We start from the raw sequence: 60948 nt of genomic DNA, 5'->3' as shown, positions 1-60948 counted from the left end.
ATGACAGAGCCAGCCGTTGCCATGGAGCTCGGAGTTGCTATGAAGCCAGTATGTTCTGAGCAGTGGTATCGTCTGTGGGGGGAGACAGTGTGGTCTGTTTAAACTCCGGCCAGGACTCCTGCTAGGCTCAGATGACCTTTCATAGGAATAAAACATGATCTTCTCAGTTCTGTCGACTAAAACCAGGAATTTACCACAGGGAGATAAACACATTATTGCAATCACATTCAGCAAAATCACACAAATAAAATACAGCTTTACAAAAAAGCCATGTTATTGTTAGTTAAGAGAGGAGACCTTTCATGGCACTAAATTACAAGAGATCTTTTGAATACCCAGCGGAGACAAAAGATAATGAACTCCATACTTTCCTGTGGTAACTTGAACTGTCTGGCACCGATGAAATCTAATTTTAGAGCAAAATTATAAATAACACATGAGCAACATCTAATAATTCGTCAATTTGTTTTGTTTGCTAAGCTGCTGGCTGAATAGGTTAGTGTCCTCTCATCCTCTGCTCCCACTCAATGAGATAACAACTAGTACTGTATAAAAGCATGACAGTCCACATGGTGAAAGGATCACAATCTTATCAGCATTGCGTCTATTTGTGTACTTTCTCCTAACAAATGTGCACAACAGTGGGCAAACAACTGACACTGGCTTATCCAGCAATCTCTTTTGGTATGAAAGGAGTGTACTGTAAAAACAATTTCATTATCTATTATCTAATATCTGCCCTGACCAATGGTGTACTGTATCTGTATTTCCTCAGTTACAGATGCATTTTATACAGATCTTTGGATTCAAGATACAGGATGGAATTCCCATTATCACATCCCCTATTCTACTACATATGTTTTCTCTATATATCTGATATAGAGCAACTGGTCTGTTATTTGATACATCTCCATACAATCTGTCTTTGTGTAAAAATTGTGTTTCATGACTTCTCTGACTTTCTTGGCTTTTCATCCTCCTTGTTTTGGTTGTTAAATCACTAAAATGTTCATTGGGGGGTGGGTTCATTGGTTGAGCATCTGTATGCATGTGTGCAGCATGGACATATGTGTGCATATGCGTGTATGTTCACAAGTGCGGGGGCTGTCTGTCAGCATAAACATATGCATTTCTTTGACTGTTTGGTGTGTGTGTGTGTGTGTGTGTGTGTGTGTGTGTGTGTGTGTGTGTGTGGCAGGAAGGAAATGCAGCAGGGGTTTGGGACCCACACAAGGTCTCGTTGCTCTTCAAGTCTCCAGTTCGTGCAAAGTGTAGGAATGTATAGCCTGAGGTGGAAGGCGTGGCTTCTGAACACTCTCCCACTGTCCTGTGGCACCTGTTTTTCAGCTTAGCTTTCAGGCAGACAGATAGAGCGATGGGAGACATACTCTCTGTATTGTGGAAACAAAACAGCTGTTACACAAACTCATGTTTTAAATACAACATGCAGGCATAACAATAAGCCCTCCACCATTTCCCTGTCTCTCTATTTAGAAGTTCCAAACCAATCAGTGATGTACAACAACTCACAGTATCAGAACATTTAAAAAAACGTTGAACCTGAAATGCATTTTCTTAATGGACTTATAACTCGCTAAAAATGCACTTAAAGCAGAGTAGTTCATTTGACCTGTATTCTCTTGTCGGTTTTACAGCACTTTAAAGCAATGAGACAAACCATTGGCAGCAAAAAAATGTACAAACAATAAACATAAATTCCCTTTCCCAAACCTTTCCTTCACTTTCTGGAAATGTTGCATTAACAGTGTTAGGAATGTGTGAAGAATGGAAGGGGATGGCATTAAAACACTTGATGTACAATAGCACTCTCTCACTAGTGTTTAATCATTAAAAAGGGAGTCACTCTGTGCAGCATTCCTTTCTCTGCCCCGTTGAGACACTTTTGTTCGAAAAGAACTACTGTAGATTGTGTGCGGAGGATTCACAGGTAGAGGAAGAAATGTTTGAGGGGAGGCTGGGTGTTATTTGGCTCTACGCCCAGAGGCCTGATAACCTTGGGCATGAGCTCTTACACTGAAAGGTAGAAAAAGCAATAACCACCACAAAAATACTTAATACTCTATATTTATAATTCATCTAGTGTGGCTTAGCTGTATGTCAGCAAGAGAGAGAGAGGGAGAGAGAGTGGGTGGGTGAAGGGGCTATCTTTCTAAGGAGAGGCACCAGCTTAACCTTTACCCAGAGCTCAATCATAACAGGACTCTCACTGTGTTCATTTTCTTCAATACCATGCAAGGACTGGCTGTTGCACAGACTCAAAGGTCAGGAGAGCATGTCACCTTGGGCCAGATTTTCCCCTCCTCCTATGGGAAGCATTAACTCAGAACTTGATACTTAACAACCCTGTGAAGACCAAACCATCACTTGTCTGCAATGTTTACCAAAGGAGCCGCTATCTGTCTCTGGGACCTAAACAATCCCTACTTTCAGCAAGTGCTTCATTGCCTTTATGGGTACACAGCAGCAACACACACACACACACACACACACACACACACACACACGCACGCACGCACATATGCACTCACACACACACACACATACACACACCCTTGTGGCTAACACAAGTCTCTTATCTTTGTAGATGATATATCATGAACTGACAGGAAAGATTGGCTTACAATTGTGTCTGAAAGTCACATTGACAAACTGGACAATTATATTCCTATCTACATTCACTTAATCCAATTTTTAACAGCCCCTCTATTCTTCACCCTGCATAATAGGTGAATATATAGGGCAGTAAATCTGATGCATGGTGCTGTGACCGAGCCTAATGTAATCTGGTGGACAGGCCATTGAATAATGGCACAATCTGGACGGTAACTGCTGTGACTCTGACCAGCAAACACACCCCCCCCCCCCCCCCCCCCCACCTCCTGTGGTAAAATCAGTTGCTATGATTTACAATGCTCCTTACAAAGCCTCCGCCTTGTGTTAGCAGTATATAGGCTGTCTGGTTGCCCGACCCCTACAAGTTTCTTTGGTGATGACCAGAGACCTCTTATAAACACTAACAGGATTTTTCTTCCTTTCGTCTTTGGATCGGCTGTTTGGATTGGATCCCCTGTAACCGCATGGTGCCATTTTGTTTACGACTAGGCTAGTATGACCTGCAAATAAATGTTGGAACATGGGCTTCTATTGAACACATATGTTGGTTTTCAACAGCCAAGTCTGCAGTCTATGTTCTTTGTTTATTTTGAGTGTGATGAGATTGACAGACGATCCAAATTTGATTGCTGGTGAAGCTGCTGTAATGTTAATAAATGTACGGGGATGTAAATACACAGTCTGTGTGTTCAGGTGATTTATGATGAAGGAGTGAGCCTTCATCCTTGTTAAAATACATTAGTTAGTGTAGCAGTGTGTGTCAACCCCACCTTTTCTCTTAGATTAGGATTTCTCACAGTTGTTTAGTAAAAGTTGTTCCTAGCAACTTTTTGAATAAGTCTTAAGAGGAAACTCTGGTTTCTATAGCAACAATAAAATGATAAGATACGATTCCTTGTTTACCTGTCAGTAAACACGGACGATTTCCCTCAAGCTAAGAAGAACCCTAAAAGTTCACGCTAATGAAGCAGTGTGTCTCTGAGTTGGTGGTCGTCTGTTCCTCACACCTCAGCGAATGCTAGTTCAATTCAGAGCGGCAGAGGTGCGTTACAAAATAAACCTATGGGTCAAATAGCACTGCTTTGATTCAGCTGGTATAGTCTTACATACATATCTTGACAAAAACAAGAAACACACAAAAATACACATCTTTAGATACGTCCTGTTTTCTTCTTTAGTGGTCTTGCGACATCAGTGGCAATCTTTAGAATAAGACAGTAATAAGAGTAATAATGAAAATAGATTTGAGAATACATTTCCTTAAAATAGCATCCTTTTGCAAGAAGTTGCATTGTTGGCGGACACGCTTCAGGAATATATAGTGTGCCAACATCAGGAAGAGGCATGGGGACAGCACAGTGTGTTGGGGTGTCCATTTAAAAAAATTTGCCTCTGTAAAAGAAAACTTTGTCGGCCATACATGCCGTGTGTGTGTGTGTGTGTGTGTGTGTGTGTGTGTGTGTGTGTGTGTGTGTGTGTGTGTGTGTGTGTGTGTGTTTGTGTGTGTGTGTGTGTGTGTGTGTGTGTGTGTGTGTGTGTGTGTGTGTGTGTGTGTGTGTGTGTGTTCAGCCTCCTCTTGAGCCAGTATGTGAATCCATTCCTCTGCTATCCACTATGTGCATGAATACAGAGCCGGACCCTTTGTTTCCCACGACAAGTGAAGCACAGAAAGAGAGGGAGAGTGAACAAGAGCGATGCTACAGACCTGCACATTTTCCACTCAATTGAATGGCCCTCTCAGATCATTAAATGTCCATTCATTAGCGAGGGACACTGGCAAGGACTCGACAGCATGGCAAACACAGAGAGGCCTGTCTAGTGGGGGCACTGTCTCTCGCATTGTGGCCTTCCACACTGTGGGTGGTACAGTAGTAGCCTTCAAGTAACACCTGAGATCACCATTGTCATGTAAAAAAAACATAAGTGCAAAGGAAGCTGTGATTTTCATGTAAGCATTCACAATCCAAGTTTTCAACTCAATAACAGTTTATATTCAATTAATACATTTGTTCTACCCCAAGCAACTACAGAGGTACCCCCTGTGGATTATTTCAAGGGGTTATTTCAGGTAATAATGCTAAGATATCATGTTCCTTAGCTCTCATGTTCATGCCTCCTCTGTCAAACAACTACAGAATACAACAGGAGTCGAGAATAAGCTTTTCTGGAACTTGATGTGGCATTGCATTTGCTAACAACACCACTTATTCTGACCAAAAACTCTTTTTAGTTTCCAAAATACGTCAAACAGTCTAATCCAATGTTACAGGCAACATGTCCTACATTATTTCATATTAACTGGCTTACGCAAGTACCCCTGGCAAGGAGTCACTGCTCAACGCAAAGCATATTCCTTGTTTCCTGGACAAGACTTTCATGCTGTCATCGCTTCCCAGAGGAGACCAGATTCAGTAGAAAAGCTTGCACATAAGACAAGGGAGTGGAGGTAGGAGGGAGCCTGAGGCCAAATATTTATTCAGCAACTTGCTCATGGTCAGATGCTTTAGAGTTAATGTAGGCTGGCACGCCCAACTTAATAAACTGATTGACTCACTTTGCCACATCTGATTTGAAGAGTATGACTGTGAGTTTATTAGATGGAGATGAGAAACCATGGTGGAGTTTGAGTAGGCAAAGGGGGCAGAACGGGAACTCCCAAGATCTGCCGTGCTCAGGCATGCCTAGAAAAATGACTACTCTCTGCGCTGTGTTAACAAGCCCACCAAATAACTAGGTGGATGTCTTACACAAGACTTTTCTGTGATTTTCCTCCCAACAAAAGATTTCCAGTGAAAAGCATTTGAGTTCATTTGTTCCAGGAGTTTGGCTTATGGCAAACACAGACAAAAAGGTGCTGGATATGAGGGCCTTTTATACACACATTACCTGTGTATGTTGTGGCAGTTATAAACATCTGAATGCACTATTTTATTATTAGTAGTTCATCAATTTCGAGAAGTTCACAAAATGGTTTGGGCATTTAAAGTTTAAGAAGCATAACTTTATGGAAATGTAGGCATATATGCATTAAGTTCAGACTGAACTTCTGGATCTGCAGAAGTGGCTTTTTTATATTGTATGTGTGTTTAACTTTTAAGTAAACACTTTTAAGTAAAACAACCCTTTACGCCTACTGTGACCATTCTGGAAAAAACTATAATGCGACTGAATTGCTTTTGCCTTTATGAAAAGGCAAAAGCAAGAGACAGTATTGCTTGAAATGTGATGCGGTGGTAAAAACTGGTGTCACCTCACTTCCAGATGTAGTAAAGATGATCAGCAGATAGAAGGAAGGAGTTTAATCTAGTCCTCTATGCGTTTCAGTCTGAGCCAAAATAAACATGCTTGGATCAGGGTGGAGCTTCCTGCTTGAATCCTGGGAGAGGGCATATCAACCCAGCAGACTCAAGAAGAGGGTAACTGTTACCAAGGCTACATATTCACTCTTCAGTGACAAACACCAAAAGAGCTTGCATCAAAGCTGTGAGGGGGTCAAGATGAACCTTGGGATAGTGGGGACTGTGCCATGGGAGACTTTAGACATCTGCAAATATTATATCTTAAATGAGTATCGGTGGGAAGTGATGTTTGGAATTTTTCTGCAGCAGATTGCTTTATAATGCAAATGGATATAAATATATTCTCATTACAATGAGGATACAATTGCCTTGTGCAATCTCTTGGCTTGTGGCCCACTCAGAAAGTGGCCTCGGTGAATGTGGATGTTTGAGTGGAGGGTGAACAAAGAGGTAGTAATCAAAGAAGTCTCTCTCTTTCTTTTGATCACTCCCTGAACAGCTGTTTCTACAGGCCGCTCTTACTCATCCACTCTTGGCAAAGTGGAGCTACAGAATAGACGCATTCTTGTCAGTGAGGCTGGGGTTGCCAGGACGGGGACACTTGTGTGGATGCCTCTGTGCAGTATCTGGAGTTTGTGCCAGCTAAGTGGAAAAGATGGAGAGGACTAGTAGGAGGTGACGGACAGAGCGTGGAGCATGGGGTGGCAGAGAAGAGAGAGACAAACAAACATGGTTGTGTTAAGTTACCATTGTCCTCTTCACTGGGATTGGTTCCGCTCACAGTCTAATTGGGCCGGACCTCTTAATTAGCACAGTGCACTGTTGCAAGCACTGATTGACATGGAATGCTGCCCGGGTCAGAGGCCTGTTGTCTCTATCCAGGACGCTGTTTGTTTACATCATCACTGCATTCAAACTTAGTACAGACTGAATAATTGTTCAAGCAAACATTCACATCAGGAGGCTGGATTACAATAACTTCATTTAGGATTGGGTGGTACGGCTGAAATGAATGCCATAAAATGAATAAGACAATTTTCCAAATGGAGGCAAAATCACATATGAAACAATGGAATTCATAAGAAGTGCAATGAAATGTGTTTCACTATCATGCATTACATCATAAAATGTGTAAAAACTGATTATATATTGTATTATTATACAATTAATATGAAATTATTACTAAATTCAGACTTCACAAAACTAATTTCTCTGTTCTTTTTTGAATAAAGGATTCAAGTGCAACGTGTTTAGCTATAGGGTCGACAATGGAAGCTAATGCTAAGATCTCGGAGAGACATAAAAGAAAGATCATATTCTTGAAAAAGCTGCACGTGTACACAAAAACAATCTCAAACATAAAGGTTGCCTATGAATGTAACAGTGTGCAAGGGAGGTCATTCATCTAGAACAACACAGTCAAAGACGTCAAAAGGAAATGTGTTAACTCCTGAGCATGACTACAGGTAGACGAGTGTCATTAGTGCTCTATTAAAGGCAGCAGATGGCCAATAGCAGCGGACATACTCTGTCTTTCAGCTCACAGGAGAGCCGGTGTGGGTGGAAGCAGCCCTGCAGGGGAGCATTTAGCTTTATATGTTGTTTTGGGTATGGTTATGTGCATGTGTGGGTGTGTGGGTGTATGTTTGGGGAAAAGGGCATGCCCTTTAACATCTGGACACATGTGACTTCCATTAGCTTTTTTACTCATTTGGCAGCTGTGGACCCCTGGGAACACATTACACAAGCCTTACCTGGGTAACACACACACACACACACACACACACACACACACACACACACACACACACACACACACACACACACACACACACACACACACACACACACACATACACACACACACACACACACACACACACATTCACCACCTCTGCAAGGAGTACTGTCCTGGAGTGAAGCAGTCTGAGAACAGTGTAGCTGAGCCAACTTACAACACTGCTGGGAGGCTGGAACTACTATTTGTTGCAGAAAAATCCCAGATCAAGCTGGGTATTTTTAGTGAAGAGGGATGTAAGTGCTGAATTGTTGGCCAGTTTCCGGGGAAGCCCATGGCAATTATTGTAGCCCATTTTTCTGATGGCCTTGAGTTTCAGGTTGTGCTATTATACATATTAAGTCAGCGTTAGGATAATGCATTTTGCAGCAGTACATGTACTTAATAGATATCTGGAAAAACTTGGAGAATAAAGCTGACAGTTCATAATTCCTTGCCAGCATCATCTCCTCGAGTTTAGTCACGAAAGAGCAGTAGAATGAAAAGCAGCAGGTGATTTTGACTGTCTGCACACATAAATCTACATTACACAGTTGGCTCAAAGTCCTTGACTCAATGCCGTTTTCTCTTTTGATCTCTAATCAGGACTAAAGAAGGAGGAGGGGAAGGGAGGCAGAAAGAGAGAGTTGGCAGTTAATAGACTTCCAGGTTTCCCACTCATGAGAGTGCCCTGACTCCCAGAGGGAGTCGACCATTCAGTCAGATCAGCACAAACTAGCCAGTGACGCTTTATTATCTCAAGGGGTTCCATGCTGCTGCCTTGAAGTTTTCAAGGGGTTGATGAAATTACGCTGAAGGTTGCGGGGGTGTATTAAACAATGAGTGGAGTTTGTTTTTGTGGTGTCACTGTCCCCTCATAATTACAACGTCTAAACATCCTCTGTAGTGTAGGTGTGTGTGTATGTGGGATTATGTGCACATTACTGCACTGATGGGGATCTGTTTGAGTTGCTTGTGTGTAGGGGGTTAAATATAGCACTCAGAGTTACTGTAGAAGTGTATGTGTGTGTGTGTGTGTGTGTGTGTGTGTGTGTGTGTGTGTGTGTGTGTGTGTGTGTGTGTGTGTGTGTGTGTGTGTGTGTGTGTGTGTGTTTGTTAGTCTTGCAGGCACAACACATTTCTGCATGTTTGTTAAAGTCTGGAACAATCAACTTTCTATCCCATAATCATTGTCTTTCTGATTCTCTCATGCTTTAAGAAAGTGTTCCCTAGAGCAGAAGAAAACAGCATGTACAATATTTGTCCTGTGGACAGTCTGAGGGAGACTCAATTCAAACTGGAATGTTGAAGCTGTTATTTCCAAATAATAAAAAACAAAAAACATGGAGAAGCTGAGATGAAAGATACTGAAAGAGGTACATTTTGTACTTGAAGCGAGACTTCTTTGATAACTAGTCTTTATCATTTTATCAAGGTCCTTGCTCCAAATTGCTGAACCATTTTGTTTCTGATTCTCCCACATATGTCATGTCTGAGAGTCATCGCCATTACTGTTGCTCTTTTTAGGCTCCCTTAATCACAATGATGACTCTCAGGAAGAAAGGAGAAGTTTTAAAAAGGAAGGAAATGATTTTCTCTGGGGGAAATGGCTTCATTTGTAATGTACAGTACAAAAGGTGCATCTTTTTTTCCCCTTGAAAGCAATCAGGCCAAACCCCAGTTAGTGTGTAATTGCCTGGTTTTTACTGTGCAAAGGTCGGATCTTTTGTCCTGTTGTTGGAACCAAGCCAGCTGTTCCACTTTTACACACTGCATTACAAAAGTACAAAACATGTCCCCAAAAGCTGTCTCATGTTACTGTGTTGTGAGGGTTTGATTGGTCGACTCGCCAAGAAGTGTAGACTGTATGCGGGATAGATTTTCAGCCAAAGATAAATTACATATTTTCTGACAGAAAAATTACTTGCGGCAAGGCCTTCAGACTGATATCCATGTAGAGAAGAGTCTGTACAGACATTCTCATCTTGCAGAGGAACAACTGCACAAAAAGTGCGGGAAAACAAAGAACATATATTCTTGATGGTGAATTGTGTTATTTTTCATACTCTTCCAATGAAGCAGCTGAAATTCATGTTCATTTATTCAACAGATATAGGAATACCTTCATCTTTTTGAATATATAGGTAGACTTTGAAATTTCCTAATAAAGACTACTAACATTAACAGTAAAACAGTAAAAAAAAAATTCCTCAAATTCAACAAAGTGTGGAAAGTAAATTACAATGGCAACGGCACACAGATCCTCTCATCTCAAACAGGCATTATTTGGATAAACTGATCACATGTTGGGAATCTAAATGGTTACTTTCACATCTGAGAAAATATTTAAACTTTATAAAGTGACATATTAACAGTCCCGCAGCAAAAATGTATCAGCCTAAAGGGATATTTTACATTTTTTAAAGTTGGGTATAGGGTAGTTATCCATAGTCAGTGTATTACCTGCAGTAATAATTTTGGGTCAGCACCTCCCCAGTTTGGAGAAACAGGCAGGAGTACTAGCATGGAAGCTAAACAATGTACAGCTGTGGATGGGGCCTGCAGAAACATGTATTTTTAGCCTAAAAAACAGCCCACCTACTTTGAATATTTCCACCGTTTGATTTTCCTGTCAGACCGCCCTTACCTTAGATTGTCTCACCTGCTGAACTTCCTTATTCCTGTTGTGTGCTGTATTATGCAGCAGCAGCACTTTCTGACCTACGCAGTTGATCTGGGGTGTAATACAGTGTGTTTCATGTGTAGGAATATGAAAGTTGTACAGTTCTGACTACCTCATACAACCCCACTTCAAAAAAATCCAAACTATCCCTTTAATCTCCACCATTGCATTGTATCATCTGTCAGTACATCCATGATTGCTGTTGGTTGGTGCGAAATGCATTTTGGGATACTTATTTTCAACTAGTTTTGGCTGTCTTCAGGTGGTGTACCTACATCACTCAGTCAGTTAGTAGAGAACAGTTGTGGTAACAGAGCTGGCATTTTACCATTGTTTTTGCTCTGTGTGAGTCTGTATGTTTAATTAGTTTTTTACCACATTGATTTTCAAGACACGAGCACCATCTACTGTATTGTTTGTGATACTGCAATACAAGTTCACAATAACAGCAACACGTTCTCTACCCATAGTCACAGGACTGAAGATATTTTGATAGATTGTTGCTTAGTGACCGATTAGAAAGTCACATGCAGAAAAGGGATTTGTATCTTTATTTTATAATGTGCCTCTATTACCTAATTTCTAGTATCATGCAGTCTGCATTAGTATTGCCTACATTGTAGTTTTGCTGCGGAGTAAAGTGTGAGACTTCAGGTTTAATAATGTTGATGTAAAAAGACACACTTTTAAAAACGTTTATAACTTTCATGGGTCACAATGATAAAAGTTTTATTTAATAATACTGTATAAATAGTATTCTTGCTACTGAATAAAAGACAAAATCATTTGATCATCTTTTTTTGGCTGACTGTTGAACTGGACATACAGTCACTTCAGGATGAGACAGACATAAAAAAAACACTGGAAGATATCTGTTTGTATTGCAACATAAAACCACTACTCTTTACTCTTTATAGTCTCATAAATTAATCTGCATTTGTCCAGTGTGGTTACTTCCATCCAAAAGACTGAAATGACACTTTTTTAGAGCAAGAAAAAAAACTATTCTTGCTGGTACTCACACTTCCATCTGTCAACAAATGGTTAAATGCTTCAAGCACACATTTCAAACACAGAACAATCTATTGACACATCTCATTCTCTGTATGTGTTAGGCTATAGTTCTGTCCCAGTGTGGCTCTTTGGCCCTCCATCAGTCCACCAGATACCCTCAGGCCTTTCTGCCTGTTAAAGACTGGACTGAGATGTGGACACATAAAGGAGGTTGCCGATTATATTTAAGAACCACTTGTTGGATCTTTTGCTCAGTGCGTTCAGTCTGCTCTGTTAGTTCTGCTCTGCGTTATTTATTTTTGCCCTGTTTAGTTAAGTTTAGCTCAGCCTGTGCTCGAGCCTAAAAAAAGATATTCTTCAGTTTTTGTGCCTGATGTCTCCTACACATGTGTCCACCTGCTTCACTCCACCTAACAATTTGTGTCTTTTGTGATGAAACTGCAGTCTGTAACTTTGCGGTTGGCGCCCTCAAATGGCAGGAGAGGAAAGAGATTGAATAACATACAACAGTCTAGCAAAACAGTCTATGGCAGCTTTATGACACTGGACACCAAAAATATAATGTAGGAACATGTCTGCTCTGAACTGACATTCTACTCACTTTTGTTCAGGATTTAGTTTGCATGTTGCTGTTAGGTGTTGATTTGTCAAATGCTGTTTGTGGAAGCAAGTTTAACAAACACTGGAGTATAATTTGGGGAAACAGAGTGAATCCATCTGACAGATATGTTTATCATTTATCAACTCTGGATTTGTTTCAACGTTTTCAATATGTGAGGTTATTTTTTATTTGTCCTCATTTGAAAACTTAAACAAATGTATAGCCTATTTATATATTGTTTTTCTTTTTACAAAATAGACGACACCGGATCTATCTAGATGCCTAATCATTGCTACTGGTGATTGTTTTTGTTAGTGTGTTTGTTTTTTGATGATTTGTGTGAATTGACCCTTTAAAGGGTAATGTCAGTGCTGCAGTAATACACCAAAAGAGGGCGTTAGTTCATCACTTATGAGGGCTACAGCGGAGACACGTGTATCAAGAAGTGTAATTCAAAAACTTGAGATAGTGTTTCGTGAAACATGTCAGTTTAATAATGTAAGATATCGGTTGTATTAAGTAGGACACAGTTTCAACAACTTCCTCTATCTTAAACTGCATTTTGTCAATTTGCCAGCCAGAAAACTAAAGATAAATGTATGATACATACAGCAGGGGGCGCTGCGCACCGCGATTTCAGCTCAACACAAACGAGATGCAGGAAAAAGAGGTAGAAACTATTATCTAACTTAAAAATGTGACAATATTTTGTTTCTTTATCTCCAGAAAACTCTTCCTGTCAATATGAAATTATCTACTGTCCACTGTTTTACCTCCAATATTGTCTCCTGTGAAACAGTGCGCTTCTCTATCGTCATTTTGTGTTGATCGAATTTGCATTTACACACACACACACACACACACACACACACACACACACACACACACACACACACACACACACACACACACACACACACACACACACACACACACACACACACAACACGGACACTGTAAAGGTATTTACCCCCAGGCTAAATCAGTTGAACGAGTCTTTTACCTATCTCTGCAATCTCTTTCACGTAAAGTTCACTGTCCGACAATACCTCTGAATGACAATAGCGGTCTGTGGGGGGCTGGCTGGCAGCCTTTCAATGGGCTGAATAAAGCGTGATCTCTAGGCACTGTTAAGAAAACATTGCATAAAAACATTAAGGAGACGGTCTGGCTGCAGGATTAAGCTTTAAGAAGAAAGGTTTTGGCCTACTGTTGTATTGTAACATCTTGGTGTTGGTGTGTGCAGCCTGCAGATGATGCAGGTTTTGGAAAAAAGGGCCCATGTGTGGTTGTCTTGTCAAATAGACCGTACCTAAAGGCCTGCAGAGCTGCATGTTCTACCAGTGAACAGGTAAATGCAAATCTGAAGGAGAAAAACAACTCCGGGCACTGAGGTATGCGTGCATAGGCGCTCTTGGCTGAAGGCTGGGTTTCACCACGACTTCGCCTGGAGCGCAAGAGGGGGGGACACAGTGGAGCCAATGAGAAGGCGGCATCCAGCCCAGCTCTCTATAACTCTGTGTCACAGGGGCTGAGCGATGCCACAACCAAGTTTCTGCAGCTGGGAGAATTTCAGTGGACTATAGAGCTCTCTCTGAAGACGTGCGTTCAAAGAGCGCACACGCATCAGTTCTCTGTATTGCGATTTTGCTTTGCGCAATCCACAGCATAAAGAATCCACCAGTGGACTTTTTTATACTCTGGAGGGCTGCTTTCATCATGAGCGCAGGGCAGACGTATGAGAAGAAAATTGCGAGTATTTTGACCGATCTTCCCGGATCTATGAGTTGCCACCCGAACTCCAAGGACTCTCCTACTCTCCCCGAGTCTTCCGTGACGGACATGGGCTACTACAGTGGACAGACGGCCCACGGCCATCACGAATATTATCAGGGTCAGGCGTACGGACAGCCCATGAACTCTTACCATCACCAGTTTAACCTGAACGGAATGGGAGCTGCCGGAGCTTACACCACCAAATCAGAATACCCCTATACAAATAGCTACAGACAGTACGGACATTACAACAGAGATCACCTCCAGGCCTCGCCTCCGAGCTCAGGTAAATGTTGAAATAATCACCGGTTATTTAAATTTGATTGTGTTTTCCCCTCTTTTTCGTGTTCAGGCCGGGATATTCTTGTAAAAGAGCCCTGACTGCACCAGGAATTAATGCTTTTTTCCTCCATTTGAACTTCCCAATGAGTTTTTGGACAATATTTGTATAAGAACTTGTCAGACAATAAATATGCAGTGACATGCAAAATGTCAAATCACATGCCCTCTTTACGCTTAATGTCCCCATAAATTTTACCTGGCACTGCCAGATAATATTCACATGCCAGTATATTTGATTTACTATGTATTTACAGTTAAAAACCAACATTTGCTCAGTGGTATCCTACCGGCTGGTGTTAATGTCATGTTTTAACAGGCTGTCTGGGAATGAGCCAGCCATTAACATCTGGCCATAAAACAATGATGGTTTGATTAAAGCTAATAATATTCACTCCATCAATTTTAACATGTAACCACCTGCTTGCCAAATTGGTAATTTGACAGAGTTTGTGTGATTTTTTTTAATGCTTTGCTTTGTTGTATTGGATGTTTGCAAGTTCAGGTTGCCTTATTTTAGTTTTTTACTTAGAAACAATGTTTTCATTTCAATGTAACAAAATATTCTTAAATATAAGATTTTCATGTGAGTGTTGTGCTGCCAAAATTCCCAGACAGATTCTGATGCATTCACTTTATTTTATATTTTACATTTTGTGGTTACTGAAAGTCTTACTGAAATGTCAATTTTACTCATTTATTTTGTTGATCTTTTTAGTGAAAGAGGAGCCAGAGCCCGAGGTCCGCATGGTGAATGGAAAACCGAAAAAGATCCGCAAGCCGAGGACGATCTATTCCAGCTACCAGCTCGCCGCTCTGCAGAGGCGCTTCCAGAAGGCACAATACCTCGCTCTGCCCGAGAGAGCTGAGCTTGCTGCTCAGCTCGGCCTGACTCAGACTCAGGTGAGCTGCCTGACCCGATGTGACACCTGCCATTTTAATAATTGATCAATATTTCGAGAGTCACGTGAATAATAACTTTCCCATATAGTCCACAAATGTCTCTGTGATTATCCTCTGATGCGTAATTACGCACAGCAATTTAAACACTCTTGCAATAAAATACTACAAGACATTTTTTTTTTAATTAATGTTACATACAAGGTAGTTTTTCTGAAAAAACGTTTACATTATATTGACATAATATTAGCGCTTTCTCTTTAAATGTATGTTACATTAACATGAATGTACACTCTTTATCTCTCAGGTCAAGATCTGGTTCCAGAACCGGAGGTCCAAGTTCAAGAAGCTGTACAAGAACGGCGAGGTTCCCTTGGACCACAGTCCTAACGCCAGCGACTCCATGGCCTGCAACTCTCCTCCCTCCCCAGCTGTGTGGGAGAACAGCACGCCTCAGAACACCCCGATCAGCAGACCTCAGGTCCCGCAGCCGACGCACAGCTCGTCACCGCCATACCTGGAGGATTATAACAACCACTGGTACCAGCAGGGATCACACCTACAGCACCCGGGCACCGTGCACCACCCAGTCCCGCAGCAAAGCGTGGGAGCTGTTTATTGACTCAAGAGTAAATTCATCTCTTAAGTTTCTTCAAACGAGGTCTCTCCACAATGACTCTGCAGAGCAAAGATGGACTGGACCGGGAGCAGGCCTGAAGGGAAACATTGTTTTTGGTTGTGGATGATCAACAATGTTTCAGACCTGGGTTTTCCATTCACAAAGCACATAAGGGATTTCTGATCACTTGTGACAGCGTATTTAAAGGACATCTGGAGTGGTTTTTTAAATTATTTATCTCTTCTGTTATATTTCTGTAACTTCTTTTTGTAAATGAATATGCAACGTTGTTTTTTTTAACAAGTAGCCCAACCACAACCCGAATATTTGACAAAACTGTGCAGTTGATCCATGCTACATCCAAATAATGCATGTGGGTTGAAAGCGCGTCAAAAAAGAAAAAAAAAACCTCAGGTCATATTTATATGGATTTGTACAAAAACGTCGAAGGCTGTAAATATGTGTTTATATGCAGAACCACTATGATCATATTTGTATGAACGGAACGACTGCACTGTGGTGCTTCCAAACCCCATTTTTATATTCATGTAATTAGTCCACTTGTTGCCTTCCTGTCAATTGAATAAAGGTGTTAATTGCATGTTGTGTGTCTAGCCCCTTTATAAACAGTCAGTCGCCTTTTTTAAGATTCAGGAAGGACCGAACATATAATTAAATCACACCGTCTGCAGACATTAACTGTGTGATCTACGAAGTTCCACTTAAACTTTATTTCTAAATAGTACAGAAAACGTTTCAGGAAACAAAGAGGATACTTTTTCTTGTGACGAATCAGTTTGACCCATTTCAAAACTTAAAAAAAAAAATAAAATATTTAGATCACTCATCTTGAATCATGGCAACTTTAAAAAAACATATTGCATTGGAATCAGGGTTATTTATAAGTCTATACAACATAGCCTTAAATTATTATACTACTTAGTAGTTAATTGTAATAGGCCTGCGTGCAAATTTAGGTCTTAATAATTTATTGCTCACCTGAAAAAAATAACGTATTGCCATATCACTGGGATTCATTAAAAATGCATTCATTTAAACATTTTCTCATTAGATGAGTGGTAGAGATCTAGCCAGAGTCTCACTGGACACTAAAATATCATATGATACAACCAGTTTAGTAATCTGTTGGGACTTTGTTAACCTCATTATCTAACGATCAAAACTGTTATCTATCTCATTGACTAAAGGACGGTTAATGCTCCACTTTGTTCTCAGAAGTATAGGCAATATTAGTCACAGCTTGGTGAATGCACTCCCTCTGTTTTGGTGCCGTGATCTGCGTGCAAAGCGCTGCAGCGAGAGGCGACAGACAAGCAGACATGTTGGAGTCTCTCGGTTTTATTACGACTCCGTTGCCAGCTGATAACAAGAGGGAATTCAGCATGTTGCAGAGAGAGGGGAGGGTGTGTGTGTGGGGGAGAGAGAGGGGGGAGGAGGGGTGGAATAGGTCTGTTGCCGTGGGGGATCTCACGCACACGCACATCATGATGGATAAAAGCGCTGCCAAGAATTGAAGGTATAAGAAAACACAACCCCTTTGTTTTTTTTGTTTTTTTTTACTGTTTCACTTTAGACACAGGGTTTAATTCCATTTTATTTAACAAATAGTTCTCGTGAGAAAAAAAAAACAAGACTCCAGATAAGAAGGTTTTTTTTAATTCATCACGCAATGCGCATTTTACCCAACATTTAAGCAAATGTGCCACTTTGTGATAAAAATACACCTTTTCTTTATTTTTGGCAGTTTTGATCAAGTAAGACCAAAGGTGATAAAGCCTCATGGGAGTTACTTTCGCACACACGCAACCAGGGTAGGCTAATGAAGTGAAATGAATTAACTGAGAGATGCTAAATAAACACGACAATTACCTCCTTAATGACTGTTATGACAGGGACAATGAGACCGTCACAGCAAAAAAACAAGCTTTCTGTGTCTTTATTACTATACTGGACAAGCCACTGGGTTTGGCCACACACTCAGACACAAACACATACACACACAACACACACACACACACACACACACACACACACACACACACACACACACACACACACACACACACACACACACACACACACACACACACACACACACATACTCACCACCCATTATTAAATATGCTGCATAAAAACGTGACATGATGGAGAAACTGCTAATGGCGACCATATCCACATGGACCACCAAGGCGCCATTACGCATTGAAAGAAAATGTACCCGCGGCCTTAGCGGTTTTATTACCTTTTCTACCGCTTTTTTGTAAGTGGAATGGTATGCGCGCGGGACTGGAGGTGTTACTGTATGAAACTTTATTGCAACATCGTGTCATTACGATAATGTAGCCTATAAGAGCCTTAAAACTTTAGAGGTATAGCGAACATTTTATACCTAACATTTTAAAATGTTCCTCTGAAGCCATTAAGATTTTTTTAAATAGTTTTTTTCATTACACTGGATATTGTCACTTGTGTCAATGTTGGATTTATTTGCATCAAGAGAAAAATATGTTACATTAAGACGCATTAGTGCATTATCATCATCGCTATTAATTATCTAATAATAATATCTGCATACAGACTCATTCACATTAGAATCAAATGTCATTTTCACATTTTATACTTTTATAGTTTTGGTAGATATACCTATTTGAAGAGGGTTTTTAAATCTATTTAATTATAAAAAATATATATTTATACAGTTAAAGAAATTCTCAGGACGAATATTTCACTTTGATTAATCTGAGTAGATATTTTATTGGCACAGATAACAAATGTTGACTAAGCCTATATACATTTTAGGGATTTTAAGGCATCTTATGGGAGCATTGGGCCTATATAATGTATAATGCCACATATTTTTGACTTATTACATTTATTTTAAGACAATTCCAACTGATTGTCAGAATTTGGTCTGTTATTAAAAGACTTTCATAACATTTCCACATAATTTCACTCATCTGATCACATGACAGTATTATTTATTTACTGATTTTAGTATTTAAATAATGAGACATTTACCATAAAAGCTTTTTGACCAAAATAAATATATTTCTCTGTCAGGTTTTGACACCCCTGACATTTCATTTATTCCTAAAAGTATTTCTACCAAACTTCAAAAACATTCTTTCATCATTTTGTCACAAAAATCTGTTACAAGCCCTAATCTTGTTTCCTTAATGTTTTCCCTTTTGTTTATATCCCTGAACTCAACACCAGTTGTCTACAGTATCAGTCATCATGCCACTGCACTGCACTTCAACTTGCTGATGTGACAAAAGCAGAATGATTACTATTGCCTTTTAATATCAATGAAATCTCATCAACAGTCCATGTGATCTCCCCTCTGTGGCTCCCTCAGCATGTGTGGCCCTCGGCTGCTGTTGTCAGGGGAAACATTTGTGCTGAAGACAAACGTGTGCTCGTTGCGGGCTGCACTTGTGTGTGGGGGGCTGTCAGATATGTCCATATATGTCATCTCTAAACATTAACAAGTGTAAGTAGCCACAGAGGTGAACTGTTGAACTTGAATGTGATCCTGCGTGGTACAACATCACATCATCCTAAATAGAGCCCCAGCCCCTATAAGCTCTTCTTCTCTCTCCCCCCCCCCCCATCCAACAGTCAGCAGCATGGTGTCAGCACTTGTCTCTGGGGGGTGCAGCGATATGGGTTGAGATGGAGGTCGGGGGCTCGTCAGCGAGGCAAAATGCACCCATGGAAAGACTTCCAGCAGCTGTCCAACACATAGCCCGGGCCTGGGCCGAGCCTCGGCTGCATTAGGATCACTCACTGTCTCCATTTTGCTGTAAACTCAGATGAAATGAAGAGAGAAAGGCATCCTTGACAGCTGTGGACTGGAGAACCCTGGCTGACCTCAGGCCTGGGCTGAGCTGTGTGCTGATGCTTCACAGCCAGTCAATCTCATCACATCCTGATAATATGGCGATGGTTGCTCCAGCATAAGCTCACCTTGACCTAAATACTGAAAATGTGGCCTCCAGACATGGGCTTGAGCAAAACAAAACATGCATTAAAATGTAACACAATAAGAGAAAACAAATGATAAAGAGTTATAGCCAGTGTGTGTCATCACATCCTGATAAAAATGATAATGGTTGCTCGGGCATAAGCTCACCTTGACCTAAAATCTGAAAAAGTGGCCTTTGGAAACGCGTTTCAGCCAAAAAACAGGCAATATAATGTAACAGGATGAGAGAAAACAAATGATGAAGAGATATATGGCAGTGTGTTATTCCTGCATTGTCATGTTTTTGTGTTTGTGGTGTGCCTGGCTTGCAAATATGGTGTTTTGAAACCAACCTCAGTGTGTGTGTGTGTGTGTGTGTGTGTGTGTGTGTGTGTGTGTGTGTGTGTGTGTGTGTGTGTGTGTGTGTGTGTGTGTGTGTGTGTGTGTGTGTGTGTGTGTGTGTGTGTGTGTGTGTGTGTGTGTGTGTGTGTGTTTGTGTCCTCCAACATGCCTTTCTGCCTGCCAAACTGTATTCCATTTTAATCCCTCCAGAAGTGTGCATTATGCCCAAAGCCAAGTCAAACCTTCCTTCAGATGATGAAACCAAATCATGCATCCTTTCTCTCTAACAGGGAAGCTGCTCACAATTACCCGAGATGTCAGATCACTCAAGTTAATAACAATAATCACCCCAGAGATCTGCGTTGCCATTCGCTCATTCAAAGCATTAAAGGTATTTAATAACAAGCTATTTCACCCTCTTGTTGCTATCCTGCAATTAAAACCAATCAGACACCTCGTATCTGATCACCCGGGCCATCCACAGCATTGATACAGTCAGACTTGTCTTTATCATTACCCTTCAACCCTTCGTCCCCTCCTCTCATCTTGTCTGTTATACAAGAGGAGCCTTTTCACTTTCTCTTCAATCTGCCTGCATGATAATTGGTCCCACCATTTGAAAGGTCCTACTCTGTCTGTCCAACTCCACAAGCCATTATTCTAATCTGGAGATGTGAGATTGCCTATAATTTTCCCTGATGCCCCGTCACTTGGTTCTTCTTACCCAGGCCCGCATATGTTTAACAAGGCACATAATGATCAGGAATGAGGCAAGGGCACTGAGGGTGTATATATAAAGAAGGAGATGTTAATGTAACACAATGTGCGTCGTTACAGTATGTGAGAAAATCAGCTTGGAGGAGTGAAAACACAGGGCTCTGATCTGTCTTTGTTCTTCAGAGCAACACCACTGTAGGGTCTCCACCTCCTGGACAAGACTGCAGATCTCTGACTGAGGTAAGAAAGGACTATAAGCTATGTACCCTGCATGACTGACTGAGAGCTCTGGTAGCATGGTGACGATGGCACCTTTAAGCATGTTATTTATCAGTGCAGTCAAGCAGCTAATATGCACGAGGCTGTGTAATTAAACAGAAAATGTGAGCTCGGAAAATTGTGCAATCAATGCCACATTGATCTCAAATATATTCATATTTATTTATGGTTAAAAGAAGCTTTATCCTTCATGTATTATGATTGCAAGGAAGATGTGTTAAAAACCCCTTAAAAAGTTATTGGATGTCATTACCTTTTAAAATGACATCATACATAAATAGCTACACCAGTGATAGAAATATGATGTACACTCTTAATAATTGTAAGTTGCTTAACTCAGTTAAGAAAAAGCGTTTCATGAAAACTGCATGCATGATTGGTTGGTTATTTGTCTAATCCCCGCGTGTGACATCAGACAAATTGTATCTAATGTCTACCAGACAGCCAAGACAGCAGAGTGGTGAATGAAAAGGATAAAAGAAGTCGTTGGATGTGTCTTTAAAGCGCTACACAGTTTCATTAATCAGAGCTCAACCCCTCTGTTAATCAAGAGCATCAGGCCACATTGCGGCGAACTGTTTGCGAGGATATAAATAACTAATTTTCTGTGTTTAAACAGTATAAGCGCCAGAATGTGCAAATCAGTGCAAACGACTATATATCAGCCGCAGTTTATTGGAGGAATAGCACGGACATTTATCATTTTATTATGACAACGGCGAGTCTGCAGTTTGAGCTCACTTGAGAAGAAAGTGGAGGAAAATATCGTTAAAATGCTGGCTTGCACGTGCACTCTTCTCTTCTCAGTGCACGTGCATCTCTGGTAAGAAAGGGGGGCTGGGGGGCATAGCAGGAAGAGGGATTCTGTTTCAAATGCCGTTTTAATTTTGGTGTAAAATATAAACCTTGTTTTAAAGAAAGCACGAAACACTGACTTTTGGGGGGTTTCTCGTTTTTAAAAAAAAGTCACAATGTATTCTTTTTGTAACACTGACTTCCCTAATTTAAAGACACAAGTTGAAAGGCATGTATCACCGTAGCTGATTTATCCAGTGCGTAAAAAATAAACACTCAACACAACCACTATGCGTAAAGGTGTCGCGCCGTATCCCTTTGGTCCACCTATACTGAGTATTATGTTTTCCTTTATGGAGAGGGTATTCTGTCAACTCTAACTTATCCCACAATTCTGAAACTAAAGCTAAAATTCGATTAAATAACAAGAAAATGATTTTTTTCTAATCAAGCATCAATCCACGGTGCTTTGGCACAACTTGATTGTCTCTTTGACAGCCAAAATTCAAACAGATGTGGAGGTTTTTCATTTATCGCAGCGCACTGAGTGCTGATGGGCAAAAGACAGTTGATATCCCAGCTATGAATTATCACACATGCTGAGCTGTAGTTAATAAACCTTTATATATTTTATCATAATATTTTCTCTGCAAATCGGGAACGCTTTTACCAGCTTTTGTTCATTAAACTATTATGTCTCACAGTTGCATCCGGCTGCCATTAATTTAGACTTCTGTAGGCAGACAGTGTTTCTTCCACACAAAAGAAAGAATCAGCACGCAAGCCCTATTATTTGTATTTTAACCGATGAAGCAGCTATCTAAACAGTTAAGTGAAACAAGAACATCATAATGACGTCAATCCAACAGCTATTTATTTGCATAAAGCTTATAGCACGTGTTGGACCATGCAACTGAAGTAAACCCATGCACACACACATTTTTTTTTTTTAAAGCCTTTATCCAGAGTGCCTTGTTAAACTGCACACACTTTAAGTCCACATTTCAATGAGTTGTGGCCGTGCAACAGAAGTTGCGGTGACATTATAACAAATCTAAAAAAACAGAACATATTTGATGCCTGGTTGAATTTTGCGGATAGTCAAGAGAAAAAATTAAAACACACACGAAATACAATGAATATGAACAAGTTCTATTAAACACACGTTTCATTGGTGTCGGACGTGACAGTGAGGAGGCCTACAGGGCGAGTTCAGTGTTGCCTGAGTGCGCTCAAAGGCCGTGCACCTGGCCTGCATGACACGAAAAACAATCCACTCACATCATCTGATGCCTGGGCATCGCGTCCTGATGAGGATGGTGGTTTGGATACCAGTGACCAAAACTGTTCATGTAATTGTTTGGGTGCATTGGTGCTCCTTTGTTCGCCATGGAGACCTCCCAAAGCTGAGGCAATCCGGGCGAGCAGGGAGAGATGGAGTTGGTGCTGTGGAGATGTTCCCCCTCTGATCCGCTGGAATGCTTCATGATCTTTTTATACTTGGACCGCTTATTTTGAAACCATATTTTCACCTAAAAAGAGAGAAATGAGCTTAATTGTCATTGTGGTTAACAATCAACGGTTATATAAAGAAAATAATACTGTGATTGGCTTTTTATTAGCACGTTTCCCCAAATTTAACTCAATGGACAATTCAGAATTGGCCTGAAGTGAATATTTTAAACAATAAAAAGGGGTCAACTCCTCATAACTCGCATATTTTCTGTGTTTTTTTGGGTAAATCCCTGGCCTGCTATTGGAGCATTGTCAGCCCATTCAGGCAGCTGGTTGAGTGGCACTTGTACTCCATTAAAGCTGAGCTCTCTTATTGTTCGCTGTTTTATGAGTCCAATGGTGCATGAGTGTGACAGCAACAAGCCGAGACTAAGAGTATTGTTGTGAAATGAAAACAGCCAAAAGAGGGCTTGGATAATAAGTCCGCGCTGTGGTGGGTCACTGACATTTCTGCTGATTCAAACGGTTATTTTGAAACGAGAACAATGGTGTGAAGATTCATAAAAAAATATATCATCAAAGAGCCCAACTGACTCAAGCTGTAAACATCCGAGCAACAGCAAGGCGGCATAAAATGGGAGGTAATTGCTGAGATAACTCTTGAGGGATTAAGAAAAATGTGCAGGAGGGAGCTCAGATGCCAGAGTGGATTCTTTTGTTTATCTCATATTTTGAAACTATAAACAAAACCCAGGCGATTTGATCGTTTTTCGTGTGGGGGAAGATAAAGAACAAGAATATAAAGAAGATAAAGAACGTAAAGCCTTTATTTTTGTCCCATTTGAGGATGACACAGCGACACTTTCACCTGTTTGGCCTCCGAGATATGTTTAAAATATTAGCAGTTCAGCCATATTTCAGCCGCATTTTCCACACATTTAATTCAGATAATGCATGAAATAAATAAACAAAACTGATTTAATTAAGATATCGTGAATAATATACACTCATGCCTGATTCAGCTGTGATTTCACAGCCCTGTAATGGCTTTCTTCTTCTTGTTGTTCTTTTTAACCTTTGATAAAAAAAAATTCTTTAGCTGTGGTCATGCTTCTTTCACAGAGAACACTTCATGCACCAGGGTTGACTAAAGAAACATATCCACGAAATTAAGTCGAGTAAATAAGGCATGCATTAAAGGATTAAGTTACAAATCACAACAATTTGGGGTTTTCATTTGATCTACAGAACTGCTGTGATCCTTAATAATAGAGCAAATAACAGATTACCTTTTCAACTGTGTTGGGCCATTAACCAACAACACCCTTTATCTCATAGAATGTATGTTTTCACTCAGCTTTAGGATAAATTAATTCAATACATTTGAAGATAAAATATAAGCTTATAGACAATTATTCTAATGAGCCACTAAATAATAAATGTTGCAGGCATTTAGGCTCAATGCAATACTGAGGCTAATTAGCCTAAATCATAATTAATAATATAGTGCATATGGACTCCACGCATTCCCTGTATTCACTCAGGTCAGCTGGGTGAGTTGAAGGCCCACCTGAGTCTGAGTGAGGCCCAGTTTTGCCGCCAGGTCGGCGCGCTCCGGTAAGGCCAAGTATTGGGTCTGCTGGAAGCGCTGGTGCAGAGCCTGCAGCTGCAGACTGGAGTAGATGGTCCGAGGTTTTCGGATTTTCTTCACCTTGCCGTTTAGACGAATGTCTCTGCTGTCAATGATCGTGGACTTGTCACGGTCTGTGAGGTGTAACAGAGAGCAAAATGAGTTAAGAGGAGTTTTGATTTATAACTTTTCATCTTCAGGCTGCACGTAAAAAAGTCACAAATGCCACGTTTGAAGATGTTTTCAACACTTAGTTATCCTGTTAATAACACCATATGTTGATAACTGTTGATAACACCATATGTCCTCTTAAACAACAGGAGAACCCTGACGAAAGACTCAATTTTTCAGATGCAATACAAACAGGAAATATGATACTTGGATATTGCAACTCACAGGCCTTACACTATACTGTAAACACAAAAGATCCTGAACACAAAAACTAACGTAACTCATCCGTATTTTACTTTTATATCACGAAATCGTCATGGTTATAATTGTTTGTTTTTTTAATGATGGACTTTAGTCTATCTTAAATTAGGCGTTAATTCACATGGCATTGACAACAAGTCAGTCCTGATTATGCTTTTACGCAGCAGCACTGAATGCAAGAAGAATCATTTTCAAACAGCAGACCCACCAAGGATTTTCTATTTTCTGGAATTGTTTTTTTAATGTGCACTAACAATGAGGGTAAAATTTGGTTGTTGAGGTAGGCCCATGTCTACACGGGCCATAATTGGACTTACCCACAGAAAATTATGGTCAATAAAATTAATGGCACCATCTGCCTTCATTATATAACACGAGTGATATACTAGTGGTAGAATACTGGGCCTTGTTTGGACATTATGAGAGTGTGTCTATAACGTTCATGCCTTATACGTTCAATATAACATTTTATGCATTTGTATTTTTTGTTAACTTTTTAGAACATGAAGGATTTTTCTCGTCATGAAAGTGCGTAATTGCGCGTGAGCATGATGTAGAATCTGGATTTTACAGCCACAACGATTTAGACCAGCTTGATTTGACTTTCTCACATACCTGTCTGCTCTAATCTGCTGTGGGTCAGACTGCTGCTGTTGCTGTGATTGCTGTGCTGGTAGGCCATGTAAGCAGACTGGGGATGAGTGTTCACCGCGCCGGGGTAGGCGTAGCCCAAAGAGCGGCCATAGGACGCGCTGGCAGGAAAAGGACTTTCGTGCTGGGAATGGCCAGCAGCATGCAAGCCATGGACGGGATAAATGTGAGAGAGTCCGGGGGAGTGCTGCTGGTGTGCCGGATGTCCGTGGCCAAACTCTAGAAATGCCGATTTGGAGGGATCTGAGGCATTCAGACTGTCAGGTATGAAACCCACAGACATCATTAGCTAATACGCGAGTCCATAAACCCGTCGCTCTGAAGAGGGTTTCATGAGTTCTGTCGGACAGCGAGAAAAAGCTGGAGCCAATCCACATTTATGTCCAATGCATTGCTCGTGACAAAAAGTATCCCGCGGTTATAAGTTACAGTGTGCATGTTCACAACCGTTTTCGAGGCAAAAATCGAATAAAAGCGAAAGCGATCCTTCTTTACATCACTGGAGGAGCTGACATGGTTCTTCAAACACCTCCTGCCTGCAGAGCCTCAAACATACTGCCTTCCATCTGCGAGCTCTCTGATTGGTCTTCAGCAGCCAGCTGTCACCGGAGCTCCACCATTAACTTCATTACCATTTGATACTGGATGCAGCTCTTCAGCCAGCAGGAACCTCCTTCTATAGATTATGAAATAATAATCATTTTCTTACAGTTTGAAATGTCGTTCTAGTGTATCTCACAATGAAATTCATTCATTAATACCATCAAATAACAATGCGTAAAGAGTAGAATTAATATTACTATATTTCCTTCAGAAGATTTAATAACGTGGAATATTTGGCCATTGATTACAGAGAAATAGCTTTCTTTCACAATACAATCTTATTTTGTACCTATTAAAATTTAGCGTTTTAAAAAGCAAAGCTTAATAATTACCCCAAAACCTATGAATAAAAACAAAACCAATAGTCAAAATAGGAGAATCAAGGAAAAGTTAGACTTGTTAGCCTCATCTGGTGCTGACGAGATAAATAAAATGCGAAATGTTTTCATATTTTGGGCATTTTTTATGCTAAAAAATACCGTGACTTTTTTCCTGTTAATTAATGAATAGTTTTAACAGTGAAATAATTCGTTAAATTTAGCCTATTGAAAACTTATTATCAGCAGAATCGAATGGAGAACAGAGAGATTAATATTTAATTAATAAACAATGCACGGTAACACAGGCTAATTAAGAAGTAGTTTCTGAGACTGCAGTTACTTTAATAACTTCGGGATAATGACCTGGAATTTTGCTCCTTTAATTCTACAGCAATTCAGGGTTAGGGTTAGTTAATACATGTTTAATACAAGTTACAAAATTTCCTGCGGGAAAATCAAAGACAAAAAAATGATTTTTTTTCTACTGGTACAAGACGTTTACTTCACACCTTCACAAAAGCTTCATTGTGGCTGTTAATGAGGGGCCAGGCTGACTCAGGCCTGTTTTTTGAAGGACAAACTGCACATTTTACTGCACATTTAATACTTCAATCTATTAATGACCCAAGCTTCCTTATTACACTTTCTGCAGTTTCCAAGAATGGTTTCGTTAGCTGGCGATTTTATATACATTTAATAATATACAGTAATTTAAATGATTGTACATCAAACACTTATTAAAGCAAACAAAAAAAACAAATGTAGTTTCAATGCAAAGCTATTGTAGTTATTAATGTAATCTGTATGACTGCTCTAAAATATGAATGAGTTCATCATTAACTTGTCACTAGATGACAAAATTTGGCTCCAAAAGTATGTTTGATTGCATTTTTTATATTAAATAAACATACTCAGCTTAGATGTCACTCATAGTATTTCTAACTAAACGTCAGGTTCCAAGAAGTAAAGAAGAGAAATGAGAGGAAAACACAAACCTGCCAAAAGAGGGCGGGATCGTAGTGCAGACTGCAGAGTCAGCAAAACTCACAAGGTGCATGTGGATACAGTGTGGGGAGTGGGGAGAGAAAATGGTGACCACAGGCTCAAAGAGCAACCCTGTGTATTGACTCGCTCTCCACAGGTGGAGGCAAACATACTTGGTTGGGGGGGTTGGGCGAGGAAAGTGTGAACATCCTGCTTCTGAGTCTATATTTTAAAAATTTGGAAAGTGTGTATTTTTCCATCCGATCTGATGGAGTCGCCATGTGCAGCATCAGCTAAATCACATGTAAGCTACAGTCAAATTATAAACAGTGTGTTTGGTGGGTTGAGCGTGGTGCTGAGCTGCTGTCCAACCCCGTCATTTTGGTCATGTCCTACCCTGCCTGCAACTACTGGGAATCCGGCAGCACTAGAAGGCCTGCTGGAGGCTGGACCGCTTCCCGATCCCCACAGGCCTCAGCCAAGCAGCCAGCCAGAACAAAGCCACAAATTATTATCATAGTAAAATTTCAGTCACAATAAAACAAAAGAGCTGCTGAGAGGCCAGTTTCATATTGTTAGGACAAGTTTCTGACTTCACACATGAGGCCTTGCAGCTGTAAATCCTCTCTTGGAAACTATATCACTAGAGAATGCAATACTGTGGCTATATCTGCTATAGGAATTTATTGGTGTTGGATTCTGGTGGCAATTATGTATTTGCAGGGACTGTGAGAGATTGCTTTTGCTGCAGTAAGAGCAGGTGTTGTATTTTTAGAGCTCGGCCTTTTTGAGTGGAAAAACAACCTTTGTGGCACATTTTTTGACACATGAATGGGATCAAGGAGGCCAAAAGAAGAAAAAACTAAACAAAACCCAAGGCTTTGCAGACACGCACTACACACTCTCTTGTGAGGCACTTCACAAGCTGAATGCAGAGGATTTGAGCCTTTGGATGTGAATATCTGTCAAAACCGTGCAGAGCCAAGGTGTGGGCATGTATAAGGTGTATGACACAGAGAGAAAGCAAGGGGAGGAGGCTCTTTCAGGCTTGTAATTATGTCTGTATTACGGGTGCAGAACAAAGGCAAGCCCTGCAGTCATATAGGGCAGGGATGGATCCTCGCCGTGACTCTTTTAATACACGCAAAGGGATGATGTTTAAAACAGTCACACTCCTGAATGAAGCCCAGACTCACTGGCGTCTAACTCTGCTGCAACAGTGCACATGGGCAAATGTCTGCAGAGGTGTGTTTGACATAGATGTGTATGTTCTCGCACACACACATGCACATGCACACACACGCATACCAGTTGAGTTTGTCCATCACGCAGCTCTGATGCAGAGTGACAGCATTCTTTGTGTACAAACCAAGAGCGCATTCTCAGGCAACTGCTGCAGCTGTGATCTTCCCTACTGGCACGTCATGTTTTACAAGTAACCTTCTGTTGCTGGAGCTGAGCTGAGCTGAGGCCTACTCGGGCTGACAGTCTATGACCTCGACAGAATGCCAGAAATTATTATCACAGGCTCGACTCACCCCATAATAGACACGAATAAAGGCCCCCACGTCCCACATCAGCAGCACACTCTGATAGGCTTGAAGCTGAGGTATGGTTTGGACACATTTATCCCACCAGAAGGGCATCACTCAAACCAAAGTGTAGACAAGATGTGAGAAACATGAAAATATCTTCTTTAAAAAAAACAACAAACCCAAAACCAAATATATGTATCATGCTTATTTGCTTTTTCTGTATGATTTTACTCTATTATTATTGTGTCCACATCAGCTCACCTGCACCCAGTGCCTCCCTACTTTTCTTCTTATGAAAATCTATCATCCTGTTTCACAAGCCTTTCTTTGCACTTCCCTCACTTTAAGCAGGTGTCTGTGATTGGCTCACACTATCCTGAAACACCTACCACTGTACATGGCGCCTGTTTTTCTCAATCCTTTTTAGACCAACAAAAGCCAATGCAAACAACAAGGATCCATGTTTTTCTCTGACTATTTTCTGCCTCAGGAAAAGAGAAGGGGAGGCAGAGGAGGAGGAGGCGGAGCACTACAGAGAGGATGAAGGGCCTAATCTTTCCTCCAGGCGCCATCATGCAGGAGCACTAATATCTGCACGGCCCTGCGTCTCATTCCTCAAGTGCAGCCACGTTTACTGTTGATGTGTGTGTGTGTGTGTGTGTGTGTGTGTGTGTGTGTGTGTGTGTGTGTGTGTGTGTGTGTGTGCGTGTGTGCACGTGTGCGTGTTGTGCCTCTAAGGGTCCGGAGAGTTCACTGGTGTTACATGATCAGCACCACTCTTGTGTGAACTTTCTTGGCACCTAAAGATCAAATGTTTTACACACAGCTGATTCAAAAAAAAAGAACACGCCTGTTTATTGGATCATTTCTTATCTTGTCATTTTCTTATAGTAATTTATGTAACGTAATTTATTTCTCCTACATCGACGCTGTCTCTGAAATATCATGGACTGACTGATTTATTACTTACTCTGTTCATTTGTGTTTAAAATGTTGCCATTACAATAAAAATGTTTAATTACATGTCAGTGAATATAATTGCTATTTATTTGTGCGGACAGCTACAATTTGTTTTTGCTTTTTTCTATTTTTAATTGACTAAATTAGGATTCAATCTAATTAAGATTTATCAATTCGTCACTATTTATCCTAAAATAGAGGTATGGATTTTACACAATTGTGCCTGTAAATAATAGTATTTTAAAATATTCATGCCCAACTGCTGTTTGCTTGTGAAAATATGCCCCAGTTTTTGTTCAGTTGGTGTTGACAAATAATTAATAATTGTGATTGGCAGCTCTAATGTTTTATTTTCTATTTAACTTCATTGGCAATATATGCTATAAACAAGAATATGCACGGTTCATTTTATATAATTAAACTACTTACATTTGTCTCAACTATATCTCCAATAAAATGAAAATGTATAGCATAAAACAATTCTACACTGTAGGCCTACTTTAGCAGAATTTTGCTTATTATATTTGACAGCTGGAAAAACTCAAGGTATTGTTGTTTTGGGGTTTTTTGGGTAATTCTTCCTTGTTTTAGCTCGAGTTGAAATATTCAATTCGACGGTATAAAATCAGCTTCCCATGCATGGCCGTGAACGCAGCAAGTGTTCGACGTTTACCTGAATTTCTTTGGACTTATCTTCAAAGCGCGCTAATTATCGGCCAATTACAAATGAAAGAAAAATGATAGATTTAAAAACAAAATTAAATTGAGCTCATTATTAGGTGGGTTATTTGTCACCACTTTGGCACAATTAAAAAGAAAATCAGATGGAGCGCCTGTAGGCTACCCATGAACAAAGGGAAAACACATAAATAACACAATTAATCAGTAAGGAGAAGGGGAAAAAAGCAACACATTTACATTTACCTCCTAAAACTAAAGTGACTTAAAGTGAATACCGTTGCGTGGGAAATGCCGGAGTGTGTCTGGTCTTTTGGCTCAAGCTTCGAATTCATCACTGGCATAATTGTTGCCAGACAGCGGATGACAGCAACATCGCCCACTGCCGCTGACTGTTGGACTTAAACTTTTAATTGATTGGTTGAATATAAAGGCCTTGGCAAGTCGGGAAGGGAAAAAACGTCTGGAATCCGTTAACCGTAATACGCATGTAAGCCATTCTTGCAGCAAGGTGTCACACGGGGCATCTGCTTTAAATGGCTTCATTTGATGACGGTGGTCATATGTCTGAATTATACATTGTTGATTTTTTCCCCCTCTAACCTTCCACAGTCGTCGTGGTCGTGGCTCAAATGCGCATTTGGTACCAATTCTGACTGTGGGCGCTGGCACACAGAGACAAATTTTACCCTCATTCAAAATATTGCAAAATCATGCAGTAACCTGTCTATATAAATCCAGTGAGAGCCCAGCTGATGGACAGGCAGTGGGACAGTAGTGGCAGTGTATTGGGTTACAGTGCTTGGCTGTAGCTGCTCTAATAGTCTGTGCCTGCTCCACATCTGGAACAAAGAAGCCAGTCTGGGTCTACCCTTGGTGTTTACAGCTCTGTTGTTTTTTCACACTCCTCGCAAAATCTTGCCCAAACACACATTCCAGACTCACCAGCTCAACATGGGGGGAAAATATATACTATATTTTTCCACTGTAAATCTTGCCCCCAGTACCAGGGGAGGCGGGTAAAAAAACAAAACAAAAGCTTGGAAGCTGGCATGGATCAGTGAGGAGACAGAGAGAGTGGCAGCAGATCCGGGAGTTACTGAGAGAGACAGACAGTTGTCTCTGTGTGCATATCCTGCCTGGCCTGGTGGCTGAGATGGCATATGAGTTCAGTTGAGGTCAAAACAGCTGGGAGGAGTGGCATCAGGAGCTGCCAGGGCTGCTGGGTTTGTTAACTGTCTGTTTACAAGCATCTGAAGAGACATCTAATGTTACATTCCATGTAGCAGTATTTCAAAGAACATCTATTGAGGCCTTTTTTTGTGAAGAAAATGAAGCATGAAGAGTGCAGAGAGAATATGTTCAGGCCACATCTCCTCTAGTAACATGAAAAGGATCAACAATGCCCATAAAGACAGTAAAAAAAAGGCCTATAGGTTTAACAAGCTGCAGATGTTAAGACAAGAAAATAAAGAAGTGCAGCTTTTATAATTTCTTTCTCTTGTTTTGCAGGGAGAGCAGATGAGCTGACAGACGGAGGTGGAAATACTGAACATACCGGACAATGATTTTGCCCAGGGGAGTCACACATGCACACCCAATCAACACACAAAGACACACGGCTTGTGGTTGCCAGGCTTAGACAGTAGGTCCTGTTGAAGACCGGTTTACCAGGTCCAAGGATTATCCATCTGATGTTACCTGCCCCCTCTGGGTAACGTGAACCCCCTTTTGTGGTCTGCAGGGCAACAGTGTGCGAGACGAGCGTCAGTTTGAAATGCCAGAGGTGACGAGGATGACAAGCCTTAGAGGATGGGACATCTGTCTGGGCAGCAGGACAGAGGTTGCCAGGTTAAGTGACAGCTCTGAGGAACAGCAGGCACACAATCATCCACCATTAAATCCTCTTATCTGACATCAAAAATGGACATTGTGAGAAGTCTAGAAAAGCAACAAGTGACCTAACAAGCACAGAGATCTACAGCAGTTCTCCCGAATGTCCTCTGAATAGAGAATTCAAATGTGTCCTGATAGAGAGCCCCCACAGCCCGTGAGGTCAAAGCCCTTTCTTTATAGCTCTTCAATGGGAACAACTTGACGGGATCAAGTTCATCTCCTGACAACAAGCCCCAGCTCTGTCAAGTGTTAAGTTCCATTGTGACCTACAATGGGACACAATGGCCCCACAGCACCCAGCCTGCACCACGCTGCCTATCAAATGACAGCGTCTCTTAGAGAAAAAGCTGGCAAACTGATATTAAGATATGTGTCTGTTGTATGTGTCATTTGTTTTCTTTTGCATTATGCAGCATGTGACTTTTTTTTTAGTTTAAAAATAAAATGTGTGAATGATTGAAGATAAAGCAACAACAACATTATGTTCTTTTTTAAACAAATTATTGGAGATTAAAAGAAACGTATTAAGCTTTATATTTACTTTTACATCATTTGAATTATTTAGTAATAATTCTTAGATGTGTTGATGTATATTTTTTAACTCATTTGATTTTTTACTAATTTATGTCACATTCAGGCACCCATACTTCTCAAATTAAGATTTGACACAGCACATTTGATTAGCTTGTAAAATATGATGCATTGTTACAGTTTAAATCACTGAACAGTACATGAAGCAATTAAATGTAACTCGGCTGTGAACAGATATAACATGAAAGTACCTCTAAAATGTTGATGCATCAATAATGATCAAATATTATAATAATATAATGCTGACAGAAGCCACTCTACTTAATGATTAGTTTTACTTTTGATACTCCACTTTAGTACATTTTTGACATTTTTTGAATTTCATTGAGGAAGCTTGTATTTTGCTGCTGACACTTCTGTACTTTTAGTGTGTTTCTTTTCTACAGTTGATTTAGTCTTATTTTTGTATGCAGACATCCACCAAATAAATACAATGGCAAAATAGGCTTGACAATATTTGAACTATTTAATTTTAACAGGTAAACATTTAATAGAAATTGATGGGTCAAGTAATTAATATTTGGTTATTTTAATGTTGAGAGAGTATTTAACCCCTTTTTTTCTCTTTTTGCAAATTTAATTTACATACATTTTTAAAAAGCAGAATAAAGTGTCAGGTAAGAAAATATTGAACTACTGTTTTAATGAGCACTACATTAAAAAAAGGGAAAAAATGTCTTTAGACACAAATGAACAATAAAGAGAAGACCTGTTGTGTTAAGCAACCATGAATAAGTGAGCAGTCACAGTAAACTAATAAACCAACCAGCGTTTAAAGTTTGCTCCCCTGACCCCGGCTTCGTTGTGACCATTTTGCTGCAGTGCTTCAGGTGTTTAACCTTGTCATATTAAAGCGTTTGTCACTGCAGGGCTAGACGACTGGGGCCAGGATGGGCCGGGGATTTTAAAAAGGCCTGCACTCCCAGATCATCAGATTGTCAGAGGTTGTCTGAAGTCTGCCAAGAAACATCAAAGCTACAGACGCGCTCATATCATCTTTGAACCTCACCATAACATGCCCTCTGCTCGTGCACCCTGCCTGCATTCTTGCCCTATATAATCTATTGATTATTTAAAAAGATGCCTAAATAGAACTGATTGACAGGAGAATAAAAGCGGACCAAATATAAATTAAACAAGGAACACCTTTGTGAATTTGTTGCAGCTTTGTGTGGATGTCTGACATGTCATGCCAGCCTTCTGTCAAGGCAAGGAGACAGTCTCAGTCTGAGCAAGCCCGCTCACAGAGGGAGCAGCCTCCCATCAGCTCCTGGCCAAGATTGATGGCTATGAAAGAGCTACCTGAGGCAAAGATCAAAGTCATACATATGCCTCAGCGTTTAACTCTTTCATCTCTTGCCCTTTCCTACGTGAGTCATGACCCTTCACCTGTCTATCTGTTTGACCTCTAGCTGATGAATGGTATTGGCACTGAAAGGCGGCCATTTTTAGTTTATTGGGGGTGGACAATACAGGCAAAATAAAATAAAAAAACTGAAATGAATTTTTAGAACTGATGTGAATATTGTTGACAAAAATGACAGGATGGAAAGCGGTGAGGTGATTCTAAATGCTTTGATACATTTTTTTTTACTCTTCATGACAATAAACAAGAGCTTTTAGGTTTCTCAACGTGGGGCTCTCCTTGCTGTGTAGACCAGTGGTGGAGGGCTATTTGCATTCCAGCAGCGAGAGTGAGGACAATTAAGCCATTTCCCCTCCAATCTATCTCCCTCCAGCCAGCCATCTAGGCAGCCCGGTAGATCAATGGGAAGTGCAGCTGCACGGTCCATGTGTGCCAGGCTGTGAGACAGAGGAGAAGATTGGGGTTAAACCCCTCCTGGCCCTCAGATTGGCTCCATACCTGAGTCAAAGCACAGGCGAACCAGCAGCTGTTGCCAGGCAGAGCAGGGAAACAGAGGTTCTCACCCCATCTGTAAAAGCATTACATGGTTTCTGGCTTTGGCTCACTGTTTATTTTCCTAACGATTTGAGCTAAGGTGTCTGTATTTTGTATTCAGCCCAATTTTGTGCCTGAAAGGCTTTTGTAGCAGCAGGTTCATTTCACCACCTGTATCGTTTTATTCATAAAGAAAACCAAAAGAAGCTTCCATCACAGTGCATGCCTGTGCTTTACCTTAGGCACTTTAAACTGGCCACTCCAAAATCAATTAGCCAAATCACATTTCACAAAAGTAGCTCAGTTCTGCATTCAGTGTCCAGGCCCCTCAGGTGTCAGGGAGTCAGCTTAAAGGTGCAGGCAATGAGCTTTGGTTTAAGTTGTGTGGGATTAGACCAAACAAAGAGCCATAGATATCTAGCCTCACCTGTGCAACTTGCTCCTCAAGGACCGCTAATAGGGACAGTCTTTGGTCCAAATGGCGGGCGCTCAGAACTTAATCTCCCAGCTCTCGGGCCACAGCAGGTATCTGTTTCCACTGTTCCCAGCAGCACAAACTGTCCTGAACTTGGACATAATCGCAGAGCCATCATGTAACAGGGACTTCCATCCTGTGCTCCAGCTGCCAAGTCCAGGTGATCAATCATTTACATGTGTAATTAGGAACGGGTGTCAAAACAGAAACTGTACACTCGCTCAGGGACCCTGCATGCACTGGGCTGACATCAGACTTGGCAAGTAGTGGGTAAACAGGGTGAAAGAAACAGAAAGGGAGAGAGAACGAAAAATGCGATGCTGAGATGTGCAGGTTTTTACCACCCAAGGGGCCAACTACTCCTCAGCATTTCAAGTTATGTAAGAGCTGTTTACAAGCGGACTTAAATGATGGTGCCCAGTACTTTAATAATCCCTAGTATTACTGCGTATTGAGTAAAATAATGGAAATGAAAGCATGTTAAGTGAGTCATTTGTGAAGGTCTTAACGGGCTGCATAATAACACCCACATTGTAAATCTCTAGCACAATACGGAAGCAAAAATCATTTTACAGATCAGCAACAAACACATAGACTTTATAACTTTATCCCCTCTCCTTAACTTTGTTCTCCTCAAGTGGCTCGATGGTCTCTTGAGTGCCCAACCAGCCATTAAGTCCATTTGTGGTCATAACAAGGGATTACACAACAACAACAAACACATCACTGTGTAAAGTGATATTTTGAACACAAATGACAAAAGGGAAAAGGATGCTATGAATTTACTTTGATTTTTTTTTTCATGTGCAAGTTCTCTCATATCAGTTTTCAACATTTTGTAAGCAACAAACCAGTGTGGATTTGCGCTATCAAATATCAACACCTGACAGAAACGCAATAATCACCTCAGTCTAACAACCTGATAGAAATTTTATAGATGCGGATCCTAAGTGATGTTTTCCCACGGTCAATGGGCGTGCTCAAAAATGGGCAGGAGAATGCATAAATACCAGTGCCCAATAATCCACCTGTCACCCGAGGGGGATAGGTGTGGTGCTGCAGGGTTGAGGAGGAGATATGTGCAGGCTACCGTGACTTATGTGGACTCATCCAGCCGCCACCTCAGTGCCCAGGGGGGTGAGTGGGTGTTTAAAAGAGTCTGTTTGGGGCCTAAGTTTAGAGTTTCCCGGTGCAGAGTGGATGAGCTTTGAAGAGGCAGAGTCCAGTAATGAATTAGAGTATTGTCTGCTTGGAGGGAGAAGCCTCTGGGTGGGACATCAGATCAAAGGAGGTCCTACTTTATTACTTACAGCGTCAGTTCAGGTATGCAACTGGACAGAGCAGAGGGCAGAAACACTGACCCTGAAAAAAAGACTTGCAGGGACTGTCCTGAGTTATTTGTTATTGCAATCCAAGAGTCTGCACAGGACTAAGAGCTTTTGTCAACAAATTATTTGTGATAAACTTTATAGTAGAGGTAAATGTTTTATAATATTCCTGCATCCAAAGCCTGAACCTAGTAAATTAAAGCTTGTTGCTGTTGAGGCAGGTGGGTCCATCTATGTAATGATAAAACCCATAGGGAGTGAAGTTGTCATGTGATGTTCCTGGATGCAATAACAGAGGATTATACATCAGTTTGAATAGACAAATGAAATAACAGGTAGCTGATATGAGCAATGATCACTACTATAGCTGACTCAATTCAGATTCAATAAACAGAAACACCATAGAACTGAAGGTGATGGGATAAGATTGTCTTTATTATCTGTCTATCTGATATGGCATTTTACTCTCCTGTGACACACCCAGCCACGGTCTACAGCTCAGATGTGACCCTGAAAGGAGTTCTCTCTCAGACATGTGATGGCTTTTTGTCCAAGCACCAGGCCACTCAGCCTTTACAGTGCAAAGGCACAGAGGAATGCACTGACCGCTCCTCTCAGGTGGCTCCACACCGTCCTGGGGCTGCAGCGGCCTCTCGCAGGGTCATTCTCCCATGACATGCTCCTCAGCGTGGAGAGGGAACAACACACCTCTGCTTTGATGTCAAAGTGGTCAGGTTTAGAGGATGAGGCAATGACACGAGAGACACAAACACCTGGATGGAGTGGAACTAAACAGGAATGCAGCTTAGATGGGAGAGGAGCATATCTGCAATTGGAGTATACTGTATAAGGTGTATAAATCAAGAGAGTGTAAATCAACAGAACTGTAAAGTACCCAGGAACCATGCTGAGTCTGTTCATCTATGTTGGGGTTAGGGTTAGGGTTAGGGTTCCTTTAAAGTTAGATGCATCAATCATAAAAGTTAGGATTGCTTAAAACAGAATTCAAAGTCAAAGTTTGGTGTTTATTTCAAGCACTATACAGATTTGGCGCAGGTTGATAAATCTGAACCTAAACATTTATTTTGATTTGTCATGTAGCTCACTTGTCTATTCCAGCTGGCACAAGTCAAACCTATGAGTTTAATTTGCTGTTTTCCAAGCACTGGCTCACAGGTCAGGAGAATCAACATGTCTATAATGTGACTACTTGCTTGTCAGGAAGTAAAAGTCAAGTTAAGTTAGAAAGTAAATGCCCTTAAAAATGTATGTTACCAGGATACATACACCATTAGAGTGGAATATGGCAATGGCTATGTAAAGTAGTGTGATGTATTGACAGTGTGCCAGATTATGACCTGGGTGTTTTGAGAAAGGGAAACAAACTGAATCAAAACATCAGCAGAATGTGAGATTTTATACCATACTGAATCTTTGCGGAGAGAACTGAAATCAAATCACTGTTGGATTAAATCGTTATTTCCCTGTACGCCCCGTGGAGCGGTCCAGCATCGCAGACACCCCCAATGAAGACTGAACATAGTCTCTCTATGTGGTGGATTGCTTTCCTGTGGGAATAGTTACTCTCTGGTTGGCCATTCCACCCTTCTGTTTCTCACCAGCTGGGGCTGCTGCTCAGCCACCCAGCCATAATGTCATAATTGTCCTGTTCCTCTGCTCCTCTTCAGCCATTGGGACACAATGGGTGGCAGCTTAGGTGGAGTGTGAATAGTGGCCCCGGCGAACTGGGTGGGTCTTAGATTATTCTCACACCTGCTGCTCTCACCTTGGTTTAAGGTGTTTTAGTTGGGAGTTTTTTCCTGAATCATGTATAAACTCAGTCACATAATGTGTTGCCTTAACATCTTAGATCTTATAGTCTTACAGCGATTGGTTTCTTGCACAATCACAGTCTCTTAGAAATAGCTACGTTATTTTCACTGATAAAACATTCAACAGGAACCATGCTGCACCACAGCACAGAGCCGCTTGAAAACCAACATTATCTTGTAGTGGAGCTCCCCAGGTCTCAATTAGCTCTGATGATTACTTACGTAGGGGGAGCTTGTGTTTAAATCAACCACAGCAATTATTGCTTGAGGGGGGCATAATAATTGATTCTGAGGCCCCAGAACCACAAAACAATTACTGATTACTTATTTCTGTTTGTCAGCTTTGACAACAGGGGCCTCAATAAACCAGCAGGAGGGGAAAACAAAACTGTTCACAGGGGACCAGACCTCACTCTACAAAACTGTAATTGTCAATCAGCTCGTCTACACACGACATAGAAGAAAAAGCAATGAAATTATTTTTTGCAGTTCATTTTATAATTGATCTTAAAATTTCCTGGAACGTAGAAATATGAACCATCATCACTGATCATCCCTTGTGAATAATGTACTGTCTTGTTTAAACATGAGCACACAAACAATACCTACGACGCAGGGGACCAGACAACAGGTGTGTTGGATAAACTGAATGATGATGTTGCTTCATCAGTTGAGATAAATGAAACCACACCATCTGTCATCATCCCATAACATGTATCGTCTCGTACAGCTGTAAGCACGCTGTGAGAAATAATACATCATACATTTATGCACACAAGCACAATAAAATATCTTTTTTGAATAAGCATTCAGACCCATATGGCTTGTCCTCTCCAAGATTTCCTTATAAGTCACTGAGGCTCATAACGCTTTGTGGCGGACGTGACCGGCGTCGGCAGTGATGTACTTCCTGTGGGTTTGTCCCCCAGTCTGGCCCACGGAGAGATCTCATGATAAAGGTTTCATTTCTTGCCAGCTGCCTCTTCTGGTCACGTTAACTTGGACCTCATTAGGCATAATCTGCTCCCCAGGGCCAGCCTTGAAAAACCTCTGCCTGGAAACTGCATAGAAATGCTCCAAGCTAAATGTTCCTCTTATGTGCCTGACCCAAAGACGAAAAAAACAGAAAAAAAAAAATCGCTTATCTGATGGCTGGAGCTTTGGCAGTTCTCCTGTTAGAGTGGGGCAGCAACGAAAGTCTCTTTCTCTCAGTTAGTGTGGAACGTCAGATAACAGAAATAGCTACTTCTTAAACTCTGCATGTGTTGACAAATATGCCTTGTGGTAGGCGGGCAAGCTGAGTAACTGCTCTGTTTCAAATTGCTGCGTGCGTCTGTTTTGGTTATGAGAGCTTACTTATTTCACAACCACAAAACCAGGCATAACCATGCGTCCAAAAACAACGTAAATCTACTGCTAGCATATTTATTTGTGGCCGCTTCGAGAGAAGATTTTCAAAGCGGCATACAGAGAAACTGAAGAGCAAGCAATGACATGAGGATAGCAATCTTGGGCTGAGGAATTTGGCCAAGCTTTAGCAGACATGACGAAAAAGTAGTGATAACGCCAGCAGAATGACTGATCCTGCTCATACCCAAACATGTAACCTCCTCGTAGGCTGTGTAGGGGCCAACACTTCAAACACATCCATATTTCAGTGACAGGAGGCTCCAGGGTAAAACAACCCATTTACCTGTAATCTGTCTTAAAAGCAGCCTAGGAGGAGTGAAGCAGGCCTGTAACGATGGGAGAAGATGTGCCTGTAGAGAGCTTGTCAAGAGTTGAAAAATAGAAAGACAAGGAGGTAGGTGATGCTCCAATTGACCAGAGCTTGACCCCATTAGCTTTGGCTAAATCGCTTCAGGCAAAAATAACAACATATTGTTTTGATACAAGAAAAATTGAAAGGAAGATTTTAAAGATTCATGGCAAACTAAGCCTTTACGATGAGAAGATAAACTGTTTGAATTATGGGAAGTGTTTATGTAAGATGAACAAAGAAGAGAAGTGTGAAGTGCAGAGCTTAAACTGTTTACAGCAATAAACTAGCCATAAAATCAGGCATTTACATGAACAATAAAATCTCCCATTTCGCTTAAAAAAACAACCTGTAGTTGGTTTCAGAGGTGAATTCTGTATTTAGTAAGTCTTTCTCAGGTGACTTTCCTCAGGTCGCTCATGTCTTCTCTGCTTGTTTTGTCATGCTGTTTTCTTCTCAGGCCCAATATGGCTCTAGGGTACACCTTCTATTGTTTCCCATACGATTTAAAAACCCATCTGTTTTGTTGTCCCCCCTTTACTGCTACTTTTCTCCAGTACGCACTCGCTGCAGAGCCAGGAAGAATGCTAAGTCTGGCCCAACAATGAATGACAACAAAAAACATCAACAAAAGCCGAAAGGCCAAACCCGACTTAGTTACCTCCCCTGGACATACAATGCCCCTGCTTACCTCAATGCTCGGCCTGCCCCTCCATTTCAACCCAACCCTCGCCCCCCTGCCAGGCCAGGAATGCTTGGGGACAGTGACCTTTTCACCTAAAAGTCCCACCTTGGTTTCTCAGGAAGATTAGGAGGTGGTAGAGGAACTGGGAGTGTCCGATGGAGCTAGCTGTCGATCCTTGTTGGGGAGTGTTCCTGTATACTGGGTTTGGAACATGCAGGTCTTGAATTTCATGCTGTATTGCAACAACCTTGTAGGATTTTTATGCTTTGCTGGTTTGGCTATTATTCAAAAATGTGAAACCAATTTAAACAGCAACACAGCAGTTTTCTATTACTGGGCCTTCCATTATGAATAACTGAATGCAGCCTCATTAAAGGGGCTTCTCCTCAGTGGCAGCAGACTGTTAGCAAACATAAAAGTGTGATTGGTGATTTTATGAGCTTTGCTTTCAAACTTGGTTTCCGTTGACTTCCATGTTGTTGTTGGAGCGTTGCCCAAAACCGACGTTCCTGCCGTCTGCAAGGCTCCCAAGAGAAACGAACCAGAGGGAGTGCCATCAGGTGCGCTCATCCTGCCGAGGTGCTCATCAGGTGGCCTGGCGCTCTACAACAGCTGTCTGGGTGGCAACTGTGATCCTCCGATTGCTGACATCACAGGCAATCAATCAATATTACTTCTTAATTTGAAAATGTTCTAGCAGAGATTGTTCTTTTATGTGTGTGACTATATATTACAAAAAGACTCTTTACTGTATGTCTATGTTCAAATACACCATCAACATATTGCTAAGATTAAAAAAATGTTTTGAGGAGTGGTGCATGGCAAAACAAAATGTCTCTAAGCAAAAAGAGAAAAAGGGCTGTAATGAAATCTACTGTACATCTGCACGGCACATTTAAGGATTACCTCAACCATATAAAATCACACCATGTTACACAGGAGTGAAAAGACAAACAACAGCAATAGTGGCAGGAAAAGCTCCTGACACACTCCAGAAAGTTAACATCTCTGCAACAGCTGGGTGTTACCTCAGTAGACCAAACCAAAGAGAAAAACCTCCAAGTTTTCCACAATTAAGGCTTTCACAAAGCAGAAAGTTTGAAATTCCAACGCTGAGATAAAAGAGCGCTCGGTCCTGATAACCAGGGTTAGCTGCCATTATTACAAAGTGTTACCAGATGCTGACACAACATAATCATCAGTCTCTAGGTTATCGCATCATTGCTCTTTAGTTTCTTTATATCACATTTTCCTCATGTCTTATTGTATACAATTGGTACCAGCTTTGTTTAAGAGTATAGGTAATATGACAACCAATTACAGATCCTTCATCTCTCAGATAATATTTACACAAACAATAACGAAAAAGAAAGAGAGACATTAATTTTAGTGAAGCGTAAAATCTTGATGCAGAACATATTTGATGAGAGCATATGTGAGTGACCAGTAGCAGTGAGTGAGAGGCTCCTGTTTCTGTTTGGTGGTGGAGGTGGGGTGGGGTTGAACTGAGGTGTAACAGCTCCAAATATTTAGCTTTATATTAAACCACTTTACACTGTCTTAAACTGTCAGGAACGAGGTAATCAAGGGCAATTGAACAAAGCCTGTAAACAAGATACTGGACAGTATGTATAACTGTGAATATTACCTGTCCACCAAATGTAGCTTTCACAAACACTGAACAATTGTTCCTTTCCCTGCATCTGTATATGCTAGGATTGTTAGGTTAGTTATTTAGGTCATTATTTAGGAAATCAATTTCTACATTTCTATTAACTTTAAAAAAATAAATTTAAAAAAAGCCTAGTGTTGTTGCTGTTATCAAATATCACTGTTAATCTAAGGATTCACATATTCACCTCTGTGCTACTACACCACAGCCAAGGATTCATGTTTCAGATCCAACAAAACAGATTCAATGTCAGGTTCAATAACATTTTCCCCATATTGCATAATTCATGTTTAATCAATAGAGACTTATATGATAAATACATGTCAAACAAATTATAACATCATAATCAATATTTCCTAAAAATGCCAGATCCAAACCATCCTCATGTTAAAGCATTTCTTTTGGATATTGACCATGAACGGGCTTGCCTTTGGGCTCGCTTTGACATTTGAGTCATTTGCTCAGGAAACATAACGTCACATCATAGCTAACTAACAAGTCTAAGTAGTATAATGCATTGCTCTCCTGTGAATATCTATTTTCTCCCACTCTGTGATTCATTTCAGCAGGAAGTTGCAGGTTTGTGTGCATCTAGGTGCGGCGGAAACCCAATCCATCAGGGCAGAGCGAGGCGGGTGGGCCTGTGCTTTCTGACATTATCCAGACACCTTCCTGACAGCTCCAGCTTCACTGCTGACACACGTTACCAGCAACATAAGCTGGCATTGAGGGACAAGACAGCACCAAGAAACAAGTATCTACATATCACATGAAAATAGATGTTGAAATAAAAGAGCCGACGTTTTTATCAAGCAGAGGATCTACATCAACAGATAAACATTGGAAACATTACAAATAAGTGTTGTCTGATGCCAAGTTAACATCCAATATCTCTACAATGTTAACTTTAATGCTAATTATTTGCTATAACTCACAAAATATACAAATCATCATTGTGCCATTACATAAAATATCTTTCTGCTTTCAACCCATTTCAGTTTGGAGCAAAACTGTTTACTTTTCCTCTGCTAAAGGATCTCTAACTCTAATTGTCATATCAAATGTCTGCAGCACCTCTAACAGTCTCCAAGGCTAAACAGAATGGTGTACTCTCTTTGTCCAGGCCCATCTGCTAATCCACACAACCAGCTTCCTATTGCAATCAAACCTTTGTAAACTTCACAACTTCAGCAAGATGGCCGCCTTTGCTGCTTTATTTCAACCTCCTTCTGACCACAAATAGGTCTAAATCGACCCAATTACTTACTGCTTCCTTAAATGCTCGAACCAGCTTTACTGATACTTCCCAGGATTGGCTGTGTGATTTCTATCATTTGTTGTTTTTGCTTATGAGCATTTCTGCTGGGACTTTCAGGACATTGTTACACATTAAACTGATGGGCAGTGATAGAAATGCATTCATTCATTTCCATTTAAGTCAAATCAATCCAGCAGATATTCACTTTCAAACCTATATGAAACCAAAATTTCATGTTTAGAAGGTTTTTATCTAGATTTTTTCATAAAATTCAGCTTTTACATTTATAACTCATTACGACAGAAGTTTCTATGAACACACTTGCAGCAAAGTGCCATCCCACAGTGCTGCACAAACAGCAACACGACTGAAAGACAGTGAAGGTGACAGATGAGACTGCTCTCTGAGTGGGTTACCATGTGGTAGCAATCAGGGAAAGTGAGGGTCTGCTGGCCCAACAGTAATTAGCAGACGGCCTCATGTTCATGTTTCTTTTAATAGCTCAACACAACCCGGTGTGGACTAAAAATAAACAGGGCAATTAGGGGCGGCAAGGAAGGCCGTCATTTGAGGGGTCTGACCTCTGAACCCAGGTCAGAACCCATATAGAGGTGTCCATGTGGACCACCTGCACCCCTCTGGGTCACTGGGGGAAAGGAGCCATGTTGTGTTTATGTTAGGGGTCAGGCGCAGAGGTAGGCCTTGGTACGGTAAACTAGATGTGTAAGTAAACACTGTCTATTTATATCATAATAGGTCTAAATTCATGCTGTGTTTTGCATCCAAGATTTGACAGTAGCACCAGCTGTTCATGAATTCAAAAACTTTGCTTAGTAATAACTACGTGTTTACAAGATGGACATTTACACATCCCTAAATTAAAAAAAGAAATTGCACAACACAAACAAGTCATTATGTAGATTTTTTTTTTTAACCAGGCTGAAAAGTAAAAGAAATACCTGACACTAAAAGTCACTAAATGTTTAAATAAAGATTTAAACTTGTAAAGATTTTAAATTATATAAGAGTAACACAGTATAACTCAAATTAATATCAGACCAAATGGACAAAAACCATCAGCTAGGTTAGTTATCTGATATTTTACACCTTCTAAACTACATGAGGACTACTAAATCTGATACACATATTTATGGATGTATGTCTGTATAAATTACACAGTCATACCTTCATTTACAAAGCGTTGTAAGCAAGCAACAGATATAAGTTTAATATACCTGAAACTGTTACTTTTGGATGCTTTGTTACAGTTTGTGATGCTTTTGATCAGACAGCGCAAGATGTCCTAGGAGGTTTTTTACTAGCAAAGACATTTAGGTAGATCTCTATTTTGAAACTCCCTAGTTACTCAGAACAAAGAAAGAACTTTAAACACAAACTTTGTAATGAACCTGAAACCAATCTAATCAGGGAGTCACTCTTTTGTAGGCCAGCAACATTTTAGTCGTTCTCTGTGTTAGAAATGTTTCAGAAAGTATGTTGCTGAGGAAATGCAAAAGCTTTGAAGCGTAGCACAGAGATGTTTAATTCCCAATCCCCCACCACACCCATAAGTGTGTTTTTTTCTAAAATTACCCTGTGTTTGAGGGGAAAGCAAAGTCCTGAGTTTCAGCATGAATCTGTTTCTCTGCACTGGCTAGTAGTCCAGCGCAGATGTTCACGTCGGCCCAAGAACAACAAGAAAAGCTTTTCACACCTGGCAACTCTCAAACAGAACTTGGCACCAAAGAACCTGCAAGGTTGTCCCGGATTGACCTTTCACCTCTTGTGATGTCAATGATCCTCTCGACCAATTAGATGCTGGAAGCTGCCCTTGGACTTGCCTGGCCCCAGACACAAAGACAAATGATTCTATCAGATTAAATGTTTTTTAATGGCAGGCAGAGAGGCCAAATGCGGGTCTTTCACTAGAAGCCATATGTGTATTTCTCTGGTTATCATTCCAAATGACGCTCATTTGTAACCAATATGTGAATGAAAGGCTAAGCTCTGGCAGAGATGAGGAGGAAAATTTCTTGTTTGTTACCTCAGGGACAACACACAAAAAACAGCAGTGTAACAATTTATTTCCTTATGTCAATATCGCTCCATCGTAGATTTGTACTCAAACTTGATTGACTATGAGAATAACTGGCAGGCTGTAACGACATAGGATCACGTTATATAGCTTTGCATATGAAGCGGATTTGGGCGATATGTTCTGACCTCAATCTGCCAAGAGAAACAGTGTGAGCAAGCCGCACATCCAGAGCCCTCTCTATTTTTAAACCCACATTTGGATTCAGCGCTCTGTGCCTACCACAGCAAAGGCTGCTCGAGCCATCATCAAACCCAACACAAAGACATTGTCCCTGAGACTTGAGCTTCAAAGAAACAACATGGTCAAACGGTATATTTTTAGTTTCTGGTTCTCGGCCACACTGTCTCGCAAGCTGGACATGTAATGGTATGTCTGGATCATTTTCTCTATATACATACAGTGCAGGCACGGACCTATGATCAGTCAGCCATTGCCTTGTTATTTAGAAAACAGGTTACTCAGGCAGTGGGGTCCTTCACCTGGCTATGGTATTGCCTGGTCACTCCTGTGGCCCCTGTCAGTGGATTAAACCCCCCTCTACCCCAAGAGAAGAAAGACCACTGCACCACTTATGAAGCGTTTGTTCTTCCTGTCAGCCTTCAATTGAGGATAATTGTCTCTTTTAGATCTTGAGGGCCTGTGATCTGCCATCCATTGAGCCCAAAAGGAGGTTAAATTTCACCTAAGGTTGGGAGGGAGTGGCAAAGATTGTCCCAGATTCAACGAGGAATTCTTTGATACTGATGTAAACGCATATATAACATCAAACGGTTAAAACAGGTCTCATGAGGAGCAGTCGTATTGTGTTGTGCGTATTGTGCAATGCCTGACATTTTAATATGAAGGTTAAGACTGGGATGATTCACGCAGGTATTTCAGTTTAAAGGTCAGTATTACGCAATGTTGTATAAAAGATGATGTGCAAATGTTTGTGGTTTCTGGTATTAAATGGGGATTATGGTTCCTTGCTAAACATACATACACACACATACTTAATCCCCTCTGGTCCTTTCTCAACACACACGTGCAGCGAAAATGCTCAGTATAGTAACATATTTGGCTTGAATTTGAATTTCATATCCAGTGTTAATGACATCAGAGAGGGTTTCCTTCTCTTCCTGCCTTTACTCCCCTCTGCTACACCTGCAGCTGGTTGGGTCACATAATCAACTCCCAATGGCAGTCCTTTAGTGCAACAGCTGTGCACCAGTGAGAGCATCATGTGGGAAATTAGCATAAGATGAGCCTCTTAACTGATTGGTGCATCTGCAAAACATAGCAACATAATAATTTTCAAACTCCGAATGAAGCCCCCCCCCCCACACACACACACACACACACACCGACCCCCAACCCCTCCAAACACATAAGCACATCAACCCCCCTGCCCCCTTTCTCCCTCTCTATCTCCCTATCTCTCTCTGGCTGTCTCACACACACACACAGTCTGAATTGTGGGTCAGTGCCTCATGTGGTGACAATGTGTGCGCTGTGCTGTGGCGGTGGAGGCAGCAGTCAGTCTGTAAAAAGAGGAAGTGGTGGTGTATACCCCGGAGGAGTAAGGTCCCAGGGAAGAATGTTTATCCTGTCCACCGCCTTTGATCTTTTACTGTTAATAACTTCCTGCACATTGTATATGAACTAAGCAGCTCTGCTTAGTGCCGGGCCGCCGGTGACACTGGGAAAGAAACAGGAGGGGAAGCCATTTTGGATTCTCTTAACAGAGAGACACACAAGCGTTGAAGAGTAAAATCAGGCTCTCCGTTTGTACAAGCAGTTTGTGAGAAAAAAGGAGTGAGCTACGCTCAAATTGCAACAGAAAATCTGACAAATGTTTATTACTCATAAAAGTCTCCTTTATAAACATATAAAAAAGTCCTAAAAAATCCTACTGGTGGAAAGTTTTTCTTAACCATACCCTGGTACCACTTTTTTGCTTCCACAAGTAATATTTTAAAGCAGCATCTCTATATTATTATAGTTGTTTATAAGGCAACATAAATCACCACTACTCCATATAAATGTTGGCATTGATTAACATGAATTTAAAACAAAATTATTTAGATATCACTTAAAATAGCACTTTTTATATTCAAAATATTCAAGACTGCCAAATTGGCACTAATCAACATAAATGTTAGCAGTGATGAACATAAGTCTAAACATGTTTACTTGGTCATCATCAGTGTAAGTTATCTAGCTTGTCTTCAACATGTTCTTCATCATCATCATCATCATCATCAACACATGCAGACAGAGTTGAATTTGCACACTCCGCAACAGAGTACTCAATGTTATGCTTCTTGCATGTGCACCTCAGGCGGCTGCAGTCTGTCTTGCAGGCACATCTGATGACTCATAGGAGTTTCTGTGGAGCTGAGGGTAAGTAATTTCGGACAGAGACAAGCCCCCATCACTCTCTTTCTATATTCATTCTTGTTCTATACCTGGTAATACACATGAAGACCGTTACTTTGTTGCTGCTGACGTAGGTGGCATACTATGTGGCTGTACATTAGAAGTGTTTGTAGCCTCCCTCTCACAAAATTGCTTATGTTGTAGTCCCTCCCCAGGCTTCCCATTATACAGGCACAGCTAAGCATACTCTCCTGCTGACACAAAATCTGCTGTGGAAGCTGACTTTGTGTCAAACACTGTAGCTTGCTCGTGGAAGTCACCGCTGTTTGTGAATTTCTTGAGGGGAGCTCCTTTCCCAGTGTCATAAAAGGAGGAGGTAGTGTCAGAGCCAGCTATTGTATGGTTGAAGTGGATGTGACTGCACACACTGGGATTCGGCTACTGCTTGACAGCTTTGAGATTCCAAACACGTGATTTCTTTGTACTCTTCTTCGGTTCAGGTTTGAAGAAGACATCCTGTGATTTGAATTTGGTGTGGTAGATGAGGAAGATGAGCAGATCTTTAGCATCACCAATGAGCACAGTGTTTGTTGTGGTGTGTCCGCATCCATGGTTACGGTTACTCCAGTCCTCCCACCTGCTCGCCTGCGGTGTGTCATGTCTTTGGAGCACCACAATTGCCTTTCCAGACTATCAGGTCAAGTCAAGTCAAATTTATTTATGAAAATCAACCCATTTTAACCAAGAGCAGGCAGCTAAAATCACAAATTCAACAAGCAGTGACATAAAGAACAAGGCACACAGCTTGAAGACAAAATGAGCCAGGATAGAGATTCAAATGCTAGTTGATAAAACTTTTTAAGCATGGTCTTAAATCGTGTGTATGTGGATCCACGTGTCCAAAGGATATGCTGAGCAAGCACTCAACCATCCAGCACATACTGAACAGGGCCTGTGACTCCTGGATGGTCAGTTGCTGCTAGCATTGGCTTCTGTGGTTAACAAAGCAACAAGTAGATGTCAAACAGCGCTGGAGGATGACTACACAGCTCATACTTGAACACTGATGCCAGGTTTGTGAAGCTTTTGCAACAATTGTGAGTCACTGGAAAAGTACTTGAGGATCCACCTGCACTGCTTCACCATCAACCTTCACTGAGGATTTTGTAGTCATGGTGATTCCCTTATCCCTCTTCTCAAATATGTACTCTGTGGTAGTCTGTCCATTCATGTTGGCCAAGATGGCGTTTTCGATGGCCTTTGCCTTATCAACATTTACAGTAGGGTAGAAATGTGAGTGTGTCTTCCATGTTTCATGCTTGACTTGCATCTGTCATGTCCTTCTGTCAGCTCTTGCATGGCATGATCTCAGAGCAATATGACATGGAGAGCAGCCCTGTCAAACGTTATAGCTACGCCATCCTTTGCCCTCATTGATTTTCATACATCTCATCATCAACTGCTTAATGATGAGATCTAACCCTAACCCTATAGAATAAAGATATGACATTTCCATAATTTTGGTTAAGATAATGTTTTGTATTGTGTTCCACATAAGAATTATTACATTTTTGAAATATATTTATAAACGTATTTAATATGTTCACTTTTTAAGAGATTAGATACCATTACAAGCAGGCTAGAAATATCAGAGGAAGAGTCCATATCTACCTGTTAGGCACATCAAGCTACTCTATCATGTCAACAATACAACCACAACACATACCGTGATGTTAGTTAGCTTAGTTAGCTAGCTAGTTTTAGCTAACTATAAAGTAGGATTATTTTATGGTACATGATAATAATACAAAGTCTTTCACATAATAGTCATGACTGCGCAAATATGTTGTTGAAATAAATACATTTGATGACATCAAATCATTTTTGTGGTAAAATCAAGATAATACATGTATCAGATCTTTCTGTGTGAAATAATTTTCCTGAGTGGTGACACGGCTGTGAAATGTGAAATTGAGGTAGGGTCTGGCGAGGAGCCGTTCATTTCCTCGTATTTGAGGCGGGATCAATGAATGTTGATCAAATGCTTTTGTATGCTACTGGACAAACTTACAGTCAATCATATCAACGGTACACAATGACATATTCAGAGCCTGTAGGGAGCAGCGCGAACACATCCTTTTTAAGAAGGAAATCATGTAGCGCAAAATTTGTTCTATTTTCAGATTTTGTCTTGGTGGCCGTGCTAACTTTCTGAGCGAAGTAGAATCTCGCTCTAATGAGAGAATGGGTGTACCCAGGCTAGACATTGCTGATATTGGATGTGTAAATTTAGGTACAAAATGTATTTAAAAAGTATAAAAAGTACATTTAATAAAAAATCTAAATGGTCTGCTATCATAAACATGTTTGTTGAGGAATAACTGGAATGTGAAAATAGTCATTTGGACCCACTTATGCATCTAAAGGGTCGAGAATTTCCTTTTGCACATGCTAGTTGCAGGAACTCCATGACTTATGTAAAACAGAGTTTCTGGTTAATTATGGACAGTACTGAACCCTTGGTTTGGATATCAGACAAGAAGACATTAATCATTTTTTTAGCATGTGTGGCAGTGGGAAATTGTGGCCTCACCAATTTCAATATTTTTCAGTTGGATTTCTTAGGACTGTTGATATGTTATAAATTACACATTTATAAGACCAGAACAGTTGAAAGAGTTTATGTTACAATTTGTACAGGGTGATGTTATATAATGCCAGTACTATCTGGCTCCTTTGAATTACTGTGCAATGAACGCTCTAACCACAGTGAACAAAATATATTAGAGTTCAGATTGGGCTAATTGTCTTTTGACAAGAAATTCCATTAGACACATTGCGTAGGACTTCCAGGAACAGCAAGCACAGAGAGTTACAGTAAAGCTGCCACACTCTAAACTTATGAGGCCCTAATGTGCATCTCCCACACTGTGTGGTTTGAAGTGGTAGTGACAGTTTGTGGTCATTTTAACTTAAAATCTCTGCCGGTGTGACCAAAGTCAACCTAACTCTAAATGCCACTGATCACATGAGAGGAAACTCAACATTTCTCTCGCTTATAATTTTCAGACTGTTTGTCTGGGTTTGCTTTCCATCTGTCTGTCTCTTTCTTTCTATTAGTGTGTCCTGCTCTCTCACAGATGCACACACACCTCAGGAGCAAGTCCTCATGCTGCACACCTAACCCCTGCACTATTTCAACCCCCAAGCATCTGAGAGCATTTATACAGCTTTGGAATTTAGAGGGTCTAAACCCCACACCTGGCGACTGAAATTTAGATCTGCAACCAAGGACTCTCTGACTTAAATAAGACAGTTCCTGACCTCCACGTAACCTCTACTCAATGTCTGGCTCACACTAAGCTAGCAAAACACAATAAATGTTATAAACACACACACACACAAAGACAAAAATCCATGAAAAGCATGCATCTCCCGCCTTTACAGAATCACACAGGCTGTGGCAGTTGCCACTTGGTTTGTATGTGCCAGTGGGTGGGTGCAGCGATGAAAGACAAAGCATGAAAGCTTTTGTCTCGGTGTGATCGGCTTGAATAAAAGTTGCTACAGCAGATCATGTGTGTCATGGAGAGCTTTGAAAAAAAGTGTCATCACAAGATGAGGAGACAGACAAGGAAGGATTTATAGACGGTTCGCTTGCATTCATTTTGAATTGTGTATAGTGGTGTGTGTTTGTATATGTATGTTTGTGTATGTGTATGCGTCAGGAGCTTTGTTTTAAAGGTCTTTTCTATCAGTCATTCAGCGATTCAGCCCTGCAGCCTGTTCTAAAGCATGCAGCCAGGCTGAATTGGCCTCCCTCTCTCGTGCTTTCCGTCTTAGTCTCACACACACAAACACACACTGCACTAAAACTATGCAACATGGTCTACTATATAACCAAAGTAGCATCACAGTAGTAGAGGGTCATTGTTGCTTTTTTCTTGTTTTGTTTTTGTATATTTCAACTCGAACATCATGTCAACAGAATTCAGTACAACATAATTTACTGTAATTTTGTCATAAAAAATACAAACTTCCCTATCATTGTCACGATGCTGCCAGTTGTCAGATATTTCTAAATGCAAACAGTACTGACTAAATGACACTGACAGACTGCAAAGCAATAAAACAAAGATCACGGTTCACTCATGTTACTGTAACAAGATATGTTAGGATTTGTTAGATTTTCAAATAACCACATAAACCACAAACACGGACTTACACAACATGTGAATGTACCATCCTGGGTTGCTTTTCTGACTCATTCTGTTAAAGTTTGATGTTTTTCGTCTGTGTGTTTTCCTGTGACTGCTTGTGTGTGTGTGTGTGTGTGTGTGTGTGTGTGTGCGCACCTTTTTCTGACGGGGCTTGCGTGACTAGTGTGGAGTGTGAGCAGAGAGTGGAAAGGTTCCTCTCCTGCCTAAGGGAAATAGCAGTGTGTTGTGTGCATCTAACCTCTTTTAATCCCACAGAAACTTTTAAAAGGCCATGTAAAACAGCAAAGCCCCTCAGGTAGTTGCACAGTACACACAGGCATTATCATAATGTTAACACGTGTGAACAGTATAGTTCCCACAAAGCCTCTGAGACGCCATGTCAAATAAGTGAAAAGACAGTATCTTTCTTTGGGTTAATGTTCTGCACGCTGTATTGGTGAGTTGAGTTTAACATGTTAAAGAGGAGGGCTTTGCGTGCAGCTTACAGTCTCTGTCTCTCTACTCCTCACAACAGGTTTGAGCAACCTTCTGCTACTCTGTGCAGGCGAGGTGAGTCAGACTGTGCTGTCTAGGGTGACTCAATGCCTGTCATCGCTCCACGAAAACATTATTTATTATTTTAACTAGTATTTATTTTGTGAAACTTAACCAAGCGTGCATGAGCCTTCCTAGCTTCTGCACAGTGACATAGTAACACAAATTTACACCTTGAGGCTGGCCCGTATAACCATAGTCATCGGCTGCTGGCTGCAGAGTGGCTTCTTTGAAACAGCTGGGGGTTAAGTGTCTCGCTGGAAGTTACCATGAATGCTTTTTTGCTAAGGAAAAGAGAAGGAGTCACCAGCTCGGTTTCCTTAAATTTAACAAAGCTGGGCGGGGAATTTAAACCAGTCTGAGTTTCTACATGCTGCAAGCAACAGAGTTGGTAAAGCCAACAGTGATAATAATGACATTTATAATGAATATGGTTTAAAGCAATATTCAGATGAAAACACAAAAAAAAATCTAAAGAAAGTTTTTTGGACAGAATACATTCAAAATAAATGAAAAAATCCGTAAGGAATATGATGTGTCAAGGATTTTGAGCAGCTGCAGGGTGATGGGCTGCAATTTGAAGTAAAATATCACAAAATACCCAACTTCAAGAGAACGCAGCAGAGCTTTGCTGTGTTCACATGTTGTCAGATTCTTCATTAATACCACATTTTGGTCCCATTTTTGGTGCTAAGCAGTTGTGATGTTTACTGTGTTGCACTTCCCAAGAGATCACTTGTTAATCAGGGAGTGTGGGCAGAACTGTGGTGTCTTTTCTGGATTTTCTGTTAATGTTGTTTGTGTTTCTTTTATTTGTCTGTTTGAAAGTGACAGATGTTGCTGCTCACGCTAACTGCGCAGTTCTTCTCTTCACTCCAAACAAACTGCCGCTGTTGTTGCTGGAAATCGAAAAATGCAACACTTATTGCGCAGACCACTGACAGTTTTGAGCAGCAAATGTAAAAGCTTTTATGTGTTGGGTTTTTATTAGATGATAATGGTGAGAAAATAGTGGCAAAATGGACAGCTATAAGTAATAATATGTAATGAAGTGTCTACCCAACTACTTAGGTGACAGTTTAATGCAGATAAGTTGACAGGGTGGCAAAGAATGAGGTACAGTAGGTGCAGGTACAGCCTCGAGCTAATGGGATGGGACGGAAAGAGGGGGTGTAACAGAGATGGAGGGGGTGAAAGAGTGTGGGAGGGGTGGAGGGATGCACCCTGCTGTTTCCCAGTCCAAGTGACAGAGCGACAGGTGGAGGGGGCTGAACCCTGTATGTGTGTGTGTGTGTGTGTGTGTGTGTGTGTGTGTGTGTGTGTGTGTGTGTGTGTGTGTGTGTGTGTGTGTGTGTGTGTGTGTGTGTGTGTGTTTGTGAGAGTGCAAGCAAATGAGAGCAAGTCCTTTGGGACAGGGGTTCACCTGTTCCATTCATGTTCTGACAGGTAGGATGGGGATCCTACCCCCCCTTCTGCCAACAACCCCACCCCCACCCAGTCCCCCAGCACCCAACAGTTTCTTTTATTCCATCAATATGTCCAGTGCAGCCCCTTATGCTCCCAGTTCTGGGGCAGATGTGTGGCAGCTTAAAGATTCCCATCTGCTGTCCTTGACTCGGTGCCGGAGGAGCTGGAAATAGCAAGAAGTATGGAGAATTGAGGCTTTGCTTCCTGGTTGATTTCAGTGCTCAGGGTTAGAGAACATTGTAGGGCACTTGTGATAGATGCAGCTGAAAGTATTGATACTCTTACTTCACTGTTGAAACAACAAATTATTTTTCAGAGTCACAGATGTTAGTGAGATTGCTTAGGTATCAAATACATTTTGAAAGTGCCAGCCCACCAATTCACTTTTGGTTTTGATTTCTGGGATTAAATTTGTTTTTGGTTTGGTTGATTAAATGTTATGGTGAGGTTTTATCCATGGTTTCACTTTCTTTACTGTAAAATACCACCCTGGTTGAGCCTGCACAGTCTGCTTATTACACAAATGTCCTATTAGCTGATGCGATCTGCTAATATTGCAGCATATTGAGCTCCTGTTTTTGCATGTATTTAGAGGTTTACATCCCTTAAACATTTTGTCCACACAAAATCATCAAAATAATCTTTTATAACAGGTAGTATCCCAGAGAACTGAACAATTATAATTAAGAACCAGGAATAAATCAACAGTGTTATACCACAATATTGTGCCAAAGCACATAGACAGTTAAATTAACCAGTGTTCTCATGTTATCTTGCAGTAGCCACTCTATCATGTTGTTCTGTGTGTTTCTGTGTGTTCTCCTCTTTAGGAGACAGGGAAGTGGTCGCCTGGTGCCAGTAAACACAGAGCTTTTGTTTGTGGGAATCGGCCTCAGGTGCAGTTGACCCCTGACCTCTGAGCCTGCAGGTTGAACAAAGGGCCATTAAGGAGAGCTGGGCATGTCTCCACTCCAAAACGACTGAGACAGAGAGGTTTACAGAGAGTGTGCAAAGGGTCAGGACCTCAGACTCAAGAAGCCTTGGACATTTGAGCTTTTTAAAAAAAGAATACACTGATCTTTCATATTCTTAATATAGCAATGAATTGTTTATTTAATCTTGCAAAACTGATGTGCCACATATAAAGGTCTTCTTCTGTCTCTGATTTCTAATGCTCATCAATCCTCCGGCCTTTTTGAGGAACAGCCACCCATCAAACAAGCGCTGACAGCCGCCATCGGCACTTGTGAATCCAGAGGAGGTCACTTCATCATCATCTGATCACTGAAACAAGGTTCCCTTGGAAGTATCTTCTTGTCCCCCAGTCACTGCTATAACAAAGTAGAAACAGGGTCTTGTCCTTTGGGCTATAGCTGGTGACAGGTAAGTCCCTTGAATCAGCAGCAGCTCACAATGCCCTCAGTCTCTCGTGTACCCGAGGGGACAATGGGGTCACTCAGTCAGAAAAGGTTGGGGTGTGTGGGGCATGCTGCATACTGACTGCCTTTACACCTGAAACTGACAGGTGGGTGATGGTTGACCCTCCCTTCAGGCTCCTGGGAAGAGAAATCTGCACAAAGATGCAGTGAAAAAGTGTAGTTTTCACATCTTCAGAGAGGCTTGATAGTCATTATATTTGTGTTGTGTTTGTGTTGTGTGGGTATGTTGTACTGTAAGTGCATAGGGACAGAATTCACTCTGTTCCCTCCTTCATCTTCTCTCTACTCTCTGGCTCAACACTGCCACCCAGTGATCTCACCCGGTGAAATAACACCACTCAGCCAGTCTTCAGGCTTCAGTCCTGAGGCCTGCGGTTAGGTAGACAACATGACCTCACTACCAGGGAAATACATAGGACACGATGAGATGGGATTTTCCATTGCACCCTGGAGCTAGTGCGCCTAGACCCCCACCCCCTCCCTCCTAACACTATGAGCCAACAAAGACAAGTGCTTGACATAGTCAGAAAAGTCTGCAGTGGACACCAATGAATGTCTGAAAATGTGATTTATGGTCCAGAGTTTGCTTCCTTTATTGAAGTTGCTCTGATTTCCTTATAATGGACGTTGGTCATCAGGGGGTTCTTTTTTCTTTCATCATAAATGTCAAAAGCAAGGTAGACAGTGGATGTAAAGCTGTCTCCTATCCCCGCACAGGTCTTCAATTCATTCCTAAATACAGAGAGAGGGTTATGTCTCCGTGCCAACTGTGATCTGTATGAACAAAGTGAGCCATCACAGGCGCCAGCATCAGAAAGTTTGTATTTGTTTCTTTGATGTGTTGACAAAAAAGAAAAACTCACCAGACAAGTGTGTCAAACCTAGGAGATGACTGTTTCCCCATAATGCACTTGGCTTCCTCGCTGAGTCATTAACGTCCATCCAAAGCAAAAACAAACTTTTACACGTGTGTGATAATTATTAAATAGAAATGTACCTAACACCTGAAGGGTGTTAGAAAGATAATATAATTATCAGCTTAAATCTTCACCTTAGGACAGACACAATAAACTAAATTAGACATGAAAGTCATTCAGAGGACATTAGCAAAGTGTGTCTGTCCCCTTTTAGTGCATCTTCTGCTATTATCCTAATAGACAGCACCTCTTTAGTGCTTCTCCTGAGAAGACGGGCAGGCCATCAAAACATAGCTGTAATTAGTGATGGGGAGGAAACAGGAGCTGAGGGAGCTCATCACACCACCTGGAGATCTGTGATACTGTAGGTAAAGTTGAATTATTCACTGAGTACTGCGGTAAAGCTGCTGCTTCCCGCCTTGTAGCTGAGGATGGGGTCAGAACCATACATCCAATGCAAAAACAAACAGTAACTTTCAAACATGTGTATGATTTTTTTTAAATCGTACACAAATTAAATAATGCTCCCGACAGTATATCACCTTATTAAACTAAAATTTAACTACATGAATTCAAAATTCTCAGCTTATATACTGGCCAAACTAAATGCTGGAATGCAAGAAGAGTCAATTGTCTTTGAATCATATTAAATTAATACTCATGGAAGGTGTATTACCCCCCCCCCCCCCCCCCCAACACAGGCAAAGAACACAAAGAACCTAAAATTGCGAGTAGAAAGAGAAAATATTGTTCAATGTAAAATTCAAACTTTGTCATAATGTTTTTCATCTTTTTTTGTTTTTTTTGTTTTTTTGCTAAGAGAAACCCTATATATAATTGAAATAAACACTAAATGAAAATATATACTATAAAGCTTTCTATATACTTCTTTTTTATTATCTGTGAATGTTATCCAAAACCACTCCTGAACTACAGGCCCAGATACACACATGTCTTTGCACGTGAAGGAACAAACATCCCAAAAACACGCTCGGGTCTCAGCAGTCTGATCCACTGCTCTTCTACACCTTGTAGGGATTACAGGTGTTGGTTTTCTTTCCACTGCGCAAGAGGAACCAGGGTCCCACTCCCATGTGCGCGAACATTTGTATGTGTACAAGAGCACGAGAAACCTGATCATTTTTTAATAATTCACGACGACTCTGAAACCCCTTCGGCTCTGTCCATTAGTTCCTCTAAGACCTCTGGCCTAACACTACTTTGTAGCTTCTTGAACACAAGAGAGCGTGTCTACCTGCTGCCTCCACTAATGCCTGTCACTGCTCTCTCTCAAAGTGACAGTGACTAATATCAGCTTTTACATGCACTCAAACTGTCTGACTGGCAACTGTAACCTCACATACTGCATATTTGCTGCGATTATTTTAAATAGATAGGAAGAAGAGAGAAGGATAGTTATATTAAATAGGTGACAGTGCACTCTGTCTACACTTTGTCTCCATTTCCTTAATTAATGCGTGCTTCTTTCTCCTACCAGCAAGACCAGGGGTATAAATCCTAGCAGGTGTGTGTGTGTGTGTGTGTTTGTGTGTGTGTGTGTGTGTCTGCTGATGAATAATGCACACAGTACACTTCAGTGTGACTAATCCAAACCTCTTGACACGAGATGTCTTGGCCACGACATCAGCCTTAACACTTGTGCTCTGGCACCACTTGGCCTTGGAGGTGTCCGGTAAGTGTGATTGTGTGTGTTTGCGTGTGTGTGTGTTCATATGTACACCGGAAAGAATAATTTATAAAAAAAAGCTTCTCTACATTTCTATGATAACACCACAAATAGCATTTTCAATTTGCTTTGCATCTAAAAGTTGAAAACCAGTTGTGTCCATCTTGAGTAACAAGCTGGCAGCATAACAGAGAAAAAAACTCTAATTGGAACATGACCTCAGGCAGTCTGTGAACTTAATGACTGCGGTTCATCTGAGAAGAATATTTGATTACATTGTGTCAATGTGTTGGTTTGGATCCAGTGCCACCCTGTTCTCTGCCTGTGGCGATGACGCCGTCGATAGAGAACACACAAATCACCACACCCATAAAAACTGTGGTCAAATTAGACACTTAATGAGACCTAATCCTTATTTGTCCAGGGCTGTGAGTAATTAATGATAAATGAATTGATAAATGATATATACTGATAGATTAAATAATGACAGATAGATAGATAGATAGATAGATAGATAGATAGATAGATAGATAGATAGATAGATAGATAGATAGATAGATAGATAGATAGATAGATAGATAGATAGATAGATAGATAGATAGATAGATAGATAGATAGATAGATAGATAGATAGATGATTTATATTGTTTGATGTACTAATGTTGTGTTTTATGTGCCTTGTAAGGTGTCCTTGAGTGCCTTTAAATCAAATGCATTATTATTATTATTATTATTATTATTATTATTATTATTATTATTATTATTATTATTGTTATAGATAAATAGATAGATAGATAGATAGATAGATAGATAGATAGATAGATAGATAGATAGATAGATAGATAGATAGATAGATAGATAGATAGATAGATAGATAGATAGATAGATAGATAGATAGATAGAGAGATCCTTTTTAAATCAACTGATGAGTCTTTTTACAAGTGGAAACAAGGTGCAATTATTGGTCGTGTTGTAATCTAATGAGCAGCTAATGGCATAACACTGAGTAGATCTCTGCTCACTGCAGCACCTGCTGGAATGCAGGTTTCCCTTGATAATTGGGGCAATTAGAGATTCCCCTGCTTCACTATCCCTGGTCATGGAGGAACCCTGCTATTACTATTACACAACTCAACCAGGAAGACTCACCTCAGGGTCTGCAATCAGCTTATCTTAATTATCATATCAGCTTGACTCAGTTAAGGTTTTGCCTGAGCCAATATGCAAGGACTACAAATGCAACACTAATGTAAATTACTGACAAGAGAAAGTGGACCAATTACAGCATAATGACACAAGGCACGTGGGCATGTGAATATGTAAGGCTAATTGACACACACTTAAATTAAGATAACACACACTTGAGGACAGGTATATTATGTGTGTATATTACCTAATATACACAAGTATGTGCACATGCATGCACAGGCACCCCATGATTGACAAAGAAAATATGCCAGTACCTCTCTTTGTCTTTTCCTTTAGCTCACAAAGTTAACACTGACAATTGAGATCAAACAGAGAACTTCTTCTTCAGGTGCGGTGGAACTTGAAATGCCACAGTAGGTGTTACTGTCTTCATCTGTCTTGAGCAAGCGTTTCATCTTGTGCCTCATGACAGCTGATGGCAATCATTTACCTCTGTTTGTCATGCAATGCTAGCCGTCACTTAAAGGTCCCCCGTGTTCTCACACGCGAGGTTTTTTCTTTTATCACGACAACCTTCTTTTGTCTCAAAACTGACAGAAGTGGATTAATACGCTTCACACACCTCTACCTATATAGGGCCACCTTGTTTTTGCTTGGGGTTGGGAACCACTT

The 60948-nt window shown here is 40.8% G+C and overlaps 2 protein-coding genes across 2 annotated transcripts; one reads left to right on the top strand and one right to left on the bottom strand.

Annotated features, from left to right (window-relative positions):
• The first annotated feature begins 8549 nt into the window (after positions 1 to 8549).
• dlx3b (distal-less homeobox 3b) lies at positions 8550 to 15645 on the top strand. The gene is made up of 4 exons (XM_062442814.1): positions 8550 to 8558; positions 13743 to 14070; positions 14842 to 15026; positions 15331 to 15645. The coding sequence occupies exons 1-4, from the start codon at positions 8550 to 8552 to the stop codon at positions 15643 to 15645; spliced, it is 837 nt and encodes a 278-aa protein (XP_062298798.1).
• A 7395-nt stretch (positions 15646 to 23040) lies between these two features.
• On the bottom strand, positions 23041 to 26217 carry dlx4b (distal-less homeobox 4b). Its single transcript, XM_062442808.1, has 3 exons — positions 25896 to 26217; positions 24789 to 24982; positions 23041 to 23295 (listed from the first exon to the last, which is right to left on the bottom strand). Exons 1-3 carry the CDS (start codon positions 26215 to 26217, stop codon positions 23041 to 23043), a joined length of 771 nt encoding a protein of 256 aa, XP_062298792.1.
• Positions 26218 to 60948: the final 34731 nt, after the last annotated feature.

This window comes from Scomber scombrus, chromosome 21, assembly GCF_963691925.1.
Source record: "Scomber scombrus chromosome 21, fScoSco1.1, whole genome shotgun sequence".
NCBI classification, from domain to species: Eukaryota; Metazoa; Chordata; class Actinopteri; order Scombriformes; family Scombridae; genus Scomber; species Scomber scombrus.
Note: the sequence above shows the minus strand (reverse complement) of the source record. Positions and strands in the feature narration are given on the sequence as shown.

Excerpts from the sequence above, each read along its gene's own strand:
- dlx3b (XM_062442814.1), top strand. Across the intron at positions 14,071-14,841 it reads GGCCTCGCCTCCGAGCTCAG|TGAAAGAGGAGCCAGAGCCC; the intron begins GTAAATGTTGAA and ends TGATCTTTTTAG. Across the intron at positions 15,027-15,330 it reads TCGGCCTGACTCAGACTCAG|GTCAAGATCTGGTTCCAGAA; the intron begins GTGAGCTGCCTG and ends TTTATCTCTCAG.
- dlx4b (XM_062442808.1), bottom strand. The coding sequence starts at position 26,217 with ATGATGTCTGTGGGTTTCATACCTGACAGTCTGAATGCCTCAGATCCC. Across the intron at positions 24,983-25,895 it reads CAGCAGATTAGAGCAGACAG|ACCGTGACAAGTCCACGATC; the intron begins GTATGTGAGAAA and ends TACACCTCACAG. Across the intron at positions 23,296-24,788 it reads TGGGCCTCACTCAGACTCAG|GTGAAAATATGGTTTCAAAA; the intron begins GTGGGCCTTCAA and ends CTCTCTTTTTAG.